Raw genomic sequence first — 72,089 nt, forward strand, 5'->3', positions numbered from 1 at the left:
TGGTATTGTTGTATTTGTGAAATTGTGTTATTCACAATGGAACGTCTCCGACAGCATTACAGGGTCCATCACATCTGCTCTTATGAAATGGACACTGTAATGCTGTCCCAAACATTGCCTAAGAAGGAAGTAGCGCAACAGGACATAATACCCCAAAAATAATTAAATTCAATTTACATTTAATTAACATTCATGTATTAATATTAATTAAAATTAATCAACTTCGTTTGGGTCCAACACTAGTACACAGTACACTAGCAAACGCTAGTACAATATACATATTATTCTAGGGTTGGTTAAAACACTCGATTTAACAAGGATTATTTTTTATTGTTTTAGATCGCAGCATATTCTTCTGGGATCTGAAGGATCCGCAGGCCAAGGCGCGCAAGTCAGTGCGAGTGAACGTGGAGTACGACCACGCAACGCACGTGGCCTGGAGCCCCGACGGCAAGGCCTACATCATCCACAGGGGTAGCGACAACTGCATCGAGGTCTACAAGATAGACAAGAAGGCTCACGGCCTGCCCTGCACCACCTCCAAGGCTCTCACCTTTGACAAGGTACATACCATCATTATACAGTATCTTTATACCGTACTCGTGTAATACACTGTATAATGTGTTAAGTCTTCCTCGGGTGTCCCCGACTTATTCTACCATTCAAACCACTCTCAAAATAAGTCCTGGCACTTATTAGAACAAACTTTAGTTTTCGAGTCTTTAGGGCACACACATACGGACATTGCCTTTTATTATACTATAGAAGACAAGAGAAGAAGATTACAACATTTAGCCGTTAACATTTGACTGTTTTAAAACAAGAATTACTCCTAGTTAATAATAATAATAATAATACTTGGATGACTTGTATAGCGCCGTTTTTGTGCAAAAACACCTCAAGGGCGCTGTACAAACTTATAATACATTTCTACAGTGATCTATGTTATTACTTAACTATTTATGGAGAAAATATACAGTACAATACTTACCTGGTAGGTCACTTGAGATTAACACTTAATTAACATTTTCTAATTGTTTATTGGCAAAATTTAGATACAGGATTTAGGACTTAATTGAAAAATTGAATATAACTGGACTTTCTCTTAGGAATGGTATATTTAATTTAAGGGTACGACAGCTTAAAAAGGTAAGTTTTTAGTTTAGACCTGAATTCTGTTGGACTTGTTATGGATCTTAGTTCCGGAGGGAGTTTATTCCAAGCCTTCGGCCCAAGGCACGGACGTATATAAGGGGGGGGTCTTGGGGGTCCGGACCCCCCCCATTGCACCGCGCCGATTGTAGAATACGATAGTTTCTTAAGTCCGCCACAGTGCGGGGAGCGGGGGAATGGGCAGTGCCCCCGCCGCGGCGCGCCGCCGCCGCCCGCGTTTCGGCCGCGCGCACCATACCAAGCTAGAATCTAGTTTAGTCTATTTTGTCTCTTCGCGTTGCGCAGTTGTCAGTTGTTTTAATACAGAAAGAAGTGTCGCATTTAAAAAGTATGAAACGATCAAATCAGGTATCTCTTTTGAGTTTTTTTTCTAAGAAAGAGAGACCAAATCCCAATGAACTTTTATCAAAAGACAATGTGGAATCCTGTCATATTGAAGAAGTAGGAATAAATAGAGCGGGGCCATCCACAGATACTGATGACGATGAAGTGAAGAAAGGTAAGTCTCTTGTTTATTTTATTAGGAAGGAACCCAGTTACTAGAATTTTAAAAACTTTTATCCTGCTCTTATTTTTATTCCCAGAGAATTTCTGTAAACAAATGTTTTGCCGTGAGCATAAAATATTTGACAAATGGTAATTTCAGTGTATATGCGACGTGTACCTAAGTGTTATAAAATCATTTCGCCTTTTAACAGAAAGAAATACAATTATATTTAACTAACAACTAACTGGTGCCCGCGACATTGTTCGCGTAGACTTAATTTTTAGTTGAAAATTCTTATTCTTAACATAACTTTTTAGTTTATGAACCGATTGGAATGAAACATAGACTAAAATGTTAAACAAAACCGCATACAAATCGATTAAGCCGTTTCTGAGATTAGCGTGGTCAAACGCACAGACAAACAGACAAAAATTTTAATAACTATTTTATTGACCTCAGTAACATAATTATAGTGCGTATGAATTGTTTTTTTTTTGTAAATATTTATGTACTTACAGAAACGGAACGCTTACGATTTAATTATAGTATGGATTAGAGTATTAGAGTCACAAATTATTATTATTATTCTTACAATTAAATATGACCAAAAAGCTGTTTGAAGATGGGTATGTGCTGTTGTTTTGTTTTAGTCAAATATGTCTTTGTTACAGCCAGGATGGATTTGTGTTCGGCTACGTCCGCAGCCGCAGCCAGGACGGGTTATGATATTGCGCTCTACGTATGTCATCCTCCAAGCAATGACGAGGAAAAGCTGAGAGCATTAAAAGAGCTTTGGACCCCTCCGGATACATTTAAATTTCCAGTCACTATCACTGGTAAAAAGAAACTTTCTTTTCAACGCCATTGGACTACCAGGTACTCATGGCTTGTATATTCAAACGTCATGCAGGGAGCACTTTGCAAAGTATGTGTTTTATTTGGAAAAAAGCATGGCGGTCGTGGTCAGCAAGAACTTGGAGCCTTGGTTAGTAAGCCATTTACTTACTGGAAGAAAGCTTTAGAGAGCTTTGATCACCATGCAGATACTAAGTATCATAAATTTGCTGTTGAGCAGGCAGCAAATTTTGCAAGGATCATGGAAGGAAAAACGTTTGATGTTATAGAGTGCATGAATGCAGAAAACAGTGAAACTACGGCCGAAACCGAAACTGAATTCGGGAGATTTCGTCCTGCGGTCGGACATGTTCGGTGCACTGAACTGCGAGCCACGAAAACACTTTTTATTTTCATTATATTCAAATAAGTATTATTGCATTAAAAATATTTTGTCATTGTAGGTAGGATGGTACTTTTTAATTTTAATTATATTGTAGTTCATTAAAAAGAGTGCCATACAAAATGACCAGAGTTTAGAGGAAATTATTTTGTTCTTAAAATGAAAGAGTATTTTTTGTTTAGTGTAGGTAGGTACCTAAAGAAATTAGTGCACCTAAAAAAGTAATTTTGTTTTCTACCTTTTATTTTATGTTATTCGTTAATAATGTTCACACAGGTAATACCTAGATACTGTTTATTTTTTTATATTATTTACGAAGAAGTTATAACTTATTTAAAAAAGCACAACCATTTATTTGAAATAAGGAATGATAATTTTTAATTAATAGTAGTTGTAAAACAATGAATCTCGTGTCAGTTTTTTTTGTTTGAGAGAAAACTACATTTATTTTCATGTATAACTTGAATATACAATATTTTGTTAGTGTTACTGTAGGTAGGTAGGTAATTTTTAATTTTAATTATATTGTAGTTCATTAAAAAGAGTGTCATAATAGTACGACCAAAGTTTAAAAGAAATTATTTTGTTCTTAAGATGAAAACTCTTCATTTAGCTTGAGAGAAAACGCTTATTTTTTTCATACATTAAGTATTATTTGCATTAAAAATATTTTGTTATTGTAGGTAGGATGATACTTTTTGATTTTAATTTTATAATTGTAGTTCATTAAAAAGAGTGCCTTACAATATGACCAAAGTTTAGAATAAATTATTTGGTTATGTGATTAAATAAAAGGTGTTTCAATTTTAAAACAAATTATTTGTTCTTAAGATGAAAGAGTATTTTTGTTTAGTGTACCTTAACAAATTAGGTATAAAAAAAAGTTATTTTGTTTTCCACCTCTTATTTTATGTTATTTCTTTTTTTATGTTATAAACGAAGCGATTTTATTTAAATAAGGAGCGATAATTATGTTATGTTTATTTTTAGTTCAAATATCAGAGACTGAATGATTTATATATATAATATTTAAAAATAAAGGCTGATTGATTAAGACTGACTATTTTTTTCACGAAAACATGACCTTATATATTTTTTTTTAATTTGCGGACCCCCCCCTTATCAAAGCTATATATACGTCCGTGGCCCAAGGTATGACGGGTGGTTAGGAAAAAGGTTTGACGGGTGGGCAGGAATCTGGGGAACAATGTGTCCAGGAGTGACAGAGTGAATCCATCCTTCCCACTGCGGTGCAAGGCGATGGGTCCATAGAGTCCGGCTGGAAGAGTCAAAAGGTCTCCCTCCACAATCATAACTCTCCCGATCCGGCCCGCCACGCAGCAGGTGGGCAAACGCATCCGCCGCCAAGACCTAGACAAACCTCACCCCATGAACCCCTGGCACCATTATCCATTATCCATTATCCATTAAATGGTTCCCGGAGTGGCAGTAAACTAACCGCATACATACTAACAAACGAAAAATAAATTAGTAATAATTATTAATAAGTTATGGAGTGGGAAGGGACAGGGCTTGAGTTGAATTATCACAAAAATATATAAGTATGTAAATTTACTTCATTGATTATGCTATATTATATTTTACTTCCCTGAAACCGGTCTCAATGAATTTATTGGTTTAAAAGAAAGTTATTTATTTTTCGGAATGACTTTATTGAGTAAATCCTCAAATTGTAATATTTAAATATTGAAGACAATATTAGTGATTTCTTAACGAAAATCTGAAACAGAAAAATCAGAAAAGAAAACTGTCACATCTGGGACAAGGATCCTGGGTTCGAGTCCCAGATGTGACCGTTTCCTTTTCTGATTTTTCTGTTTCAGATTTTCGTTTAGAAATCACTAATATTGTCTTCAATATTTAAATATTACAATTTAAGGATTTACTCAATAAAGTCATTCCGAAAAATAAATATTCATTCTAGACTTGCAGAAAAGTCAACAGATGTCGCACATTAAAAATAAAAAAATAAGATAGGTTTATCTAAAAAGACGCTGTCTGGATTGCATTTAGTTCGGGTTGAATCTTGCGATCATACATAAAGATAGTTACCAATAAAAATGTGCGGTGAAAAAATGAAGACAATGTTAGTAGTTCTTATTCGAAGTATGATACAGTTAAAAATGACCGAGGGGAATAGGGTCCCATTAGCTCAGTTGGTAGAGCACTGTCACGGAAAGACAAGGGTCCTGGGTTCGAGTCCCAGATAAGACCGTTTCCTTTTCTGATTTTTCTGTTTCAGATTTTCGTTTAGAAATCACTAATATTGTCTCCAATATTTAAAAGAAAGTTGTTTAATTTAGTAAAAAAATATTTTAAATTATGGTATAGTCTGGAAAGCACTATTTGAAGCCTAAAGTCACTATCTGACAATCGCTGCCCTGTATTCAAATATAGGATTTAATATCAAAAGACTGGATGGTAACAATTTGATATGACGCAAACAATTGTATTTTTTCAGGTACATATAGAAGATACTGTAGGATTTGGAATGGCTTGCAACGGTCGCTTCATGATGTCCTGCTCCGCAAAGAACGACCTACTGCTGTGGTCTTTGAAAGGAGAACAGCTTGCGAGGGTGGACACATACCTCATGACAACCATGAAAGCCAAGATATCTCCCTGCGCTCGTTTCGTGGTGGCCTCTGGATTTGTGGGAGACGTGAAGATTTGGGAAGTGTTCTACGATAAGGCCGGCCAGTTCAAGCAGATCTCGCGCGCTTTCGAGCTGAGCGGCCACAGCTCTGGCGTGTACGACTTTGCATTTGGGGCCGGCACATCGCACATAGCTACGGTCTCTAAAGATGGAACATGGAAGTTGTTTGACACAAATGGTAAGCATCTTCTTAAATTACATCTTCTTGTACTAATCCATGGTGGTTGTCAGTGTCAGTTAAGTTCTAACCAACCTCTAATCAACGTGTCATTTGCAGTAAACTATGCCCGCGGAGAGATAATCCAACTGCTGCGGACCGGCTCCTACACGCAGGCTAGTTCCCCCTCCATCATCGCACTCTCCCCCAAAGCCGACACGGTCGTCATAGCAACACACAACTGGTTGGAAATATTCAACGCATCTACGGGGGAGCTCACCGATACCATTGAGAATGTGTTCACAGGTAAAAAATTATATTATGTACTTATGGGGCTAGTGCTTATGTTGGCTGAGTGTTGTGTGTGAACTTTTTCTCCTTTCGTATGGTGGGGGCTCAGAGGGGGACATCCAGGGCTGCGAGCCAATCTAAAGCCTCAGGGGTCGAATGGAGCGGGCATTCGTTGACCACATGTTCGGTTGTCTGCACCGCACCTCATTCACGCATCGCCAATTCTTTAAGGCCCTACCTATGCATCGTGTGGGCGCAGCCGCTGTGGGAGCAACTTATCCTATTGATGGTGGACCAGAGTTTACAAGGCAGTAAGAACCCAGGCTGTCTCTCAGTGGGCTCGTGTACAGTGTTGGGCATTTCCCATGTAGACCAATTTCCAATCATGTTTCCACCTGTCTTCTGTAGCGAGAGGTAATCGGAGGAGCCTCTCTCCTTCCATCCAGAAGGGTTATCGGGACTTCAAGCAGCATGCGGAGTGCAGGGTGAGAGACGACACAACGTGCACAAGGTTTTGCGCTTTTTGCAGCACCTTATTGCATTTTCTCAGTGTTGCAATCTCTCGCCTGATATTTGGCAGGATTATGTTTGCAAGTACGGGGAGCCTAGGGATAGGAGTAGATTCTAAAGTCCCGCTGATGGTTCGAATTGTGGTATTAAGTTAAAAATCGACCATGGAAGTGTGGGCACTTCTAGCCCATACTGGAGAATAGTATTCAGCTGTTGAGAAAACCAGTGTAGTGGATGCCTTTCTTAGCGTGTTGGCATCGCATGCCGGTTCCGGCTAGTTCCGGCTAGTTTATTGACTAAGTCGAGCCGTTTCCTGTTTTTTCACCCACTATTTCCATGTGTTGCCGGTAGTGGTAATAGACAGGCTCCTCCTCAAATTAACTCCCAGACAGCAGGGATGGGGGTCATGGTAAATATTTTTTCCATCAAACTGAACACATAGTTTAATAGTCACCTGTGAATTGCTGACATGGAAAACTGTTACAACTGTTTTCGACCTATTCGTCTTTAGTCGCTAATTGAGGAAATACTCTTCCACAGCCTTTGGATCAGAATAAGGGTCTGTTCTGCTACTTGAAGGGTTTTGACTCGGGCTGTGAAGGCGATGTCATATAGCCACATTTTATGCCTTCAGTGTAAGGAAGGAATCTACACCATGATACTGAAACAAAGAATTGATAAATATGCAGAAAACCTACTGGGAGAGTATCAGGCAGGCTTCCGCACCGGTAGATCCACAACAGACCAACTGTTCACCGTCAGACAGATCTTGGCAAAGTGCTGGGAATTTGACATAGACATACACCAACTATTCATTGATTTCAAGCAAGCATATGATAGCATAGATCGGGAGTGTCTATATGACATACTACTACAATTCCAGATTCCACCTAAATTGGTTAGGCTCATAAAAGCCACATTGTCAGACTCAAGATGTCAGGTCAAAATAGACGGAGAATTGTCGGAAGAATTTACAGTATCACAGAGACTTAAACAGGGGGACAGTCTGGCTCCCACTCTCTTCAACATTGTGCTCGAACATGTAATACGAAAAACACTAATAGACACTGGCTCCAATATTTGTTTCAAGAGCAGTCAAGTTGTCGGATATGCGGATGACATCAACATTGTCGGAAGATCAATTTCAGCCATTAAGGAGGTCTTCGACCCTTTAGAAACAGCGGCGCGGGAAGTAGGACTGCGAGTTAATGTTGACAAAACAAAAATGATGGTACAGAGCAGGAACCCCTCACACAGAAGAAGAAGTAGTGCACTATTTAAAGACAACTACTCATACGAAGTGGTCGATCAATTCACCTACCTGGGCTCCAGCCTGACAGAGAACAATGAGGATCCAGCAGAAATCAGAAGGAGAATCACAGCAGCCAACAAAACATACTTCTCTTTGCTGCCAGTGTTTAAGTCACGTAGTGTCCACAGAAAAACCAAAATAACCATATATAAGACCATTGTAAGAACTGTATTGGCATATGGATGTGAGGCGCTGACACTGACGGTAAAGATGGCTGAAATGCTGGATACTTTTGAAAGAAAGGTGCTGAGAAGAATATGTGGACCCGTGAAAGAGGGCGAACAGTGGCGTATCCGGCACAATATAGAATTGTACGATATATATAAGGCCCCTAGCATCTCTGCACACATGAGACTCCTCAGGCTGAGATGGGCTGGGCATGTACAGAGAATGCCGGATACACGCGTCCCAAAAAGAATTCTGACTGGTCACCCAGGTGGAAAGAGAAAAGTGGGAAGACCCAGACTGAGGTGGGAAGATGAGGTAAGAGGGGATGCAGCACAGCTTCTCCAGGTGACAAACTGGAAGTCAGCCGCTGAGGACAGGAGGAGATGGAGGCGACTGTTGCAGGAGGCCAAAGCTCGATATGGGCTGTAGCGCCATCGAAGAAGTGTAAGGAAGGTCTAGAGTGTAGATGTTAAAAAGCGACGGTGTCAGTACTGAGCCTTGGGCAAGCCCTAAAAAAGCCCTGAAAGTGCGACCGGTTGCTTAATAAGTCGTACTGCAATGCCATCCTCTATGGTGTGGTAGAATTAAACAAGAAGGCCTTTGTGCCACACCGTGTCGTAGGCTGCAGCGAGATCAATGAACGCAGCCACAGTCTTTTCTGTAAACCAGATTCAATGTGTGTTGTCAGTGCCAACGCCTGTGAAACACAACTCGCTCTAGGAGTTATGGTACTGATCATTTAAAGCTAGATGGGCCAGTAGGTTTTCGGATCCTCTAGTGGATTATTGGGCTTAAGGATCTCAATAACTTTAGTCTTTTTTCAGATATTTGGTATTCTCCAGTTTAAAAAATTTCGGTAAGTAGATTGTTCTGAGATCCATAGTTTTGCATAGCAAGTTTAAGGAAAGCCTGGGAGAACTCCGTCACATTCAGCTGCTTTCCCAGCTTTTGTTGAAGTGAGGGCGATGTATACATCATCAGCTGTAAATGCGACCACAAAGTTAGGATTCACTGGCCATTTTAGCCATTTTGTTGTCGTTTTTGAAGTATGGTGAGCAACAGCATTTGGTGAAACTTTAGGCGTTGTTTGCAGCTCCGAGTCGCTTCGAGTCGCTTGTTTGCCGCGCTTTTCTGCTAGAGTGTTCGAAACTCATTTCTTCCATTAGTTCATTCCACCGTTTCATGCGCCTGTCGTCCAGAAACTGGAGAAGATCAGTTGTCCTCACGAATTTAGCAATATACACTTTTCTGTAGCATTCTTTTTAATTTTAAAAGTATTTTATTTAGTTATAAATTATTTCATTTTATATCTAGTGTATAATAATAATATTCTTTTACCTATGTACTAAAATTTGGACTTCACAACGTTGAGACGTAACCCACGAAAAACTGCAAAACTTTTAACTTCCTTAACATTTAAAGAGAGTTCATTGAACATTTTAAAACTTTTGTAATAAATATTGTTTTGTGTTCCCTATAAATTTGTCTTAGGAAGCCTAAAATCGTTGCAGCTTCTCGTGGGATAGCCATGAACTGTACTATTAATACTTACACTTACTTTTACTTTAATTACTTTTTACATATAATCTGGTAAAATTTTATTTTTTAAGTTATAAATAAATACTAGGGTATAGACCAAGGCTGCCGAACCCCAGGCCCGCGGGCCACATTGTGGCCCGCGAACGAATTATAAGTGGCCCGCGTGAACCATTTTCATAAAACCAACAAGAAGAACAAACAATGCAGCTTGCGCGCGGTCACCAGTGTCTTACTTTTTAAACAAAAATACACCGGTTTTTGATATAATATTTTTTTGCGTCCGAAATAGAATCTTGTAGCCACCCCCCCCCCCCCCCCCATGGAATTCGAAAAATTGTTGTGGGGAATTACATATGATGTTTTTGGTTGCGCGGATTTTTTTCTCAGCGAAGTTCCGTAACAACCCCCCCCCCCCCATGGATTTCAAATATTTTGTGGGGAGCACTCATTTTGATTTTTTTTGTGGGGAATTATGTTTTATAGAAATTCTCTAACAACCCCCCCCCCCCCCCCATGGAAATAGGAACCGTCAGGTATTCAGTGGCCCGCCAGTGATCCAGTGATTCAAAATCGTCAATTTGGCCCAACTGTTAAAAAGGTTGGGCAGCCTTGGTATAGACTAAACGTTGCCACACACGGTCTTACTAAAAAACGTGGGAAATTTTATTCAATTTATAAACAACTGTGTAAAATAAAAACTGACATAAAATAGTTCATGTATATGTAGATAGATATTATTTATTTATTTATTTGACAATTTGTATAGCGCCACTGTTGTGAGATATCACTATAAATAAATTTAGGTTAAAAAAAAAATATATACACATATATATAAAGTTAGGTTATGTATAAACTTCAAATAATAATAATTTCTCACCAAATTTCCAAGGTATTTTAGATGTTGATGATAAATTTCTTCATTTTGAAGATGTCGTGAAAACGAATACCGTTTTAGAAACTAGATAAAATTATCCATTAGATATTGTATTCGAAATATACTTTAATACTTAAGAAGTGTAATATTTTAATTACAACATGAAAAAAGTTGTAAAAAACGCTTTCCACAAACATTTTTGATCAAAACGTCACAAAATTTCTGAGATATAAAATACAACAAACACAGTCGTTTTATTAATGATATGTACGAGATGAAAACTGTAGATAATACAATTACTTGTCGAAAACTGACGAAAAATAACACAAATAAGTAGTAAATATGTTGAATAACACGAATATAATAGTAAATTTATCATTTTGTAAACAAAACATGATTTGTGAAGATATTTCAATAGATATAAAAATAGCTGTCAACCGCGGCTTTGGCGTTTGAATTTTAATGCGCATTCATGAAGTTGCAAAAAACATTGATGCCAAATTTAAAAAATAAAGTTAAAGATATTTTTTTATTGGTATCAACCTGAATCTTAAACTTTCACATTCTTTATATGCAGTGTAACAAAAACACCGTTTAACCAATGTGAACTGATTTTTCTTTAGTAAGCATATTGAGTTGGCGTTGTATTGTTTTTATCCAAGTATATCTGCTACAGCACAATGTAGATCTCATGCCTCTGTTCTGAATTATTTCCAATCTTTTAACTTGTGTTTTATAGTTCAGAATAATTACACTTGTATTCAGGTGGGATGCTACAGTGGTGTTCTAGATCAATTTCCTTGTTTTAAGGTCTAATTTTCCCTAGGTAAGAACTTAAGAAGTTTTTTGCATTTTTTTTAGATAACATTTCAAAGTTAGTGTCAAGTTTAAATTGGTTATCGATTATAATATTATATATATTAGACGGTCAGTGGCTGAGTTGACATCGCGTTTGGGTCACACACAGGCGTAGTGTGTTCAATTCCTCGGCTGGCTAAGTCCTCCATCACAACACACGCACCATTTTCCGCTTACTGTAGTGGTAGTAGGAGATTCTCAAATAATGTCAGGTTATTCGTAACCAAGGAATGTTTGTCTTACTTTTTAAAAAATATTAACAATTATTTAATGTTACTTTTTGTTTCTTCTTCATTTCTTTCAACTTTATATTAAAGTATATTCTTTTTCTTTTGTCTTATTTACTTATATAATCAATTGTTTACTTCAACATAATTTTTCTTTTCTTTCTAAATTGTACTATAACTTTCAATAACTATCATGTATGTAAATGGCACTTGAGCCGTTAATTTAAAATAAATAATTTTATTTTTTCTTCCCTGGGAATGAATTTATTCGCGGCTACAAACAAGAGGTATATTATACACAACCTTGTCATAGATTCCAGTGTGGTTTCGGAATACTGGAGATAAAGGGAATTTGTCTGTTGGCTATGTGGGAAAGTGCTCAATATAGTTCTCCAAGATATTGTGCTGCGTATAAACAGGAGTAACTCTGTTTCAGATGAAGTGACGGGCATGCAGTACGACCCGATAGTTCTCCAAGATATTGTGCTGCGTATAAACAGGAGTAACTCTGTTTCAGATGAAGTGACGGGCATGCAGTACGACCCGATAGTTCTCCAAGATATTGTGCTGCGTATAAACAGGAGTAACTCTGTTTCAGATGAAGTGACGGGCATGCAGTACGACCCGACTGGGAAGCTGCTCCTCGTGTCCGGGGACAAGACCATCCGTGTCTTCTTCAATCTCAGCTGCTTCTCCGTCTAACTATTCTCCCATCTACATATCTTCATCTTCTACCCTTTAAGCAATACATTTGTGTTTTTTCAACAACTGGCCAACTTTCATTCATTTAGTTTTCTGTATACATACCTTCCGATGGCTAAGTAATCTGGTGCATCCACAGAATCTAATTTTCAGAAAATCATTTTAAAGAAAAAAAAATGGATTAGATTAAATAATTAATTCATCATAAATATTTAATACATGTTTTTATTTATGTGTATATTTATTTATCTTGAATTTTCTTTTTCATTTAAATATTTGCGAAAATACCGTCCTAAAAGTGTTAAATTCCTGGGTTTAATAATATTTAATATGTGTGTTGATTTTCTTTTTTAAAAGTGAAAATACCATCTAAAAGTGTTAAATAGCTGGGTTTAATAAAAGCCATTGAGGTTAAAGAGTTTAGGCATGCGTTTAATCTTTCAATTTTGCTACACCTGTAATATATCAACATCAATTTTTTTACTTTCTAAAACAAATTCAATAAGTAATTAGTTGTCAATGAAGCAATTTATAATTTGACTGTACATTACAACTAAAAGAGCTGTAGCTGAAACTGTAACTGTAAAAACCCAAGAAAGGCCTAATATTTATTATTACAGTATTTTAATTATTCCCTACTTCTTCGTTCTACAGATTTCCTCTCCACGAATATGATACTATTAATAAATTATTATTGCCTTATTTGATAGTCATTAGAAATATATTGATGATCTCTTAAAATGTAATTAATTTTCCAGTAGGATATCAGAACTGCTATTGGTATGTATTATGTCTCATTGCGATAAAGAGTGGGCTCAATCTATAACACCTTCTAGCTATGGAGGTGACAGCTGTGGAGGTAACTTTACTGTCCTAGTGCTATCCCAGCAGCAGAGGTTCCACCCTTTCTCCCATATTCCATGGGTACAGTGAAATTTGAAGACTGATGTGATAGCTCAGTGGTTAGATAAGTCGCCTGGATAGGGGTCATATGTTTTTTAACCTTTTCACTGGGATCAAATGTACCGAAAATTACACTCGTACGCGGTACTCACTTTGAAAATCAAAACCTACCACTTTAAACAGCTATAAATCTCTTATTTCTTGACAGATTTATGATTTGCTTATCTTAACCCTTAAATGCATGACTTTTTTTATTTAAAAAAAATATATATTTTTGCATTCTTTTTATAAATTAAAAATAGGGAAAAATAATTAAAAAAATATTTATCCATAAATTCTGTTTATTTTGAGAAAAACGTTATTATATCATATGTGAAACACTATGCATCCATGTCTTAAAAAATGCTCTTACCTAATGTTACAAAAATAATAATCAGTGAATAAAGCGAACTTATTAATGACTTATAAAATGAAGACAAATAAAAACAGGGGAAAGTATTAATTTAAATGAAATGCCGTAAAACAGTTTTTGTTCTTATTAAAAAATAGAGGGACTTTATACTTTTGGCAGTGGCAGTACGTCAGACCATTGCAGATAGATGCACAATAATATTTCCACAGGCTCCCAAGTCTGGTTCACTTTCAAGTCTTGGCAAGCAATTCTCTTGTCCAGAATAAAATTCAAAATTATAAGCGTAACCAGATACGCCACTCAATACAAAAAGTTTAGAACCCCATTTGTGGGGTTTCATGGGCATGTACCGTTTCATATAACTTCTTGCTTTAGTTGAACACATTTGTTCATCAACGCAAATATATTTTTCAATTGGAATTGATGCAAATCTTTGATTTAAGTCCGTGAGTAGAGGTCTGATTTTAAAAAGACGATTATGAGCTGGATTTTCTCTCGGTAAGTGTTTTGTCCTTGAAATGGATAAATTGACGTATTTTATCAAATCGGTTGACAGTCATTGTTGATGCTATTTGTTCAAAATACAAATCACTGGACCAGTGGGACCGAATATTTAGTCCACGCATCAAAGAGGAATAAATACATATTCCGATAAATCTATGCAAATCAGTCGTAGTAATATTTGCAGGTCTTGAAACATCTTTTTGCAGAGCGTAGAGATTTGACTGTTCTAGTATTTTATTGATAATAGCATATGTAAAAAAATATTTTAAAAAATCGAATGGGGTTTCCAATTCCATCAAATCCAAGGGCAATTGCCTGTTTCCTGTAAATTCCATGTCGGAGTCTTCAAGCTGCAGGTTTTTTTTCTCCACAAAATTGACGATTTCAAAACTTTTGAAGTAGACGAAACGGGCGTTGTCGTTGTAATATAAGTTTGGCCACTAGATAAAACATTATGTACATTATCACCGTCAACATTATTTTGTAGATGATTCTCAACGTCTCCATCTCCCAAGTGGATATCTTCAGGTTCACTTTGATCACCTGAATCGTAATTTTCTACGGCGCAATAATTTTCATCAGCTATACTGTCATCATCCGTGAAATCCATTCCATCGTCACTGTCAGATAAGCGATTAATTATTTCGTCCAACTCCTTTTCGGATAAACCCCTCTTTGCCATTTTGAAACTACGTCATGCTATAATTAGTAATGACTAAATACAAATGTCAAAATATGGTCTCAGTGCATAGTGTTACATATATGATATAATAACGTTTTGTCAAATTTAGACTGTCAAAATACATAATACACATAAAATTTATATTTAAAACACATAAACGTACCTTATTATTTGTGAAATAATATAATTACGATCCAACACGTCGAAAAAACACTATATTTTGATATAATACTGGACATCAAAATGCACACAATCTGTAACCTCCAACTCTCAAGTTTAAAATCAAAATTTCAAATTATTGTGTGTAATCTATTGTAATTTTTCGACAACATTATTATGCAGAAATAATGTAAAAACAATACTGTAATGCCAAAACCCACCAACAGATGTCAAAATGAAAAAAAAAATAAAAAAAGCTAATTATATCAGATGTGTTACACTATGCAGTTAAGGGTTAAAAGCTTTATTAATGCTCTTGAAGTTTGTTGAAACACATAAATAAACAATAAACCGCAGGATACAGATATAATATTATAAACAGTGACCCATCACAAGAAATCAACAAGAACTGTCGCAATACGCATGCATACTTCTATATTGTTTATAGTAGTTACTTACCCGGTCTGATGGGATTTGGACCACTGCGCCGATATCATCAAAACACAATTATTTTTAATATTATATCTAATAACAAATAAAGTTTTAATAAAAAGTTAACACGAGGAGAAATATTTATAAGTTTTGTTTTTCATGGTAGTTTCTAAAACATGGCCACACACACAATGTCACATCACACTCTGGGCATTTATACTGGGACATTTTCCTTTTTTTAGAAATGGCGCATACTCAGCAGGCTCTGTGAAGTTTTTGAGTATTATTTCCCTTTATTGGGTGGGGCATATGTTTTGCTAATGCCTTAGTAGTTAGTCTAAAAGGTAAATCGCGTGAAGAGCGAGAATGAGGCTCAGATTGGGAAGTTTTATGATATTTTTGCAACAACTGTCGTATTACGGCTAATTGGAAATCTGCTAAACTAACATTTTTATTTGTAATTGATTTAAAAGCTATATGAGAGTTCAATAAATATAGATCAATAATATGGAAGGCCACTTTTTTATACCACTTAATTGTTTTTCGCAGGCAATTAATACTACTTAACATCAAGTCCACTTTGTCAACAGAACCCATACACTTATTATAGTCTAGAACGCACTTGGGTTTCATAATTGGTTGACGAGTTTTCCAATCAACTTTTCCCGTCATGTCCATGGAGTCGTCATGTTAGGTTGTTAGCGTGTGAACTTCTCTTTTATCGCACCACTTTAAAGCCAACAGAGGCCCACGATGTGGTGCTTTCATTTCACCCTTTTTAAGTTTATTAAATTTTGCCATGCCTTTTCGTGTCTTCCGCACCGTACCACATGCATTGGTTTTGTTCGTATGGAGAAAATCATATAGTTGAGGGCTACTGTACCAATTATCAATAAAAAGATTATGTCCTTTATTAAAATAATCTTGAAGTAGTGTCGTTACTACAGCCCCCGAAACCCCGAGACATTCAGAGTCAGTTATGTCAGTCCCTTCGCCACAATAAATAATGAAGTCTAATATAAAACCTGTCTTCACGTCACACAATACAAACATTTTAATTCCAAACCGGTGACGTTTGGATGGTATATATTGTTTGAAAATTAAACGCCCTTTGAAAACAATTATACTCTCATCGATGCATAATTTTTCATAAGGTATCAAAGTTTTTTTGAACAATTTTCGGGTATGGTCAGTTAGGATTTTAATTTTGTAAAGTCGGTCACCAGGAATTTGTGTGTCGGGGTTTGAGAAGTGTAACATTCGAAATATAATTTCGTAACGATCCCTAGACATGGTTTTTCCGAAAATTGTACTAGCGAGCAATGGGTCAGTGGACCAGTGTTCTTCGATAATAAGATGTCGGTTTCTAGTCATGAACAGTGCAAAAAAATGTACAGACTGCGGTTTGCCATTTTTAAGTGAGTTCAATTTTGATATATAAACGGTAAGCCTATAAATATAGACAGATATATTAAAATTTAGGTTGTCCACAAAATTTAGAAATAAAATCACAAAAGAAAGTCAGTCAAAAAGTCTTGAGTAAAATAATTATTTTTAAAACATGTCACTTAAGTTCACAAACAAACTAATGTACCACAGAAAAATAAATTACTTAAAAAGATTCGCAAAATAGAAATCGGTCAATATTTTACATCGACGCATAAGTCCATCAAAGCAGATTAGATCACCTAAGAAATACTATGGATGACACAACAGTTCAGCGGCGCGACATTCAAATGACTGAATGAAGATTTAACGAATCGTCGCTTTCACAATGTTTTATGTAAACAATTTATTATATTTTAACCAGCAAACGCCAGATGTCAGTAAGAAAAAGGATTGAACTATTTTTTGGTTCAGTTATCTGCTAAATTCGTCGCGTATTTACGTAGTATCAAGCCGCTAAAGTGAAACGCATGATATGATGCGCGTAGCGCTGGGGGCACAAATTATTTTCGCATGAATTGATGCGCGTAGCGGCAAAAAGGTTAACCCTTTTGGTGCCAATCGTCGATTCGTGTTTTAACGAAGATTGCCTATCGTCGATTTCCGTCGATTGCGTCAGTCGTGTTCTGATTCGCGCGTACGTCTGTACGTAAAATTCTCATTTTTTCGAAACGCCTGGACTTCGGGATCCTCCTCCGCGTGATTCTAAACCAATATTCTTTAATAAAACACCGAAAAAATCATCGAAATCCTTGAAAATTCAAAGAATTTATGGGGTTTTAAAAAATATATAGTTTCATAAAAAATAATGTTTTTTTGGTGGCATTTTACAAGCAACTGTATGAATTTTTTTGGCACTGAAACGGTTAAGGTTCCATGCTAACTCAACACAGTGACTATTCAACACACATTTAAAAAGTGATATAAAGTCATTAAAAACGATGAAAAAAAAATTAACCTAACCTACTTAACCGCTTCTGTGCCAAGAGCGAGTTAACTCGCATTCTTGGCCTGCTGTGCACAGCTACACTTCTACCTACTGGCATTTAAAAGGTTAACCCAGTTGATAAAGTTTTTGTTTCATCACTTTCCATGACTTTATATAACTTTTTAAAGATGTGATGATTTATCCGGTCACTGTTTTTTAATACCTATGATGGTTATTAACATAATTCAATTTTTAACCTTTTCAGACCTGAATTAAAACTGAGAGTGATAGAAGATAACAATTGGTATAGTTATTTATTTTTTTAAATCTTGTTTTTTCAGTAGTTTATAAGTTATTGCTGCTTTCATTTAAAGAAAATTAGTTCTCAGAGGGTGTGTTTCATATGAAATAAAAAATCTTACAACATGTAACATTTTGTTAAATTAAAAAAAAAATACTATACAAATGTATACGTTTTATCATAGTGTACTTTGTCTGCGTACATTGATTCCATTGTCAGGGAGAAATTTTGAAATATACACACGGTCTGAAAGGGTTGATAAGTATATTATATTTTAAGTCTGACTATCTTTCACAGGGACAATATATAATATAACAAAGTATCACACCCTGGATCCGGATCCAAGTGCAAGTGTAAATATAATAAACATACAGTCTGAAAGTGTTAATAACTAAAGCCACTTGTCTTACATCTTTCACCAGGACAATACAGAAAGCATCGCACCCTAGATCCAAGTGCAAGTTTAGATATAATAAACGTACAGTCTGAAAGTGTTAATAACTAAAGCCACTTGTCTTACATCTTTCACCAGGACAATACAGAAAGCATCGCACCCTAGATCCAAGTGCAAGTTTAAATATAATAAACATACAGTCTGAAAGTGTTAATAACTAAAGCCACTTGTCTTACATCTTTCACCAGGACAATACAGAAAGCATCGCACCCTAGATCCAAGTGCAAGTATGCATATTACATACATATTATGGTCAAGGATTAATAACTAAAGCTGCTTCTCTTATGGTTCCAGTCAATCCACGTGCTAAATATATGTCCATGTGCAAGTATACATATAATATACATAATGCTTAATAACTAAAGCCACTTCTCTTATGGTTCAAGTTTGATTGACCGTCTTTGTGCACATAATATTACCAATATCAATAAATAAAAAACAAATTCAACTTGTGCTTCACTCGTGCTCTTAGGAGACCACCGCGCAGGGGATTGTCAAGTATTGGCCTTTATCTGCAGTTCATAGCTTCTCCCTGCAGTTCATTATGCCAATAGATGCACTCTTTACCTACGCATCCTTCAGCCGTCTTATGTTAAGAACACTTGTTTGTCCTCCAGGCTTTATATAAAGTTAAGGCTTCGGTAGTTGGATTTTATCTTTTACCCTTGCAAAACATGTCCTGCACAGTTAACATAGCTCATGGTTGTACCTCAGACAACTTTTTAATACTTTAAGAATTTTGTCTTTGGAAGAAAACCGCTCAAAAATAAAATGTAAGCGACTACAGATATAGTTCCTTTACGAGACAAATGATTTGATTATGTTCTGGTGTAGAATAAGCATTCCTGTACAGTAGTGACTAATTAGTAATCTGACAATAATTTCTCCTCTTCAGTACTTTTACTGAATACATATACTCAAAAAAATATCAGTTATTTGTATAAAGGCGTAAATAATTGCTGAAATTGTTAAACAATGTCCAGGTGGTCACATTAATTCAATCGGGAATTCAAAGGTTTTGTGTTGCGTAATTTGAATTATTTTACGAGGCAGAGCTGCGACTTTGTCTAAATTTTTAAAATTGCCAATCAGTATTTTTGACAATGGGGAATGGATAATATTTATCATGTTTTAGAACTTCATACTTTTTCACAGAAATTCAACATCAGTTTGAAGCGTAATCACTTTTTTCTCCGGTTTTCCCCCATAATCCGGTAACCTTATAATATCACAGTAAAACATATATAATATTAGCAATATGAAAAAAAAATAATAATGATGGCAACATTAGGTAGGTACTTATTTAATTAAGCAATACTCCATGTGTTCTCATTTTCAATCAAACCACATTTTGAGACTGATAATATAACGTATCTACCATACTTCCCTGATTAGTGCATTTGTACCTATATCTGTTAGTGTATTATAAAACTGATTGGTTCTTCAATACGCACACGCATTTGTACTATCAAGTCTGTCTCATTTAATAAATGTGTAAAGTGAAATAAAATTATGTTTCTTTATGAAATCCAAAATCTGTAATTCAATATTCCTATCACACTCTTTTCCGGACCTCGCCGCCATTAATGAAGAAGAAGACTGTTGATGGTGTCAGACATCCTCCTATGAATTCATTATTAATTCAACCAAATGTAAGTAAATATTTTATAATGGTTGTATGGTTCAACAATTTCAACATTGAGGCTTGAGCAATTCAAAACATTTAAATTAGAGATGTGCCGATTATGACTTTCGCCGACTAGCCGACTAGCCGATTAGTCGGTTGTAATAAGACCGACTAGTCGGCTGACTAGTCGGCTAAGCCGATTACGGTTTCGGGGATAGTTCTAGGTACCCTGAAATGTCGCGCATGGCCAAGTGTGTGTACCTCTGCTGTCCCGCAAGTTCTGTTTACAGTTAGAAGCTGTTCTCAGAGGCCGGAAACATATATGAAACAAAAAGAAATCGATTGCTACCAGAAAGGGCAGAAGCTTTAGTCTTCTTACATCATAATTTACCCTTAATTAAAAAATATAAGTAAGTTATAAAAAATATAAGGAGATTATGATATTTTTGGTTGTCACAATTGTGACTTTGATTTGATTAGATTATGTAGGTATGGTTATAAGAAATATGTTTTTTTCATTTTTTTTTGTTTTTATCAAACAGTTCATGTTTAGAATTTTTGGATATATATATAATATATACATATATTACTGTGCATCTTGTACATACAATCTTGCTTTAATACATATAACTGAGTTTGTTAATTTTAAAAATCTACTTTTTATTTTAATAATAAGAAACTAGCAGTTAAAAACCCGCTCCGCGGGTTTTTTTCTGCTAGGCCCTGCGGGCGGCTCTTGGTTGGGCTTCGCCCATTTTAAGTGATATTAACAACAGTTACATTTAATAGATAGATATTAGAACATTCACAGAGAGAGGGTGAGTAGGTATATATATTGTTAAAACACGGAACAGGAAGGAGTTAATTAATAATAAAATGCTAAATTTACGCATAATAAGAATGACAGTTGTTTGAATAAATGAAATTTTACGTATTTGTGATGGACTATTTCAAATGAAACACTATTATTGACTACATGTCTACAACTGATATTAACTGTTATCGTACCTAATATAATTAGCTCATAGGAGACTTGCAGTGCTTGAATATGTGTTACAACCGTCAATGTCTATAAGTTGAATCAATATCGTTTAGTTTGTCACAATTAAAGATAGTTTTAACAAAGTTGACTTAAATAATAGATTATTACATATTGATTAATTGTACCCGTGTTTATGAATAAAAGGAGGGTAATTGTGCGATGACATTAGCAGTCGGTTTAATTAAAATGTGTTAATTTTACTCCAACTGGTGGTAATTCTTTACCTACAACTGTTACTGTATCTAATAAAGTTTAAAGCTAGATTATATATACACCTTCACCAGGAGAGTAAAAATCTATATATAAAGGTAGATTATTACAATATAGCGCCCCTGAGGTGATATCTCACAAAAGCGGCGCTATGCAAATTGTCCAATAAATAAATAAATATAATGTTTAAATTTTATTGTGTATACACCGAAGTCAAAAATTAAATATAGATTGCAATTGGGAAAGAAGAAGTGGAAGGAGGGGGGAGGGGTAAGAGTAGGCTGGGTTTATAATAATTAGGAATTACAATATCGTTAGACGGGAAAGACCAGTTGAGTGGGAAAATATTTAAAAGAGAGTTTATAAAAATATTCTTGTTAATTATATCTGCTTTTATATTAATATGTTTCCTCATTTCTAAAATTTCAAAATTATTTATAGTGAAGTATTTTAAGACCTGAAAAAAACAAATAGCATATAACCATAAAACAATATATTCATAAGACAAATAGCATTTAATAACGGTTATTCTAATAAATTGATAGTTGAAATACTAAATAAAAAAAATTAAACACATTCTCTTCAAACGGTCTTTCTAAAGATAGAAATAAACAATGGCGTAGAATTCTGTTTGTGGATAACGATACTTCTAAAATTATATATATAAACAATCCTGGTACCATTCAACTGGCGTTTTACACTAATAACAATGAAGAAATATATTCTTAATAATAAAGATAGCAAAATTCAAACAAAAAAATCAGGAGTTTAAAAACTCAATTGAGATGATTTTAATTTCTTTTACAAAGGTTGAACCAATAGAAACTTTGAAGTCAGAACTAAAGAATATCGCAGGGCTATAAATGGAAATAGTGAATCTGAGTTTGCAAATAATCTTTTGAATAATGATCACACTTTCGATAAAAATTCAGGTCTTAAAATACTTCACTCAGGATATAAAGCATCGTAAATAAATAATTTTGAAATTTTAGAAATTAGAAAACATGCCAATATAAAATCAGATATAATTAAAAAGAAAAAAATATATAAATAATAATGATAAATGCCATTACAAAGTGATAAGCTTCCAGAAGAAATCTTCTTATAAAACGCTTGTTAATGGTAAGTAGTCAAGTATTGTGAGCTGCATATTTAAATATTCGCGCCAGGCATTTGGTTCGTTTTTAAACCGCCAGAGGTGCCCTCTGTCGGCCATCTTGAAGAAACGCGTGAATTTTTATAAACGTCAAACATAATCACGTAACTGTGGAGAATTTTCATTGTAATGTAATTAATCCAATGGATTATGAACTTTCTAAAACATATTTTCTTCGATATTATCCAAAAATTATATGAGCAGAAACGATGCTTTTGAAGAAATCTCGTATTATTATGAGGCGATCCTATTTTAGTATGAAATCGTGTCTTAATATTCAAGTTACCCGAAACAGACAATTTTAATTTGACCAATCAGAGGGCCTACATCGTCCAGACGCTGGGACAATAATACTATCAGATACTTATAAATGTTCATTGAAGATAAGAAGATATTATGTTGTTTTTTATGTTAATTAGGATAGGTACTAATTTTGTTCAATAAATGTCATAATTATGTTTTTTTTACAAGCAAGTAATTTTAAAAACTGATTACCAAAGGAAAGATTGCTTTACATTTTTTAATGTATAAGACTGATTATAAAAAAAAATATATATATAATCAAGGTTTTTATTTCATGTAGTTCCCCCGCATTTATATTATTGAGAAATACATACAACGTAAGAAGCCGGATAGTCGGCGCTCTTTGCCGATTAGTCGCCGACTAATCGACGACTACAATAGTGGCCGGATAGTCGGCTTTACCGACTAGTCGCCGACTAGTCGGAACATCTCTAATTTAAATATATATTATCAAATATCTCCTTAAAGATAAATACGTGTACCTAACAAAGTTAATCTTATTCTCGCTGATAAGCAGGAGCATAGAACAACAATATTATTAGATAAACACTCTTTAATAATACAAACTAAATAATTAGAATTAGCATTGAAAGGGGAACAAACCAAGTTGCGCAGGAGGCGGCGTGACCATATCCTTTTCTGTGATTTGTCAATAAATGAATCTGACGGTATAACAGGCAACTCACATTGTATTATCAATATTCAGTCCTCGAAAATTAAATCTGCTTACAAATTACTAGTTTTGTTTACAGCAAATTGCTGGTTGCGTAAAAAAACATAACTACATATCTCAAATCGGGTAAAAAAAAGTATGGACTTATTAATATTTTGTTACACTTACACAAAGGGAAAAAAAGACATAGTACTTCTTTTTGCTGTTGTATTTTTAGGGCTAATCACCTGACGGCCGACAGGAGTGTTCAGCCAGTACCGCAGTTGAGAAACTTTTATATTTTGCCCGTCGGCCATCATTACTACGAAGTAGTGTACGCTCTTCTCTCAGTACGCCCTTCGTACACAGAGACACTTACAAGCTACGTGACTGTGTCACAAGTCGCCTACTGATGTGCTCCGTACACGGTGCTACCCGAATTATACTGAACTCATTTTTCCATGTGCAGCCATGGAGTTAATACGATGTCAAGTGACTCGATGAAGACAATTTTTTTTTCTATCATTATTATGAGCATAAAAAAGTTCTAAAGAATCTTCGAAATAAATATTAATTGAAGGGCATATCACGCTGCCAAGGAACTAAACGAGAATGATTTCAAATAGATTTTTTTTCCAACCTTAATCCACACCTCCGTTAATTCAAATTAAAGTTATGCACAAAAAATATTTTCACATCTCCAGAACAAATTTAACATTCAGCATCGGTCACCATTTCTGTCAAACGAGTATGCGAATGCTGCTGGAGTAGCGTACTGTACCAACACCAGCACTGTCGGCAACTGACGTCAAACCCGTTGTCGCGTTGTGTACATACACTAGCCAAATAGGATGGCAGATACTCACGAGCGACTTGTATGCTACGTGCACAAAACTCGAGTCGATTGTAAATATCTCCGTGAATGAATGGCCTAAATTTGACAGAAATGCTGACGAGCGAGTGAAACAACAATCAAGTTCAGTATAATTCGTTTGTGGTTGGTTGGATGGCACCTTGTAAGTATATCTGTGTACGAAGGGCCTTATAATACCTCCAACTTCTGACATTTCTGATTCATTTTCATGTCAGTATTCTACACCAAGGCCTCCTAGCGGCACGAGCTGTGAGGCTTGGTTTACTTTTATACATTTTAATAGATTTACAACATAAAAACAAAAATGGAAGCAAACAAAAAGGATAAAAAAGCAATTTTTTCTTTGGTATTCGAAGGATCGAGAATTTCTGTCGATTTTTCTTGTAGAATGCCTTGTAAAGCAAGGAAACATTCGGAACTTACTTAATCTTCTTCTAATTTTCTTTTCCATAAGAGCAACTTCTTCTGAAACCAAGTGATTTTATCTGCCAGTTGTAATATATGAGTATTATTTCCCTGCAAGGACTTATTGAGATCATTTAATTTTTGAAATATGTAGCAGAGATATGACAATTTTATTAAAAACTCTGTTTTAATAAAGTTTTGCGCATCATTGTGTGATTCTGTATGTAGGTAAGTGTAAAACTCATTTCATAATTCGTATACACGTGCGAGTACATTGCCTCTGGATAACCAACGAGAGTTGCAATAATAAATTGAAGAGGTGTTTTCAGCACCCAATTCTTCACAAAGCTTCTGGAAAAATCTTGCATATTTTCACATAGTTTACTACTTTAATAATTATATCCATCACAACATTTAATTCCACACAGTTACACATTCAATTACAGCGCAGTTCACTGTGAGACTTTTCTGCGCGGCGGCCTGAAGTGGCGCGGGACTCAGTCGCTCCGAAGTGTGCATGTGGAAGACGCTATAAAGATTGCCTCGCGGCGCCCCAGGGCGTCGCGACTCACAGTTAGGGAAGCCCTGCCCTAGAAGGCAAGAAGTAAAAACATTGTTCTAGCCTCGATTCTAAAGATTTCAATAGAAAATGTTGATGAATTCAATTGTGAAGGCAGGGTCGGTAAGCAATCGACATAAACCGAATGCTGCAAGACGACCCTGCGCAGAAAATTAATTTCGTTATAGTAAGGTAACGGTCTGTAGCACAGTTCAGTGTGGAACTTTTCTGAGCAGGGTCTTACAGCATTTGGTTTATGTAAAAATTGCTTATTAAATTGACTCGTGGGACGACGGGCTTAGACAAAATATGGTATATTGGTATGGCAACATTTTTGTAGGCAGGTACTTCATTTGCGAAAAATAGGCAACACCATATTTTTCATACTGGCAATGATTTATTTATTTATTTATTAAACGTCATAAAAGGCTTTTACAATAATGTGATACATGAGATTATAAGTACACAGTGGTACATAGGCGAATATTAGTATTACATTTAAGAACACAACAATATGTATACAAAACGACATTGAATGTGATACAGCTGAAATTTTCTTAAGGCATAGAATGCTACAATAATAGAAAGCACTTCATTTAAACAAGATAAAACATACAGAAAAGGTGACTTGCCAACAGATATAATCTAGCAAAATATTATAATAGCGCAAATAGTAGTGAGTTTATTGTTATAATCAAATTTATCTCCACTTGGCCACTATGGCCAGCAGGTACGGGCAAAGTAGCTACAACAATTCAGGGCTGTCAGAGACTCAGAGACACATATATGTATATATGTGGAATGTATATGTATAAGAACACCATACATTATGTTACCAGAGATGTGCTTTATTTCAAATAAATCCATTTCAAATGGAAATGCAAAATGCAAAATGGGTATTTTCCATTTTGCATTTTAAATGCTTTTCTAAAAACCATTTTGCATTTTGCATTTTAAATGCTTTTCTCAATGCATTTTCCATTTTAAATGCTTTTTTGCAACATTCTTCCTACTATCTCCACTCATCTTTTTTTCATAAGCCCCAAATATCAGTCTGTCCTCAACCTCGCTATGAGAGATAATTTACATTTGTCAAGTTGCTCCCTGGTAGGAGCCCTGGCAATTGAGTGATACCATTACAAAAAATACTGATTCAAATACTGAACATGGGGCCATGACGCTGTAATATTAAATGTTAGATAGCAGTTTCTATGTTTTTACGTTGGCAACATTAGTCCTGCGCAAATTTTTTGTGGTTTCATAATCTGTAGTCGTGGTGTTTTTGGATTTACCATCATGTATAATGTTTGTTCTACATTGATGTCCATTATTATGACAAAATTGTTTAAAAATTACATAATTATTTTAATTGTTTGACCTGAGAAACCATTTTGCATTTTGAAAATAGGTATTTTGCATTTTGCATTTGAAATGCTTTTCTAAAAACCATTTTGCATTTTGCATTTTCAAATGGAAAAGTTTTGACCCATTTCCATTTTGCATTTCAAATGGTTTTGGGTACCCATTTTGCACATCTCTGTATGTTACACATAAAGAATAACATGTCAGTATGATGCAGTACAAACAGACATTTAACCTTTCACAAAGATATCAGTTACATTCACAACCAAGTATTTTTGCCTTGATGCAAGACGGTGAGGTTTTGAAAATATCAAAAAGGTCTGTATACGTGTTGGCAGTGCGGTGAAAACGCGTCAACGGTGAATGATACAAATAGTTAGTGCTATGATTGTCACTGTGGAAAAGGTGGTGGAGTCGAGTTGATTTAACAGGGACACGAAAATATATAACACTTAACATTTGAGGGCAGTCTATGAGATTGTTCAGTAATTTAAAAAGTATAAGAATGTCATTAATAGTTCGCCGGGTAGAAAGAAGTGATATGTTTATTATTTAATCATGAAGACAGTATTAACAACTTTCAAACAAAAAATGTGAAACAGAAAAATCAGAATAAAGATTCAGTCGCATCTAGGATCTTTTTATTATTCGTTCGAGAGTTGTTGTTATCTTTGTTTAAAAAAATATATACCTACATATGTATACCGCACAAGAGACCCTGTTGTGAGGCTAAAGGTAGTGGCGGGAAGAAGAAGCTGGGGAAATACATGGCTATTCAGATCTGGTCAACAAACACGGTCAAAGCCGTTTCTTTCAAGAAATGTTTCAATTCTGAATAGTGGAAGGCAGCAAGGCGATACTGAGAACTTACTTAGATACTTCCACTTTGGAACGTGCCGCAAATAAACTATATATTATTTTAAATGAGTAATTTGTAAAGTAACACAAATTAATCAAATAAAATTTAAGTGTGCATTACAGGATTAAAACAGCTAAATATAACAATTTGAGGTTTTACTCATTAAATTATTCCAAAAATAAGGATATGTTTATTGTTTACTTGCAGCTACCAACATGATATTATTTATGCTGGCGATGGGAACAATCGATGATTTACTGGATGTTTTTGACATTAGAAATATTTCGATTCATTGTCATGGATAAATCGATTCTGTCAAAAATCATCACACCGTACGAGACAATCGTTGCGAAACGTCATCGAACAAGATCGATTCTGTCAAAAATCGTTCAAAACCACAGCCGTCACGTCATTGGTCAGAATGACCCCCCCCCTGAGAACTTAAAACGTAGCCCCTGTCCACAGCTACTGCTCCCGCTGACCACCACTCGATGTTTCGATCAAAATATTTCGGTCATGTAAATGTTCAATCCTGCCCATCACTATGACATGCCCAATCTAAGGATGCCTGTTTTCCATGCTATTGTCTAATTCTTATGTTTATTTCATGTCCATGGCCTAACTCAACCTCACTTCACCTAGCAGGAAAACAACCTAAAGTTTTCATCACAAAACGCTGTAAAGTGACATTTCGGACATTTCGTTCTGAGAACTAGATTCTGTCGTGATTAGATGTTATTAGCACGGAAAATAACTAGAAATGAATTTAAGCGATAGTTACAATGTGGTATGCGGCTTTAATGCGATTGATTAGACGAAGAACTGTCCTCGGCTTAATATTTTGTTCAGCTTTAACTTATTTTATAGTTAATTTGATAAAAGATGTGAGATCACGTTTACATTGTTACATTCTGTTTTCGTGTTGAGATTTTATCACAGTCCCATTAATTGATCTTCGTTTGTTTCTAGAATGACAACTCGGCAGACTCTGGTGCTCAAGAGATAATATTTGAGCGAAAGAGTCCTTTTATATGGAGGACTTTACAAGAACACAATGAAACTTTGACCGAGATTGTAAACTGTAGAAATTCTCTCCAAGGAAAAGCGCTTATCGTTGATGACAGAGGTAATCCAAGAAATATATATTTTATCTTCTAGTTCACCGATCGGTGATAACTTGAAAGCGAGGTAATTATTTACCTACGACTACCGTTTGAGAAAATATTCCGTACATGTTAGGTTCGGTTGGATTAGGTAGAATTAAATCACAAACCAGTCTATACAAACCTAGCGTAGCCCACAAACTACTTGAAAACTGGGATATAACTCTAAAGGGGACGCGAGCAGGCGTTATTAAAGGGGCAATTTTTTGTAGTAGTAAAAACGGTAGTCGTAGGTAAATATTTACCGAAAGCGATTCTTGTTTTTTTATAATAATCGTCTTGAAGGCATACATTTTATGTTCATTTCTGTAAAAATTACGGTAAAATTTCCTTACTCCGCTTACTTCTATTAAGAATTATTAACGCATAACGTTAAAGCGTAAAACGCACAAATTATAACCCTTCATTTCCTACAAGAGAAGAAACAACGGTAAAGTATTATACTACATGCATAATATTTAGAGACAGCTATTTATGTCGGGGAGACGAAAAATATGCACAAAATAGTTTGTTAGGTTCTTAGTTTGGGTTATTTTATACATATTTATAACCTACTTAACCTACAATAAACAAATCAAGAAGAAAAAACCAAAGACATGGTTGTGGAAACTGTCAAAACACATGAAATTTTGAACTTTGATTAAAAAAAAAGGAACTTTAATGCAGTATGTTCTTCTCCCCTGACATAAATGATTCTCTTTTATAGTAATTAAGTTGAATTTTGATTTCAAAATGTTGAATTTCAAAAAATATTTGTATTACATGTCCAGCGGTTTATATTTAACTATTTACATGATGAGATGGAAAAACATGCACAATCATAATTTATATTACATATCCAGCGGTTTATATTTAACTATTTACATGATGAGATGGAAAAACATGCACAATCATAATTTGTATTACATATCCAGCGGTTTATATTTAACTATTTACATGATGAGATGGAAAAACATGCACAATCATAATTTGTATTACATATCCAGCAGTTTATATTTAACTATTTACATGATGAGATGGAAAAACATGCACAATCATAATTTGTATTACATATCCAGCGGTTTATATTTAACTATTTACATGATGAGATGGAAAAACATGCACAATCATAATTTGTATTACATATCCAGCGGTTTATATTTAACTATTTACATGATGAGATGGAAAAACATGCACAATCATAATTTGTATTACATATCCAGCGGTTTATATTTAACTATTTACATGATGAGATGGAAAAACATGCACAATCATAATTTGGTAAATTATTTTAATTAAATGGTGGTCTGTATTTGTCTTAGGACGGGTTGTTTCGGAGAATTTGAACACATCATCAAATTTCAACGTTCATTTATGGGATCTGTGAAAATCCTATTCAATTTCTGTTATTATATCAGTATAGGCTAGTTGCTTTACAGAACTGAAATAAAAACAGAACTTGAAAAAAACTTTCACAGAACTTGAAAATTAACTTCGTAATTTGAAGAATTGTTCAAATTCTCCGAAACAACCCGTGCTTACTTTTTGTTTTGTTTTCAAAGACAGAACAGTGAAACTTTGAAGATAGATATTTTGGAGAGTTATATTTTGGTTGAATAAATACAAAAATAGTATTTTGGAAATGATGTGTCTTAATAGTTAATACCTCTTGACCACTGAATATTCATAGGAACAGATGTCAAGGAAAGCACACTGGTTTGATAGTCAAAAGAGTCAGACCTCTTTTGCCTGCAGCTTTGGTGCTTGACATCTACGAAGACTATATAGCTTTATTAAATTTGATTTAAACTTTTAAGTTTAGGAAAATCTCTTAGCAGAATTTGTATAGGGTTGACACTATGTAAGTCTTGTTGATATAAATTGACATTTGCCGGAATTGGGATCAACGCGGAGAATAATGCGTAGTTGTATTAATTTGTATAGGGTTGACACTATGTAAGTCTTGTTGATATAAATTGACATTTGCCGGAATTGGGATCAACGCGGAGAATAATGCGTAGTTGTATTAATTTACATATGTTCCGCCCATGGGAGTGATTGGCACTGAACCGGTTAATGAATTTTTATAAATAATTGCTTCTTGTATTAAGTTGAAATAAAGTGTTATTAAAATAATTTGTGCATATTCAGAAGTAAAAGGATTACGGAAAAGTTACCTCAATTATAATATTCACAGTATTGTTTGTTTTGAATTTCTAAAGATCTACACGTGACCGCAGTATCACCTTCAAGCAAGCATGCGCATAATGAAGTATGACAACCTTGAAAGTGTGCTATGGTGAAAGTGTAGATAATTTCTAATGATCTACACGTGACCGCAGTATCACCTTCAAGCAAGCATGCGCATAATGAAGTATGACAACCTTGAAAGTGTGCTATGGTGAAAGTGTAGATAATTTCTAAAGATCTACACGTGACCGCAGTATCACCTTCAAGCAAGCATGTGCATAATGAAGTATGACAACCTTGAAAGTGTGCTATGGTGAAAGTGTAGATAATTTCTAAAGATCTACACGTGACCGCAGTATCACCTTCAAGCAAGCATGCGCATAATGAAGTATGACAACCTTGAAAGTGTGCTATGGTGAAAGTGTAGATAATTTCTAAAGATCTACACGTGACCGCAGTATCACCTTCAAGCAAGCATGCGCATAATGAAGTATGACAACCTTGAAAGTGTGCTATGGTGAAAGTGTAGATAATTTCTAAAGATCTACACGTGACCGCAGTATCACCTTCAAGCAAGCATGCGCATAATGAAGTATGACAACCTTGAAAGTGTGCTATGGTGAAAGTGTAGATAATTTCTAAAGATCTACACGTGACCGCAGTATCACCTTCAAGCAAGCATGTGCATAATGAAGTATGACAACCTTGAAAGTGTGCTATGGTGAAAGTGTAGATAATTTCTAAAGATCTACACGTGACCGCAGTATCACCTTCAAGCAAGCATGCGCATAATGAAGTATGACAACCTTGAAAGTGTGCTATGGTGAAAGTGTAGATAATTTCTAAAGATCTACACGTGACCGCAGTATCAATTTTAAGCAAGCAAGTGTTATGAGTATAGATAATTTCTAAAGATCATGCTCAAGCATTAATACTTTCAAAGTTTTTGAAATATGTTTCTTATCGCATGCGAAATGATAAAAACCATGTCTCCATAATCAAGGTAGGCGACGCTATACGCATTGTGACTTGGCCTATTTCAGCATATCGCTAGCCATACCACTACCAATGGGAATGTATGGCGGGCGATATACTGAAATAGGCCAAGCCATGACAATATGCGCGCTTATAGCCTGGTCTGTCACAGGCTTAAAACTCTTGATTAACGCCGAGATATTAGAGACCTGCTTGCAATGCTTTATAAGAAAACTAGCTGACGTGTATCCGGTGTTGCTCGACTTTCCTCTACTTTCAATAAATATATCCATGTATTATATAAATAAACCTTCCAGTATGAATTCTCTAAATGAAAGTAAAATCCTTATCAAACTCCGTTGCTTAGTTTAGAAGAACTAAGCGCACAAACAGACGCGGATAGTGACTTTGTTTTAAACTATTTAGAGATTCACAATATTCATTGTTTTTTTGTTTTTACCAATTGCTTAAGCATTAATACTTATTTTGTAACTATTAACGTGTTGGTGTTTACAAATTTCTTCTGCATTCAGCTAATACTTTCATCATCCCTGGAAAGTAAAAAACAATACTTATTTTCCAATAAATTATGTTTTAGGTTATGTCTGTCGCCGTCCAAACCTCCAGAGCAATGGGTGCTGCAACATCAAGGCAGAGCGCACTAAGCACAAGCAATACTCGTGCAATACTTGCACGCACAAGATGTGCTGCACCATCTATGAGTTCTGCGTTTCATGCTGCCTGCACCCGGACAAGGTATTGGTCTATTCATCATACTGTTGTAAACGCCACATATGGCAAGAGATAGAGATCCTAATCTGATTTGATGTTGTTGCAGAAAGAAGTTCTAGAATCCATTCTGGACAAGGTGTCAGCGAAGCAGAATGTACTGTTTGCGTCGGTGAGCGACCACTTTGAGTTGTGCCTGGCCAAATGCCGCACGGACTCGCACAGCGTGCACCACGAGAACTCATACCGAGACCCGAAGGAGAAGCACTGCTTCGGCCAGGAGGACGGAGACACTGCCAACTTCCTCCCCCAGGTCTCTTGATCGTGGCCCTGAGGCGCTGGTGTTATTCAGTTTTGAACTTTTGTCATAAGACTGACACATACCGTGAACAGACTAAACCTCTTGCAAACTTATTCTTCCCCAGCCCTCGAGGCCGTAGTGAACTACTGTGAAATTCTCTTGTAAGGTTCTTATAAATATAAGGGACTGAAAATACAAAACTTCTCACCTTACTGAAGGGAGTTTTTACTCTAACGGGACGAGGTGAATTATTTATTATTAATATAATATATATGTACTTAGTACTTATTTACCATAATTCCTGCTACAACTGTATCAAGTTCATGTACATATTATCCATCTCTAAATGCCCATAAATGAAATTATTATTGTAAATAGTTTTAAGGATAATATGTAAATGCTATATCCGAGAAAGACTATTCTAATAAATATGTATTAATATAGGTACTTACAACGTATCATCAAGCAAGAACCAAATGACAAGGCAAGTTGTACAGGGCAAGAGAGGAGGTACATTCAAGTAGAGAGATAGCATTTTGTAATTTTATACAGATTCATTACCAACTAAAACATATATCAAGTTGGATTATTATCTTGGATAATTCATATTACATACATTATTATTGACTTTTTTGTTTTATTATTGTTATAACCCGCGTTCCAGGACATGGTCATATAGATGGTGACATAAACATATGTCAGTTTTTCATTTTACACGCTTGTCGTGTGTGGAACAATGGTTTCAATTGGACAGTTCGGGATAGGTTAGGGAATAATTCTTTATGTTATCGATGTAGAATGAAGCTGAAGAATGAAACAACACAAAACAGTAAAAGATTATTGTCAAATTCAAATGGAATTGATAAACGTTGTATTGCTTCGCACCACGGAACCACCATACTCTTTGCTTCGCACCCAGTATCTTTGGATACTGCAGACGGGCGTTTCAAACTTTTATTTTATTTAATTTAATGTTGTGCACAATTACATTAAAACATAATCTCTTCAAAAAAAATTTCTTGTAAGTACATGGATTGTATAGTTATTTCCACTTACTATACACGGTGTCCGGAAACTCGTAGTACAAGCGGGAAACTGGAGAATCTTTAATACAATAATATGTATTTTGAGTCTCGGACCTACCTACCTACAAATTGAAACAGATAATAGCCGCCTCTGGATACAAACCTTATGAATGTATAAATTAAGTTTTAAAAGGTTTTAAGTTAAATATGATGAAAAGAGTGTTGGGACAAAATTACACAGGCGTGAATTGCACATACCAAAAAGCCAGAATTATACATATGGAGAGAATCACACCATCAATTCTGGCAGTTGAATATATTGGTACATTGATATCGAATAAATTGATTGGAATTCTCATACCTAATTTCAATCTAGAAATAACACCACCTAAGAGTAATTTCATTCTACAACTTCCCATCGAATTTTATTTCTTTTTTCAAAAACCAAGTGAAATTTTTAATAGTGCCAAGTGATTCACCAATAAACCTATTTTACAAGCAAAATGCTGGCCAATTTTTTCCAAAAATCAAACACTTAACCCTTTCAGCCCCAGTGTTAATTGATATTAACACTAACTTTGTGATTTTTTTTACCGTAACGGTAGCAATTTAGAAACGCCATGTTTTTGCTTTCTTTTAGCTTGTAATATTTTCTGTGGCGTCTTTTTTTTTCCGTTCGGTTGAAATACTTATTCCCGCCACAAAAACGATAAATATTTTGACATCTGCTGATTGTGAGTTTCATCGAATATCTGTCGTCATTGATTACTTCATTTAAGGTGAGATATCAATATTTTCCACTCGAATTACAAATATTTAAACGCATAAAAATATTTTCTAAAATAATAACATCAGTTCAATTCACTGTTCAAAGTAATTTGCCAGAATATTGTAAATGAATTTCAATGTTCATTCAAATGAACACTGGTAGTGACGGACATGTCTTCGACTGGTATGGCGAGTTTTTAAAGATTTTTTTTATTTTTTTTTTTGTTTATTTTTTATTTTTTATTTATTATAAATTTTTAAAGATACAAGTTTTATGCGGTCCCACAAAGCTGTCACACATGACGGCTTGTCTGTAGGTTCTACAAATAATATATATAAACATTTTTAATTTTTAATACATGTATGACACAAAATTATACAATAAACAATATCACAAAATAATATATATCAAAGTACCTACCTATATACAAATTATTTAGGCAGGTACGTTGAGATGTTCAGGAATACATCAATAATAAAGTTCAGAGATACATTGATTCGTCGCTTATTAGCCAACGCTTAGTGTTTTTGGGGCAGGGTCTCTCATTATTCGAATCGATTCTTCATAAATTCGCACTACCACAAGTTGAACCGTTTCTAATTTCTGAACAACATGGATTTAGAAAAGGTCGATCGACAGAAACCAACCTATTGGTGTTTACGGATTACGTATCTAAATCATTAGACAAAGGCCATCAAGTAGATTGTTCATACAATGATTTTTCAAAGGCCTTCGATACTGTAAATCACGACGTTTTACTCAATAAACTGGCTACAATAGGATTCTCCATAAGACTACTTACTTTTTTTGCTAGCTATCTTGCAGACAGGAAACAGTTTGTGTCTCATGGACTATTCCAATCCAACCATTTCTTTGTACGATCGGGGGTACCCCAAGGCAGTAATTTAGGCCCACTCCTCTTTTCCGTATTTATAAACGATATTTCAGAAGTAATTCTGCATTCTAGGTTTCTTCTCTTTGCTGATGACTTGAAACTTTTCTTAGAAATACTAAATTTAGAAGACTGCAATCAACTCCAGTCAGACATTAATAGAATTGTTGAATTTAGTAAAATAAATCGGATTGAGTTTAATGTTTCTAAATGTTTAATTTTGTCATTCACTAGGGCGAGTCATACCTGGTATTACCGGTATACAATGGACGCCCGAAGTTTAAAACGTGTCTCGACAATGAAGGATCTTGGAATCATGTTTGACTGACATTTCATGCTCATATTGAGGCGGCATGTAGCACTTCACTTAGAATTCTGGGCTTTGTTCTACGCACTGCAAGGAATTTCAGAGATAACCGGGTGCTTATAGTTTTATTTAATTCATTAGTAAGGAGTAGACTTGAAAGTGGGTCGGTGATTTGGAGTCCACACCAGGTAAAGTATTCTCTCATGTTGGAGAGAGTTCAGAAGAAATTCTTGAGATTTCTCTACATGAGGGAGTATGGCTACTACCCGTGGCTCTATCCCACTGACTTTCTTTTGGGTATGCTCGGAATGAACTATCTACGGGTCAGGAGAGATGTGCGCATTGCTACACATTTCTTTAGACTGATTCGTGGATGGTTTGAAAACTCGGTCATCATGGAGAGCATTCATTTCTATGTTCCCGATGGTTATCTACGTCACCGACAACATAGACTATTTTATCTCCCGGCCTGCAGAACTAACTTGCCAATGGTCATGCCTGTGGGGAGAGCAATCTTGCTGTTGAACAGAATCAATTCGGATATCGACATGTTTGCCATCAATGAAGCTTCTTTTAAAAGGCAAGCTTTATTATCACTGGTATAGTTGATATACACACTGTAAATATTAATCTTTTAATTCTTATTATAAAAATTATTTTAAAAACGCTTTGAAATGAACAATTTTGTAATGTTTTTGAAATTAATAAACAAATTGAATTGAATTATTCTGAGGTTTAAAAGAATTATTAAATTTATTGAAAATCTCTGGTATTAAATATTTAAGCGTTCGGCTTCCATACTTATTTGTTACTCTTGGAATAATGAGGCCCTTATTTTCAGTGAATCTTGTTGTGTGATTATGCACCGGTTGCTTTTTATATTTGCTATCTCCCTCATTATCCATTATAATAATGTACCAAAGAATACCCTTTATTGGAAGTAGGCCCTCAGAACCATACAGTAGTTTTAGATTACTTCTTTGTCTGTAGATATTCGGTGGTACAATTTTTTTTATTATAGCAATTTGTAAGTTTTGTATATATTTAATATAAATATTGCTTGAGTGCCCCCAAGTTCGTATGCCATATCTGAGTATGGATTCGACCATAGAAAAATAAATTATTTTAAGAGTACAATGAGGCAAAACAAATTTCAGTTTATAAAAATTACTTGCAAAAGATCGGAGCTGGTTACAGATTTTAGCCACTTGTTTATCCCATTTAAATTTATTGTCTACTATTAGTACCATATAAGTATATTCGTTAGTAAAGTCAATTGTTTCACAGTGGCAAATATTTTCAATTTTTCTATGAATACATTCAGAATTATGAGCAATTATTTTGGGTATATTCCATATTCCCAGGCTTGGTGATTTTACATACATACATTTTGTTTTTTTAACATTAATAATTAAACCAACATCATGAGCCCATTTAAGTAGCTCGTTAAAGTCACTTTGCAATTGTTGAATAGCTATGATAGGATTTTCATTGGATACTACAAGTGCAGTATCGTCAGCAAAAATGAATCTAAAGGCCTTTTTAAAGAGTTTTGACATAACAATAACATATATAATGTACAATTTTGGACCTAAAATTGATCCTTGCGGTACTCCTGATTTAATATGTCTTCCTTTACTCATATCATTTAAAATCTTTACGTTCATTTTTCTATTAGTTAAGTAGTTTTTAAAAAATGAGAGGAGTTTACCCCGGATTCCAATGTTTTCAAGAACCTTAATTAATTGTATATGGCTGAGAGTGTCAAAAGCTTTTGAGTAGTCAATAAAAAGCACCAGTACATGTTTTTTAGAATTAAGTTGAGAATTTATAAAATCAGAAAATTTTTCCAGCAAATTATCACAACTTTTTTTTTTCTGGAACCCGTACTGGCATTCATCTATAATATTCAAATATTTATCTAAATTTATCGAAATATATTTTTCTAAAATTTTTTCTAGTGCCGGGAGAATAGAAATTGGCCTGTAATTGTTAATTTCGGAGTGATCTCCATTTTTGAAAATAGGTCTTACAATGCTATTTTTTAATTCATCGGGGATGAGGCTGGTATCGATTATTCTGTTGATAAAGTGAGCAATAACAGGGCTAAGTAATTTGACATGTTTTTTTAAATCAAACATACGAATTAGATCTATGCCCGGTGACTTTGAATTTTTCATACCTCCGATAATATATTCAATTTGCTTAGCATTAGCTCTAGGTAAGTACATTGAATGCGGTAGGGATTCTTGCAAGTGATTAGACGCTCGGAAATCACATTCATGTAACAACTTATTAACTCCTTCATCAAAAAAGTTAGCAAAATTTTCTGCCACTGCATCAGAAGATTGTGACTTTAGGAAATATTTAGATAAGACTTCATCGCAACCAGATTTATTTTTCCTACCCAAAATTGTATTAATTTCATTCCATGTTTTTTTAATGTCCTTGAAACAGTGATTAAATTTGTTATTATAGTATGCCTTTTTTGTGTTTAATATTTGTTAATTAAGTTTATTTCTATATTTTTTGAAAGCGATTTCATATTTTTTATTATTAGGCTGTTTTTCCACTTTTTCCACATGGCATCTCGTATTAGAATACTTTCAGCGAGACTTTCATTCATCCAAGTTTTTTGGTTATTTCGAATTTTTTTTGTTTTTAATTTTGTAAAGGTACTTTTTTCATAAATATTTTTAAAAATCGATTTTAATTCTGCATAAATAATGTTTGGTTCAGACAATTTTAACATTGCATTCCAATCGGTGATTTCGATCAATAAATCAATCCTTTTGTCCGATAGTGCATTGCAATACTCTTGGTGCGATTTGTCGACGGTACATTTATCATAGTAACAGAAGTTAATACTAGCTGCAGTTAGGTAGTGGTCAGCTATTATTGAATCGCATACGCATGAACTGATTTCGGTCGTCTCCTTCACTCTTACCTATGTAATTCACTCTTATCTATATATGGTCTAAACATGAAGCCGTTACATAGTTAGTCAATATCGCTTCTCTAGTCACATAATTTATTATCATTATTATCCTAGATTATTTGTGAATGAATTTTAGTTCAAATGTTATTTGTTTCAAACATTAGAGATTATCCCTACATTGTAAATGTGCATTTTTGACATGAAACAGTTATTTTTATTACTTTTTTGTTGTGTTTATTTTACCTTACTATTTAAAAAATACTCTCTGACGTCCAATGTTATGCCAAATTAACGTAAAATAATTAAAATAAATACTAAAAAATTTCAAATAATTTTCTGAGGTATTATCGAGCATTACATATTTTATATATGTGGAAACAATAATGCGGGTGTGAAAGGGTTAAAAGATTTTCATACATTTCAACGATGAATCTTCATTTCCATCTGTCAAAATGGAACATCGAAACAACTCATTGGGAGATTAATAGCCAATGTCCTCTCACAAAGATAGGAAGATTTGTTACAAGAATTAAAAGACATAAATATCTCCCCCAAAAATAAATCAAGAAAAGCTTTGAATAATTATGCGTTATACTTTAATAAAAAATACAGTGTGTGGCAAGCCTACGCACGACGGAATTGAAACTTTTATTATTCTTCTCTCTCTCTTTTCAATTCATTCTCACTTTTTTTTCTGTCTATTGACATATTTATAAGTAGCATATGATAAAAAAAATTAAATGTTATAAAAATATGGGATTCGAACCCGGGTCCAGCATAACGAGTGTCGAACGCTCTGCCTCTAGACCGCGAGGAGAGATATTTCGCGCGACGAGGCGTTATCGGCCTTGATTAGTAATTTTAATGATTCAAAATAAAAATAATTAATCAAAATACCGAGCGACTCTACCGGCACGATTTGTAAGCTATATTTCGACCAAAATATCATATAGGTATCGTAAATTAAAGTAAAGGTAAATTAACAAATTTATGTAATTTTTTAGTACATTATTACAAATTGTTGATAAATAAAAATAATTAATCAAAATACCGAGCGACTCTACCGGCTCGATTTGCAAGCTATATTTCGACCAAAATATCATATAGGTACCGTAAAGTAAATTAAATTTAAATTAAAAAATTTATCTTATTTTTACTACATTATTAGAAATCGTTGATAAAAAAAATTAAAAGTTATAAAAATATGGGATTCGAACCCGGGTCCTGCATAACGAGTGTCCAACGCTCTGCCTCTAGACCGCGGTTATTACGTATTCGACCAAAATATCATATAGTCAAAATATCTAAAAGTCGCAGCACGAGAGCATTTTATCACTTTTAAAAAAATTATTATTAAAAAAAATCACAAAAAGAAAAATAGTTAAAGCGGGGATCGAACCTCGGTTCTTCACGACGACAATCGGGCGCACTGCCTCTAGACCGCGAAGCTGAGTTTGGAGAGTGACCTAAAGTAGGTATATAATATTGGCTAGGCTCCTATAGCGAAATGATCACGGTTTTTCATGATGGTCATGAGTTGGTTTTACTCCGGTCCTCGAAATTGCATAACGCGCGTAAAGAAGTTTCACTTCAATAAAAAATACGTAAGGAAGTTAAAATGTCACATCGAAACCCTTGTAATTACCAAACACACCAGTCAACGCCGAAGCAAAACCAGCAATAACACCAATTAAAGACCTACGACCTTAAAAGTTGGAAAATCAAATATAATGGTACCACCAATGTGGAATACTATCGACAGGATCGAAGAAACAGCACTGGTACGAAATATACCAACGGAGATTCTACACCGTAATTTAATTGATCTAATAAACATAGAACTACTTTTGTGGCACAGGATCCACAAAGGAAAAATAAACTCGGGGGCAGAACTCAAGACAGCCCTTCTAAAAAGCTTCGCAACTAAAGAAGCTTAACACAGAATAAAGTTGGCGCTATTATCCAAGCTATTGCCAAGCGAATCTGTCGCCCAGTACCTACACACAGAGAGCGGATGCCTTAAATATCATATAACTTGTACCTATCTTAACCGACGGTATCCTACCCATAATGTCACCGATTCTATTGAATTACCTGTCAAATGCGGAGACAAGTCTGTCTTAGTTAACTTTTTGATTGTCCCAACCATCACACAGAAATTTATCCTTGGTGTCAATTTCTGGAAAACCTTTAACGTCGCTCCCCAGGTGTTCAACTCCTTCAACAACACCACTCCTTCTACTCTAGTTAGTGAGATTCGCACAATTATTCCTTATGAGAATTTAAGCCCTCCTCAGGCAAATCAATTAGAGCAAATGATCAAAAAATTCAATTTCATAAAAGTGCGGACTAGGTCTAACCAATCTGGTCAAACACCATATCAAAACAAACGGCCCCCTAATCAAACAAAGATACTATAACACGGCCCCTCAAAAGGTGAAATTGTTGGAAAAAGAACTAGACGACAATATGTTGAACATGGGCGTAGTAGTTCCTAGCAGAAGCGCTTGGACTAACCCAACGCTTTTAGTTTCTAAGAAAGACGGTTCTGCCTCGACAGTAGACGACGCTTGCACGGAAGCCGACACGTACCCCTTACCGCACGTCCACTATCTTGGATAAGTTACGAAATTCTAAATTGATCTCATCAATAGTGTCTAAAGCCTTCTGGCAAAAACTATTAGACGTCATTTCTTGCGAAAAAACAGATTTCGTAGTAGTACCCGGCAGAGGTATGTTACATAAAAGATTACCGTTTGATCTAAAAAACAGCCCAGCTAGGCTGCAAAGGCTGATGGAAGGATTGTTCGGCCACGTTTCCAACAACAACTTGTTCTGTTACTAATCGTCATCAGCGACACCTCTAAAAACACATCGCCTTGTTGGAAAAATTCTTCCAACAATTTAAATGCGTTGGTTTAACCATCAACTTGAAAAAGTCACAATTTTGAAAGTCTCGACTGCGTTATTTGGGTTTCGTCATCGAGGAAAACGGTCTGAGAACAGATCCAGCTAAAGAGTGAAAGCAATGGCAAACTTTCCCAGACCAAAAAACGCTAAAGAAGTTAATCGCTTGTTATATGCCAGCGAATTTTCTCAAACTGTCAAAATTTCTTCATTTTTTTGTCGGTAGTTGTACATTAAGGCGAAATAAAACTCCAAAAATATATCAGTTATGGGCGTGAACGCGCTTTGCGTGGGCTAGGCCGAAGCATTTCGTATTTTGTGTATCAAGTTTCATTTGCTTTGCACAGTGAGACATGGTTTGATTTCACACGGACAAGTTTTAAAACTATAAATTTCTGTGCGATAATAATAATCATTATTATTGTTAGCATTAGTTAATGAATAAGGAAGTTGAGTCCATTTTTTTATTTTTTTTACATTCAAACTTAAATACTGTTTTTTTTTTTTTTTAAAGTTTGTTTTGATAATTAAATTAATTCTCAAAGTTTAAATTTTATTAAGCCCGCCAAAACGAGCGGAATCCGAGCGGTAAGAGGCGGGGTGTGGTGTGACGTCATTCGAACTGTGAAAACCACGTCGCTTAAGCATTTTGTATGGAAAAATTTGTAATTCTTCAACAAGGAATTCCAGTAATTACCAATGTTAACCGTCTATTAGAATTGATGTTATTAAAAAAAAAATAATTAATGAATAAGGAAGTTGAGTCCATTTTTTTTATTTTTTTTTATCAATGTTCGCATTCAAACTTAAATACTGGTATTTTTTTTTTTTAATGTTTGTTTTCATAATTAAATTAATTCTCAAAGTTTAAATTTTATTAAGCCCGCCAAAACGAGCGGAATCCGAGCGGTAAGAGGCGGGGTGTGGTGTGACGTCATTCGAACTGTGAAAACCACGTCGCTTAAGCATTTTGTATGGAAAAATTTGTAATTCTTCAACAAGGAATTCCAGTAATTTTTTTACCAATGTTAACCGTCTATTAGAATTGATGTTATTAAAAAAAAGAAAATTGATTAAGATTTCATAGTTAAATTAATATTTTAAGTTAGAATATTTGCTTTTCCCGCCCGGTACGGTACTTGTACGGTATTGCCGTCGCTACTTGTTGACGTTCCCCGCGCGAATTCAGGACCACCGCGCAGAAAAGTAAAGACCAAAAGTAAAATAACGGTTTACAGCCCAGTTCACTGTGAGACTTTTCTGGGTGGCCGGCGGCCTGAAGTGTATCACATGCTATGTGACATGTATAATAATAAAAACTTCTAAGTTATGCAATAAACAACATATTATTATATAGCACTATACGAATATGTATCTTTAGAAATCCATTTCATATAATAATAACAAAAAATACGTACATATATTTGACAAACCCAAATAAACCTTTGGCCTATACACCTCTCTCATCTAAACCGACCATCTCTCATGTAATATTTATTAGTAAATTTTCCCAACTGGTACTCACCTCCCCTAATCAAAATCATAAATGAGAAACAAAGACTACACAAAAAATGGAAATCAAATAATAATCCAGTAGATTACATAGAGTTTTCTATCAAACGAATACAACAAAAACACTTACAGAAACATTGTTACACCCAATATATAAATTCAGTTGAGTCTAGTATTCCAACTAACAATAAAAGTCTCTGGAATTACGCTAAGAACAAAAATAGGACAAATGGCATACCACAAATCATGAACCTAAAAGACGAGTCAGGCACCGGTGCTCATCAAGTGTGCCAACTGTTCTGTAAACACTTCCAATCTACTTACGTAAGCGATGAGGGCACGGATGATCCCAGTAATATAGATAATTCTACCTGCGTTAATAATGATAACCCGATCGGGGACGTACAAATAAACAACTCATTGGTCAATAAATACTTGAATTAATTGGATGATACAAAGGGTGCGGGCAGTGATGGTATCTCGCCATATTTTATCTCAAAATGTGCCAAAAATCTTGCATTTCCTTTAACTAACTTATTTAACATGTCTTTAAAAAAAGGAATATTTCCTACAAAATTCAAAGAAACCATTATAATCCCCATCCATAAAACTGGTTCAAAAAGTAACATTGCAAACTATCGCCCAATCTCAATACTCACAGTACTTAGTAAACTCTTTGAGCGTATTGTGTACGATCAAATTTATATAACTATTATCCGCAGCATACAAAATCAACAACATGGTTTTTTACAAAAAAGGTCAGTAATAACAAACTGAGTCAACTTTACTGAATACTTAACAAGCAATATGGATAATGGACACCAAGTTGACGTTATCTACACAGATTACTCGAAAGCTTTCGATAAAGTTAACCACTCTATCCTCGTTAAAAAATTACACCAATTAGGAATCCATGGCAACTTACTTAGGTGGCTAACTTCATATCTGCAGAAAAGACTACAGTGCGTATCAGTTGAGGGAACTAAGTCTAGTTTCTTAACTGTGCCCTCTGGCGTACCGCAGGGTTCCCATCTGGGACCATTACTGTTTAATGTATATATATTTGATATTTATAAATGTTTTTTACATGCTAACTACCTTGCATATGCAGATGACAAAAAAATTTACTTAGTAGTCAAATCTATCAATGACTGCATAAAACTTCAAGAAGACCTAAATCGTCTTTTTGCATACTGTAAATTAAACAAATTAATCATAAACATTTCTAAGTGCAACAAATTATCTTTTACGCGCAACAAAAATAAAATTTATTTTAATTATAACTTTCATGATACACATATCAATGAAATAGAATCAATCCGTGACCTTGGGGTAGTACTGGATGTAAAACTAAATTTTATCAAACACATTAACGAAGTAATCAACAAAGCCAATAAAATGTTGGGATTTATAATTCGCATATCTAAACCTTTTCGCAATATTAAATGTATTCCCTTTACACCACGTATATCCGCCCCCACTTAGAATACTGCACACTAATTTGGGCACCGTTCTACAAATGCCATATTGACAGAATCGAAAGTGTGCAAAACAAATTTTTTAAACACATAAATTATAAATTTAAATTACTCTTTGCAAATAACACCGAATCCTTAAAATTTCACAACTTTACTCCACTTCAAACACGTAGATTAATATCTGATCAAATATTTTTATACAAAATTCTGAATAACGGCCTGGACTCTCCTGAACTCGTAAATTATTTAACAATTCACATACCTACAAGGCCAACCAGACAAAACCATTTTTTTCATTTGCCCACGTGCAGAACCAACCTTAGAAAAAATTCTCCAATCCCCCGTATATGCGCGCAATATAACACGCAATTTAACAATATCGATATTCTTAATAATACTCTTGTGAAATACCGAAACGAAGTCAAGCGTACGACCACAAATGTTAATTAAATCAATGCACAGTTATAGAAAAGGTATAACATGAGCGTCTCCTGTCCCCATCCCATCTTCCTCTGCCTCTTGCCCTTTCCTATTCCTTCTTCCTTATAATATATTTATATGATTCTTATTTTTTATTTTTTGTTAATTCCATTTTCAGGTAATGGTTATAACCAATTACAATTTTGTATTATATCACATTAACCAACATTAGCATAAGAAACTATTTTGGCTTACCTCATATTTAACCTCTTGTACATATAACTTATCCTGTATAAAATTGCTGTTTGTTTCTTACAATAAATAAATAAATAAATAAGTAAAAGAAAGAGATGCACCATAGGTGATCCGTTGTACGTACAAGTCACGACACATGTGACGTCAGAATTCTTTCGACCAATCGTGGAGCGTATACAGTCTATTGCTATTGAATGCTTTTTCAAGAAAGTTTAACTAATTCTAAGAATAATAATATAGAAATATATTTATATATTTAGAATCGATATTTTTTGATCTACATGAACATATTTTTTATAAGTCAAAATATTTTTCACTCAACTTCCTTATTGCATAATTTGCATGGTGTTTGGAAATTCATGGTGTCTACGTACAGTGGAAAAATATCTAAGAGATCCAAAATAACCTTAAATCACAAATCCTTATTTGGTTAATAAATGTGTATTAATTTTAAAATACAACTTGATAGTATTCACTTTTTAGCCCAGTCAATGAAGGTTTTGTGTCGGAACTAATTCCCCGGAAGCTGAACTTTTCACAGATATTAGAAGATCTTTAGACATGTATTTTTACAAAAGTCCCCGACTTTCCCCCTTGTGCTTCCTTCCCCACCCCCCCTTGAATATATTTTTCAAAGCCTTTCGGAATACGCTAATATCTCCTTAATGGTTTTATAAAATCAGATTATTTATTTTTTGTTTAGTTTCTTATTAGTTACTCTAAAAAATTGTAGTCTTTCATTATTGCAAGAAAAGCTATACTATCTCTACAATTTATTAGTAAAGGAAAAATATCAGTTTTTAAAATAGTATTTCAGAATATATTTGCACATAACTTTTTTCTGAGCCTGTTAACGAAAAAAAATAAATCAACAAAACTTGTAGACAATATTTCTAGCTATAAAATGATGGGTTTTCATTTATAATAAGGCACGTAGGCTGTTAATAAGGAGCACGGCGCGCGGCGGCTCGAACGCGCAGCTGTTCGCGGCGCAGCGAGAAATTACAAAAACCTTAGGAAAGTAATGATTAATTCATGCGTTTGCTTTTTTTATAACAAATTCATCTAACGTTGAAGAGTTTTATTGTTATTTACCAGTTTTAGTTCGGAGGGGAGGGGGGGAATATAAATATTTTCCCCTGCCCAATGAAGCGCTTTCATTATCAACCAACCGCCGTGCCCCGGTCTGGCTAAACAGTCATATTATGTTGTATGATTGTTTGTAACTTATTATTTAAATAAGCCAAAAATACCCACAACAGCGTAGGACTACCCTTTCACAACATAAAAATATTGCAGACCTTATGTTATGGCGAAGTTCTGAAAAATCTTTTGTGGAAATTCTCACTTGTTTTATTATGTGCACCTATCAACAATAAAATACCGAAACAACAAATCACTTAAAATAGTGCATAGATCTAAAATGGTTTACTTTCAAACAAGCTTCTTAAAATATACCTCAAAAATATTATAATGAAAAAACGGTTTGTAAATTATATTATATACTTATCAATATTATCTATGAAAAAATTAGGCAAATATTTAAATAATTTTCTAGTCAAGAGAGTCTTCCATTTATTCGTCATACTGGGGTGTTAATAAAGGAAAACTTACCCCACCAAGGTTTTTCCGGTTGAGATCTACACAACAACCTTGCCAAAGAATCCCTACCTAATTATCTGTATTTTTTAACTAATTTCAAAATAAATCTTTTCGACTATTTATTTCTATTTAATATTTTATTCTTGCTTGATCCATATAAATTAGCTGATATTTAATATTTTGTGATATAGATGTGCCGGAAAATTATAAATTATTTAGGTCGAACTATTTTTGTTATTTTCACTTTTTTTATTTTTTTATATAAATGTATAAGAAAATTTATTCCGAATTGCGCAAACTTTTAATTATCTCGAATCTTAATAAATTAAATATCTGTTAAAACTTTCTCCCAAATTGCACTGTTTTCACCAATATTTTAAACTATCCACAATTAATTTTTTTTTCGAACTATCTAAATTGTATTTCTTTTTAAACTAAGATGTAAGTATTCACTATTAAAATTTTTAAACAAAATCGAAACAATATTATAATCTATTTTTAAATATTAATTCGCGATCACGTTCACTTTAGATTTCCGATAAAACTCTCAAATTGAATTTGAATGCTTTTCACTTTGAATGAAATAATTATTTTAAAATTTAGATAATCCACTATTCACTGTTTATCACTTTTCATTTAACACTCTTAAGCACTGAGTTTAGACTCTATTATATTTTCATTGGTTAATTAAATTAAACTGACTTAATAAACTTCACTGATTTTAAATGCGAGTTTTTCTTCTAAGTCACTAGACTTGTTCAAAATTTAACACTTAGGACGGGTTGTTTCGGAGAATCTGAACAATTCATCAAATTTCAACGTTCATTTTCAAGTTCTGTGAAAGATTTTTTCAAGTTCTGTTTTTATTTTAGTTTTGTCAAGCAACTAGCCTACAATGATATAAAAACAGAACTTGAATAAGTCTTTCACAGAACCCGAAAATGAACGTTGAAATTTGATGAATTGTTCAGATTCTCCGAAACAACCCGTCCTTAGACTTGTTGACAAAATTTAACACTTAGAGATATTCCACTGTTATTTTACCAAGAACGTAGTATGGCCACGTAAATCCAAATTTTCAAAATCCACGGCTGACTGTCTGAAAACTGGTGTGCACGATCTTAAATACCCCTCTCAGGTTCCAAAAAGGCGTATCTGAATTTATTTTGATAATTAATTCTATCTCCTATCAACTCGTAAATTTGAACATATCTGAGACTAATTTCGATTGTGCCGACATACGATCTTCTGTCGTCTAACTCTGGGTGGTGGTTAGATTCTATCTCTGGTCTTCAACTTCATAGGGTCCGAATCGAGTAAGCCTGCGTTAATTGCCCGATATCCCTTTGTTCTAAGGTCCATACTAAATTTAGTTAGAATATCATGATTTTGTGTTCCCTTTTTTTCTCAATTTGCGATAGGTCCGTCCTCAATAACATATATATAGATCTCAATTTTATGTATCTCGTGCGAAAAATGATTACATCCATGTCGAAATCCTTACTATGCATTTTTGAATTTTAATTTGTCTAAATTATACTTAATTTTATTGTCACCTATGTGAGCTTTTCCATTTTCACCAGTACTTTCTCTCTTTATGTCGCAGATTTGAGTTTTAACCTTTTTTTTCTTTTATTCGCGACGTTTTTCTCCACAAATTTCTTCTTTATTCTTATGTTATTTCTCATAACTCTATAATTAATTATATTTCAAGCCGTATTTATTAATTTCACGGATAACTTAGAATTGTATCGCTTTTCTCCAATTGGATCATCCCTTATCCCCGTTATTTACCCTTTCCTTATCTTCTCCACACTTTTCCTGATGTGTGTTGTCTCTAGAAAAATTTCATCCATCATCTATTATTAATTAATATATCATTTTCCACACTTCTATGGGAGATATACCTAATTTGACTCTGGGTTACCCGTCATTTTTATTGCCTGACCTAAACTCCTCCCCACTTTCCATCCCTTTCATACCGAAATTCACATAAACCATACGTCTGGACGTTTATTTAGATTCAAATTTTTGGTACTTCGCTCGTAAATTTCATTTTATTTTAGAGCAATTAATTTTTATGTCTTTTGATTTAACTAAACATCTCATAAGCCCCATGTTAAATGTAATCGTTTTCCTAATTGCTTATTACTCTAACGTAAACAAAACCCATGTTCGAATTTTGATTGTTTATATCCTAAAATACTCATGAGATCGTCAACCTTTTATCTCGTCTCATTTCTTTTGTAGTCTTGTGTAACTCTAAGATCTATCTACCCTGATAATAATTTAAAACGCCTACTTTTCTGAATTTAATCTATCGCTATATGTTTAGTATTACTGTCTTCTTTTGGTACTCTATTATCATTTTCCTAGGACCTTTGTAGTAGCCCGAAATCTCTGAATTGTTCCTTCGTCCAGTCGCTGCACTCTTTCTAAAATGTCTATTTTTTATGCAAAATTTTCATTCCCAATCGTTTTCCTAATACCCCCGCTTCATCTAGAATTGATAACGATTAGCTCCCAATGTCCCCAACACTTTCGTCTTTCTTTATTACGATTTTCATCGAACTTGACACCCTCCCGCTCTCATAAGTAATTGCACGACGGTTGAAAATCCTGCCAGTAACTTTCCTTCGCTTTCCCGCCCTTCTTTTATACTATCACGTTTATAATTTTTCCATTGCATTTTCGTGTGTGTGTTTTTCAACATGTAAATGCCCCAAAGCACTCGATCTCTATGGTTCGCTATCTCATGAATGTATCAGTTATTCTAAACATTCCCTAGGGTTCGTTATACTAAAACCTTGAACCGTTTGATGTTTGTATTAAAGTGCCTTAACCTCTAATTCCTGTGGGAATGAAAATGTCATTAATTATCCCTTTAATAGTCGGGTCCAAAGATCATTTCTTTGTCTTTCGTAGAAACACGCCTTCCGTTTCACTGATTAGTTACTAAAAATTTTATAGCTTTTTGTTTTAATCTAATTGGTTGTCAAAATTCACTGTTTGTTTTTAGGCCTAGAAAAAGGGAATCTCCCTGATTCGATACGATTTTAACGACCTCTCAGCTTTCGTCCTAGAACCTCGATATAAGTCCAACTCTTACAGATGTCTACCGCAAACATAACTGGATCAAATTTAATTCAACAGATGTCGCTAGAATGTCCGTTTTTTATAAATAGTTGATATATTTTTAGTCCCTAAGGTAGGAGCTACGGTTTATCTGTTTTCACTGTTGATTGAAGCCATTCATCACAAGCCACAACTTGGCAGTCCTACTTGATGATTCCCTAATCCTGTCTTCACTTGCTTCAGTATATGAAATCGTCTCTTTTAGATTGTCATCATTATTAACCTCCTCCATATTTTTTTTTCCACGTAACACATAAAATCTTGATACATATTTTCTATTTGTCTTAATTTCCCATCAATATCTCGGTCTTCTTGTCTAATTACGTGAACAAGAGACGCTCCTGTTAAAGTGTAGGCTCTGTTTGCCCGAGAATATTCATGTCCCTGGAGCATCTGGGTTACTGTTGAGGACGCGTAAACTGATTCCCATAAATTTCCCACATACCTTTATTTAAATAATAAGTTACAAACAATCATACAACATAATATGACTGTTTAGCCAGACCGGGGCACGGCGGTTGGTGGATAATGAAAGCGCTTCATTGGGCAGGGGAAAATATTTATATTCCCCCCCTCTCCTCCGAACTGAAACTGGTAAATAACAATAAAACTCTTCAACGTTAGATGAATTTGCTATAAAAAAAGCAAACACATGAATCAATCATTACTTTCCTAAGGTTTTTGTAATTTCTCGCTGCGCCGCGAACCGCTACGCGTTCGAGCCACCGCGCGCCGTGCTCCTTATTAACAGCCTAGGTGCCTTATTATAAATTAAAACCCATCATTTTATAGCTAGAAATATTGTCTACAAGTTTTGTTGATTTATTTTTTTTCGTTAACAGGCTCAGAAAAAAGTTATGTGCAAATATATTCTGAAATACTATTTTAATAACTGATATTTTTCCTTTACTAATAAATTGTAGAGATTGTATAGCTTTTCTTGCAAAAATGAAAGACTACAATTTTTTAGAGTAACTAATAAGAAACTAAACAAAAAATAAATAATCTGATTTTATAAAATCATTAAGGAGATATTAGCGTATTCCGAAAGGCTTTGAAACATATATTCAAGGGGGGGTGGGGAAGGAAGAACAAGGGGGAAAGTCGGGGACTTTTGTAAAAATACATGTCTTAAGATCTTCTAACATCTGTGAAAAGTTCAGCTTCCGGGGAATTAGTTCCGACATTGGGTCTTTTTTTCCCTTCATTGACTGTGCTATTTGAAAGGAGCCAATGAAAGTTAAAAAAAATTCTCATGTTTTTAATTATTAATGATATTTTTTTCTTGCTAAAGCAATCCCGATGAGATAAATAAACTCGCTGTGGGAACTTCCCACAGTGAGTTTTGTTAATATACAACATATAATAATACGCTATACAAATAATTCATTATTCCAAATCTTCTTGTTCTTTGCTATAATCTAAATTAAAATCTTCGGCGAATGACTAGAAGTCATAATCACAGAAGCCAATATCAATGAATACAGCCCATCGATGCCTTAATCTGCAAAGCGTACATTTCCAAAGTGTTTTTTCACAAAAACAGCGCCTTACAAATTATCCAAATATTATTATCATTAAAATATGTTATTTGACAAATTATTATTGGCGTTGCAATCTCCTACTTATCCGGTAAAACACAAAATTTAAGATTAAGGCATCGCTATGTTATGTATTGCTATTATTTGACCTTAACAATTTTCTCCATGCACATGTATTTTCGTTAATATTGCCTATTCCGTCACACTTATCGAAAACAATACTTCGATTCAATTGAATTAAGAAATAATGAATATGTGAATGGGATAATGAATAAATTCATGTTAAATAGTAGGTTTTTTTAAATTTTTTTATATTAACTCTATACAGGAGGCCCTGAAGAAAATAATTTCCCTCAGGGCCTATGTCATCTTTGGGGATGCTGTGTGGAGGTTCTTTTTGTGGAGAGGAAGGAGTGAACATGGGTCTTGAAGAGTCCCATGTTGTAGGAGGGAGGAAACACAGAGGCCGGCAGTTCGTTCCACAGCTGAGCTGTTGAACTTAAGAACGAATCGTAGAAGCGACCCGTTCTCATGTGACAAATGTCAACCGTGTACAAATGTTGGGCGCGCGTTTGGCGTGTATCCCGACTACGCACCGGTGCCGAAGGGATCAATGACGCTAGTTCCTCAGAGCATCTTCCATTGTAATACCGATAGAACAAGGACAGCATACCTACCTGACGCCTGTGCTCTAAAGATTGCAGTCCATTTTTTAAGATTGGGGAATCTATCAAACGGACCGCCCGTTTCTGCACAGAGTCAAGGGTTTTTTTCAGGTATTTAGGGGCTCCGGACCAGAGATGGCTGCCAAATTCGACAGTAGGGAGCACTTGCGATTTGTACAGGGTCAGCAGTTGTGTACTATTAAAGTATCTGCGGGCCCTGTACAGTACGCCTAGCTTCTGAGAGGCCAACTTTACTCTGGCGATGGAGCCCCCGTACCTGAGCTGGTCACTTATAGTTACACCAAGCATATCAATGGAAGGCCTGTTCGTAAGATTGCTTCCGTTGAAGGAGACTAGATTATCATTTGGATCCCTTTTAGACGTAATCAGACAGGATTGGGTCTTTGAAAAATTTTATGGTATTTTTTACGGTATTTTGTGTATCGGAATAGTCCATAATTACCTGATCTTTGTAAATATCATGTAAATGTTATGCATTTTATAATCATAATTTGAAATGATAAGTATTTAATAATTATCATTTGAAATGTCAATATCAAATTTGTTGTGTCAGTGTTGCCACTGTCGGCCACTGTTGCCATATAAGAAAAATAATTGCCATATAAGAAAGAGAATAAAAAAAACAGTGATTGCATACTGGTGTATATGTGGCGTATTTGGGTATTCGTGAATTTTTATTACTACAAATAATATATGAAAGTTATCAACAAAAACCAAGTACTTTTTTCAAAGTCGTCCGTGTTTTCAAAGTCTGTCCGTCCGGGGGGGGGACCCCCCCAGACGGACAGACCTTTTTTAACTTGCCAAGGTGATACCCCCGGAATCTAGGGAAATCTAGGGAAATTTCGACTCCCAATCTAGGGAAATATTGCAATCTGGACCTGGCAACGTTGGTGGGAAGAGAAGAACTTACAATACATAGGTGGAAGTTAATAGGTACAAATTTACATTGGTATTTTGATATCAAAATTATAAGTTCCACATACGGAACAGTATAAAAATATAATATTTTTACAAATGAAACGCTTACTTTACTTTCACCAGCAATTCCTTAGCTTATTTGGTGTAAAAAATGCATTTCGGTAAAAATAAAAACATGTCACCGGAAACCAAAATTAATTTACTTATACTCCAAATTCAATTTGCTCAATTCAAGTTTTTCGACTGCGCATATATGTATATACCTACATATATATGTAGATATATAAAATTATTTAAACTGACATTGTACAATTATGTTCTGCGGAAAACTTATCCCAAAAATCTAATTTTATGTGTGTATTTCAGTAGTACCTTCTCCAATCCGTTAACCATTTTCCTTGGTGCCGTAATTTTGTTCGGGATAAAACTCCTTTTGTGTTCTGCTTTCCCATATTTAACGAAAACGTACGTATACGTACGAAAAAAACTTTCGAATATCTAAAATTTTATACCCATCACTTTGTGTAATATCTTAAAAACTATGGCAGAACCTGTGAATTCTTGAAAAATCAGCTTGCAATTTAAAGTAAAGCATTTTTTTGTTAAGGTGACACAATACCCTGATAGCGGGGATTTGCCCCGACGCTAACATTATAATTATTTGTGATGTACGTATTACTAAAATCTTAAATGTTTCTAGAGGGATTCCCAGGGATGCAAGTTATTTATATATAAGATTAATAAAAATAGGACCTTACCATTAAATATCTTATGTAAAATGGTTTGCCAATTTTATAAAACGTTTTTAAACTATAAGATGAGCGGGAAGCACCAGATTTTATTTTTGTAAACGATGAATTAGTAACTTCCCGAGGAATCTCTGTAGAAAAATTAGCGATTTTATTAATGTATTCATAAGAATGAATTAAAATATAACACTCGAAAATATCAAACTTCTGTTCCAATAAAGAAAACTTGCCGTACGTTACTCCAACACTCTGAGGCGCACGTAACTGTATTCGTGTGCCGGTCCCCAAGCACTTACATCGTTATTTTTTAGTAACGGCCACAGCTTAAGCCGGAAAGGTCGTCTGACTCCCAGACGGTATGTCCAGTAATTTCTATCACGTATTTTTTTTATTTAATCAAACGATTACTTTTAAAGTTATTAGTGAAATTTTCTGTTTTATAATTTGACCTCTTCCACAAGTGAGTAAAGGTTTTTTGTATGTTTCACCAATAAAAAAAGAAAACATTATATTTTAGACATAATTTGAACTTAGAAAGTGCACGGTGGTTAAGTTTCAGAAAAAATTTGGACATAGTAAAAAAAATATGAAAACAGTTTATTTTGTAGATTTTTTTAAAATTCTTAAGTTTCTTTATTTTAATAGTTAAATATTACGTTAAATATTATTTTCAATTAAAAATTCCGCTGTTATGTGTGATTGTTATTTGTAATTGGGGCGTCTAAAAATGATTATATAGTAGAACTTTTTTTTCATGTAAAAAGTATTTCAAATATAATAATTATAAATAATGTACATTTTTTCTTTTGACATATAAATTATATTTATTTGGCTTTCAGTCACGCCAATTTTTGGGCACAGAAAAATTTGAAATGAATGTGAAGAATTCAGACATGCCATAAATACCTTTCTATACCTAATATAAGATTTTTACATAAAATTGCTTTGGTTTAAATTGCAAACAGATTTTTCAAGAATTCACAGGGTCTGCCCTAGTATAAGATATTACAAAAAGAAGCTGGTATAAAATTTACAATAAAGTACCTAAAGTCATTCGAATATTAAAAAGGGTTATTCATCTTTTAAATTGTACAATCGTGTAGATTGTTATTAATTATTATTTATTGTAGATAGAATTGTAGAATTATCTCCCCAAGTTACTGCATTTACTTTCGTTAAAATGATATTCAAAATGAAGGGAAAATTTAACCAATTTATAATAAATCTGTTTGCTAATATATACGTACGTTTCAGTTAAATATGGGAAAACAGAAGACAAAATGAGTTTTATCCCGAACAAAATGACGGCACCAAGGAAAATGTTTAACGGAATGGAGACGGTACTACATAAATAAACACTTAAAAGTAAATTTTTGGGCAAAATTTTCTACAGAACATAATTGTAAAATGTCAGCTTAATTAATTTTATATATCTATAAATATGTAGGTAGGTATATACAGTGGGTTGCCATATTAATAGGGACACTTATGGAAAATGTGTTTTTCATACTTTGTGTTCATAAAACAAAGATGTTTATAATTTTAGGTGCGGTTATTATTATTTATTAACAAGGACATTGAATTTTGAAAATTATATATACCGTATTTGTCCTTAATCTGCGATTATTTTATTTTTTTTATTATTTTTAAACTTTATCGAACAAAAAGTTAATATTTCGTAATTTCGCCTTTGGCCGCAATAACAGCTTGTACACGCCGGGGTATACTCTCAATGCACAATTTTGCAGTAATCTTTAGTTCAGGAGAATGATGCCACACCCGGATGAGGGTTTCGATGAGCTGCTGCTTCGTTTTGACCACATCCTTGGCAATCTCCCTCTTGGTGAGCTCTTACAGGATTTCAATAGGGTTCATGTTAGGGGAATTCCCCGGCAAAGGTAAAACCGGCACATTCTTTTTCAGCCAGGAGTGCAGTGACAGTCCTGACTTTATGACAGGGTGCGGAGTTGTGCATATAAACGTATTCCTGGCCACCAGGGAACCATTCTCCGACTTGAGGCAGTAATCGATTTTCCAGTATTTGTCTATACTGATCCTGCCTCATAGTCCCTTGCACGATGTGGAGGCGCCCCATCCCTTTGGAAGAGATGACTGACCACACCATGATACTGGTAGGGTGTTTGATCGTCTCTACAAGGCAGTCCGGATGAAATTTCTCTCCTGGGCGTCGTCGGACGAACGATGATTTATCCAACAAAATTTGGAATATGGACTCGTCAGAGAAGCACACCTAAAAAAAGGCCATAATCAAACTAATGGAATTTTTTTAAAGTTTGATAACCACAAAATTGTTAATTACCATATTCCAGTTCTCTATAGTCATGTTTTGGTGTGCGTTGGCCCATTCCAGTAGTTTTTTCCTCATATCTACTGTGAGGCGAGGTTTTTTAGCTGGCCGATGACCAATGAGGTTCTCCTCAGCCAATCTCCTTTGGACTCTCCTTTGGGAGACTTCGATATCATCTTTGTTGATCATCAAGGTCAGACGAGCCACACTCTTTTTGCGGTTTTGGAGACAGACGTCTTTGATTTTGCGGTCAGTACGAGGTGTAGTGATTCGTTTTCTGCCACATTTCCCATTGTGATTCAATTCGAGGGGCAGGTTTTGATTGATTTTCTAATTTATCCTGTTAACCACAGACTTTAAAATGCCTGTAATGGTTGCTATTTCCCTTTGAAAATGTTGAGTGTTTAACAATAGTGACTTCACTTCCGCACATTTTCTTTGGGACGTGTCTGAAGACCAAGCCATACTGAAAAAACAGAACACTGGACTCAATATAGAAAAACTATTCACTGAAATAAGATATGAAAAAAAAAATTACAAGATTAATAGATAATTAATAATTACTTACAATTTTGTACAGCTAAACTGTTAAAACTCTTAAATATAATTATTATGTATATTTATTTACCAGAACTTCAATCACGAATTTTCACAAAAATGCTTACCACATGCAAAAAACCTTAAATTTTCGAGGGATGTGGCACTTTGCGAGTGTTGCCACTTCTTAAAAGTATCAGTGGTGATACCAGCAACAAAAATAACGAAGGAATGGCCATCATATCCAAGTTATTTAGAAGTAGAGACAACGTAAACATAAAAATCAGGAAATATTAGAACTGTCCCTATTAATATGGCAACCCACTGTACATGTATACGCAATCGATAAATTTTCAGCGATTCCTTAGCTTATTCAATTTGGAGTATAACAAGTACATTCATTTTGGTTTCCGATGACATATTTTTTCCACTTCAAAAGAAAAACAAAGCATTGGACGGTGAAGGTTTTTTGATATCAAAATACTTATATAAAATTTTACCCATTAAATCCCACCTATGTATTGTAAATTCCTCTCGTCCTACAATGAGTAATGTAACTCATCGGGATTGCTCTGGTACGAAATAAAAAGTAATAAAATCTAAAATCTGAGATGTAAAAAAACTGTAATGTACAAACTATTTTCTATGTAAAAGTTTTATTAGTAAAAATATTATATTTTTTTTATTTTTGTACTGTTTCTTTTTGTACCTGTTTATTTTTGTACCTATTAACTCCCACCTATGTATTGTAAGTTCCTCCCATCCTACAATGAGTTTTTCAACTCATCGGGATTGTTTTATCAAGAAAAAAAAATAATAAACAAAAAAGGATTTGTGATTTATGATTATTTGGGATGCCTTACATACTGCAGATGATTATATACTGTATGTAGATACCACGATTTTCAAAACACAATGCAAATTATGCAATTCATTAACTGATGCCAACAATAATGAAAATTATTATTATCATTTTAAATATATAAAACTTGTCCGTGTGAAATCAAACCATACAACAATACTCTTTTGACAGTGTTAACATGTTTTGATCTACTCCCGTCAAAATTAAACATTTAACCTATTTAAAGTGAATCATTACACATAAGTATCACCAAGTATTAACAAGAAGCACATATTTTTTAACGTGATAGTGTTTTCCAATGAAAGTGTTCGTGTACTGTGTCAACAAAGGCAAAAACAAATCGACAACTCCGAACATTGTAAAAATAAACTCTATACCCATCGCTGCAGTCCAGAGGTGACCAACCTTTCTCAATATGCTTTGCTACAAATGCCAACTGACTATTAGCGATGGCGTCACATGTCACTCCTGCAGTAAGCAGTTCCACTACGAATGCGGAGGGACAACTGAAACCACATTTCGCAAAGCAAATAATGAGAAAAGACGAACCTGGCGCTGCTCAACCTGCAAAACTTCACCCCAATCAACTGCTACTCCAAACAACTCCATAGAAGACGTGATGATTGAAATTAAAAAAATATCCTCTGAACTCACATCTCTCAAAACTCTCAATGGAAATGCAAGAAATGTAATAGTAAAAATGCTAAAAATACCAAACCAAAACAGACTAATAACGACATATTTTTGAACAACGAGCAAGAACCGCCATCTATCATCAAACAAGCAAAACAGTCTACTGAACTGCCGAAATCTGCAAACCAACCAAACGACACGGACAACTTAACAACCACAAATATAGATGGCGCTAATGGTCCTTTAACTTCTCAACTGTTTATTAAAGAGCTGACTGATTTCAAAACATCCATAATGAAATTCGTCGAAGACAAATTTGATTCATATGTACACAAATATGAAGCTCTCATCTCACAAAATAACGAAATAATAAAATCTATCCAATTTATGTCAGATCAGCAAGATGACCTAAGAAAACGTATAAATGTTATCGAAAAAACTCAAGAAATAGCCAATGAGGAATTAATTACACAAAAAAATCATAATAATATGCTACTAAGTACTATCTCTAAACAAGATGAAAAAATCGACAAATTGGAGTATTTAAGCCAAATCTGTAATATCGAGATAAGAGGTGTTCCGGAGTCCGACGTTGAAAATAATGCAGAAGTACTCAAAAAAATTTCTAAAATTATCAACTACGAAAATACCGGCGTGCATTCTGTATTTACAAAAATCTACAGGCTGGGACCGAAGTTCTCCGACAAAAATCCAAGACCTATCGTAGCGACGTTCAACACCACAACATCGCGGGATGACTTCCTATCCAAATTCAAAACTTACAAAAAATCCACAACCACTATGACAAATAAAATAAATACAAGGGATCTAGGATTATCAGAAGCCGCCAAACACATCTATGTATCCGATAAATTAACTCAAAAAGGAAAATTTTTGCTATCTCAAACAAAAAAATTTGCCAGAGACAATAATTACAAACACTCTTGGTCCGCTGGAGGGCGCATTCTTTTGAGACAAACGGATACTTCGAAGATAATTTCTATAAATAATATTGCTGATCTGGACCGTGTTAAACGTCAATTACTGTGACTGACGATACAAGGTACTATGCTGCTATATCACTCCATTATACCAGACATTCATGATTGTATTATAAAATTCTTCTACCCGATATTCTATTATACTCAATGTGTATTCTTACTTTCCATAATGGCTATTAGTATGTCTTCTAATATTATATTACATTGCTTTCGAACATATATATATATCTCATCTATTGCGAAAATACATAAAGACATTGCAATAGCATTTAAAACTCATAAACAATCTTATTGCAAAATCATATGCATCTTTTCATTCGCATTGTGGTATGTTTCGCTTGTTAATTTAGTTGCATCCTCGATGATAAATTATTTTCCTCACCAAACTAGGTCCAACAAAAACAAAAATATTTACCTTACTATTATTCAGTATATTGTTTATATATATTTTAATATTGTTAATTCTGTAAACATAACTTTTTTCTCTGATTCTTTCATGAGCCATACCACGAATTTCGACAAACTAACACATTCTCAAAATAGTGTACTCTCCTTCTTCTTAGTATTATTATTATTTAAATCGATTGTTTTTTGTTTTATGAATCACACCACCACCAGGATACCCTACATGAGATATAATGCATTTTTCTTTAATCTATCAAGCTCATCCATTTTTAACACAATTAGTGAGTTTATATTATGTAATCCCATTCTTACAGTAAAACTATATCTAACCAATATAAAACATATTATCATCCAGCTTACTTATGTTGTAATTAGTATATATAACATCACTAGTGCTCTACTTATCACCAACAATTTTTTTTTTTTTTGTAACTTTTAACAAAAAGAAATTGAAGTATATTTACTTTAAATATTTCCATCAATATACTAACTATTCTAATTATTGCTCTCCTAGCTCTATCATAAAAACAACTAAAATATGTATTAAATATCTTATCTTACAGCTAAAACATTCTGAAACACACACAATTACTACCATCCTTATTCCGATCTCAAGTCTTTTAATATCTTTTGAGAATCAAGTATATAATCTAATTATCACTACTTTCCTGGCAACTTTTTATATGAGTCATAGCAATAATAATTATATGTGCACTCAATATAAATTCTTACACTCCGAACTAGATTCCTCTGCTTCTATCATAATAACCTTAAAAAATGTCTTATTTCATATTGTACTGCTCAATATAATCACCATACAAAAAAATAAGAAAACAATTTTTGTCATAAAAAATGAGTGATATTAATATACAAATCGAAAACCATGGTAACATAATAACCTCTGAAACTAATGTTGCATCAAATTGTATAGATATATTAAAGCCATATACACGATTAAAATTACTTTCTACAAACATTCGCAGCATAGATAAAAACTTTAATAATCTACTTATAACGCTTGCCGGTTTGAATAATATGTTTGAAATAATAATTTTAACTGAATGTTGGATCAAATCAAATTACACTCACAAACAAATTGCAGGATTTACAGTTTCCAATACACTAAATAACAAGACACAGTCGGATGGAGTAATCGTCTATGTTAAAACCGAGTTAGACCGAGTTAGACTATATCTGAACTATCCATCGAAAATGCCAACTGCCTTAAAATTAAAATAAACCAAACCACCATTCTTGCACTATACAGGTCACCTAAACAACAAAATATTTCAACCTTCCTAAAATCTTTAGACGTGGCCTTATTGAACTGTACATCAAATGAAGAACTAATGGTAATCGGTGACATTAACATAGACTTACTCAAGCCCATGTCAATACAGACACTCGATTATATAAACCTGATGACTCAGCACGGGCTTGTTTCTCACATTAATGCCCCAACTAGAGTAACCGACATGACTAAATCATGTATTGACCACATATTCCTAAGAACAAAAAAAAATGCGAAAGGAATTGTATATCAATCAACCATAACTGACCACTTCTCAATAGTAATTGGCCTCATGAATAAAAAATCCATTTCCATTTTCTCATGTGAAAATATAATAAAGACTATGATCAATTTCGAGGAATTCACCTCCAAAATTAATTTGGAAAATTGGTTCTCTACCCTTAATTCGTCAGACGTAAATGTTGCATTTAATACATTTTCTGAAACACTATTGAAACATATTGAGGCTGTTACAGTTGAATCCCCTTTGAATAACTTAAATAATAAAAAACTGAAACCATGGATCACAGATGGCCTAATTTTTTGTATTAAAAAACGGGACAAGCTCCACAAAAATTTAATTAAAAATCCAGATACACAAGCTCAAATATTTTATAAAAAATACAGAAACATATGTAACAATCTCATTAAAATCACTAAAGAAAACTACTATAAACAAAAATTGTTCAGAGCCGGCAATAACAATAAAAAAATTTGGCAAATTATTAAAGAAATATCTGACACTAACCAATCAATACCACCAATCAATAAATTAAATATCAACGGACTAGACACCTCCCTAAAAGACGACCCTGACACTGTGACCAATCATATAAATATATTTTTGTAATATCGGGAAAAATTTAGCATCACAAATCTTAAATAAGACATCAACCGATGAAAATTCTCTTGCCGACAAAATCAAAAACTCTGCTTGTGAAACAAATAATTCACTCACACTTAACCCCACCAACTCTACTGAAATTACGCAAACTATCAAACAATTAAAGCCCTCCCATTCATGTAATCATGACAAAATATCCTCAAACATACTCAAAATTATTGAACCTTTTATAAATCAACCACTAGTACATATCATTAACCTCAGTCTCAATAAAGGCGTATTTCCGAATAAACTCAAACTTGCTCTGGTTCAACCAATTTTTAAGGCTGGAACTCCAACTGATATTTCAAACTATACACCTATCTCCATTTTATCATCACTGTCCAAAATTATAGAAAAAATTGTAAAAAAAAGACTTATTGACCATCTTACAAAATACAACATTCTCTCGCCAAACCAGCATGGGTTCAGAGAAGGGCTAAGCACAGACTCAGCTATTCTAGAATTAACATCACACATAACACAAGCCCTAGATAAAGGTGATAAATGTCTGGCAATATTTCTGGACTTGGCTAAGGCATTTGACACAGTCTCTCGTCCAATCCTTCTAGCTAAACTACAGAAAATCGGAATAAAGAATAAGGCATTTGAATGGTTCAAATCATACCTGACAGACAGAAAGCAATGTATTAAGCTACCATCACAAAAATCGTCTCAACCTACCAGAATTAATTTTGGTGTACCACAGGGCAGCGTACTCGGTCCTATACTTTTTCTCATATACATTAATGACTTATGTAGATTACAAATTGATGGCAATATAATCACTTTTGCCGATGATACTGCCTTAGTAATAAAAAGTAAAACATGGGAAGAAACTTTTCATAGAGCAGAACTAATCTTGAAAATTACTAAACAATGGCTGGATAATAATTTACTCACATTAAATATAAGTAAAACAAAATACCTAACATTTAGCAAAAATAATCCAAATCAACCCTCAATTAATCATGTACTAAAAATACATTCCTGTAGGGATATATCTAGCTGTCTATGCAACGCACTGGAACGAGTAGATTCAATTAGATATTTGGGCGTAATAATCGACAATAAACTTCGATGGGAGGATCATGTAATTAATGCCACGAGCCGTATAAGGAAACTGGCATATATTTTCAGAGCATTGCGAAATATACTAAACAAAAACACACTAAAAACAGTATACTTTTCCCTGTGTCAATCAATTTTATCGTACGGTATAATTGTCTGGGGAGGATGCTCTAAAATTGTACTAGATCCACTAATAAAAGCTCAAAAATTGATAATACGGACTATCTACAAAGCACATTATATACAACCCACGAAGGACTTATTTAAAGACTTTAAAGTTCTTAATATAAAATCCTTATATGTAAAAAATGTTACCTCTTATTTTAAATTCAAATTTACAAAAAAATATATATCCGATTCAAATTATAACACAAGATACTCGAACCAATACAACTATATTATTCCGGCAACAAAAACTTCAATGGCACAGTCCCAGTTTAACTTTCTTGCCCCTAAAATATTTAACAATTTATCAATTAAAATAAAGTCAATAACCAAATATCTCACTTTCAAAAAGGCGCTTGATGACTTTTTGATTAATGATTGTGACAGTGTTAATCACTTGTTTCTCATTCTCAGATAGTGGATAAGCAACTATGTACAAGTAGGCATGTGTATATGTGTGTATGTATGTATGCATACATATATATATGTGTATGTATGTATGTATACATATATATTTGTATATCTTTGTATGAATATGTATGCATCTATAAATATGAATAAGTGTGTGTGTGGATGTATGCGTGTACACGCGTATTTACGCGCTCATACATGCATGTACACTTACACAACCAGAAAAGAGAGTTATGTATTTGATCTTTTCCTGCATAATAGCATGTCTTAGACTTCTAAATTTTATTTTTTTTGTTTTTCTTTTATTTTTATTTCTTCTTTATTCTTTTTATTTTTCTTTTTTTTTGTCTTCTGCTTTCTACTTTAACATTTTTATATTTTCTATTTCCATTATAATTCATTCTAATATAATCTTTCATACTTTAAACATGTATAAATATTTAATTCATATGTTAACACTAGACCTCACATACTAACTATATACCATTGGTCGCCACGAGACAGGCAGTCGCCTAGTGTGGTGATTTAATGTATCACATGTAAGAAAATGTATTATTGTATTATCATGTATTCTATAAATATAAATAAAATAAATGTCGGAATTTAAAAAATCTGTCGACTATAACGATACAAAATTAAACGAATTTACAAAAAGATTCGAATCATTGGAACAGGCGATGTGCAAAATCGATCGACTGGAAGAAGATGTATCCTCCCTGCAATCAACAATCAAATCAATTCAAGATGATTCCAAATTAAAACTAAATGAAGAATTAGAAAAAAGAATAACAGAAATAGAAAAAGACCAAGAAAGAAGAAACAGAGAATCCAATAAAACATGTTTAGAATTCCAAGGAATTCCGGAATTTAAAGAGGAAACTACACAATCCCTGAGGGACATCATCTTCAACATCAGCAAATTAGTGAAATGCGACCTCAACATTCAACAACATAGAGAATATATACAGAGTCACTCCGCGAAATAAAAAAATATACCTCCAACAGTGAAACCCAGAACAGTGATTATTCGTTGTAACTCAACGGCTTTAAAAGAACAACTACATAACGATATCAAAACATATAACAGATCTTGTGAACAAAACAGTGATAAACTAAATAATTTTATAATTGGATTATCGGGTCCCCGCTCGCCAATCTATGTTTCTGAACTCCTTACCTTACGCGCTAAACGATTATGGTACCTAGCGCGACAGTTCACAGCAGAATGTAAGTTCAAATACATTTGGTCTAAAGCCGGTCAAATATTCATTAAGAAGGATGACAATTCACGGCCGTTCCTAATAGATTCAGAATTGGCTCTATCAAAAATATGACTATCTGTCATTTTTATTACTCTTTCGTACGATATTACCACTTTCAACCGAACTAAACAGCTGTCACATCCTGAACATCAACTAAACGAAATACGAACAGATATAATATCTCATAAACAACAATTTTATTTCTTAGGTTCTTCTTATATTATAATTATTTATATTGTTATACATTTATTATGTGTAATAACTATAATTCAACAACAGATTAACATCGGATATTTGAGAATATGTATTGAATATTGGAAATGTAAATCCCTGGACCGTACGTTCCCCCCTGAATGTACAAACCACTCGAATTCTAACCAAAAAAAAACTAAAAAATCTTCAAACCATTTATCTACCAAATACTACATCGAACAAATTTAACGATTTATTCATACTACACCAAAATATTCGAAGAATTTTCTGGAACTTTGATGAATTTATTATTATTATTATTAAAATCAATAACTTAATATTTCAACCAGACTGCATAATATCAACAGAGACATTCACAAATGATGAGTCACCAGCTTATCAGCTTCCTAACTATGCATACATTCCGACAAAAATAAATATAAATAAAAATAGTGGAATTTCAGTATTCGTCCACAGGAAATTCAGTATTTTTACGATTTTAGAACACTCAATATTACACACTAACTGTATTCAAACCGAAATAAAACTCGATAAATATATTTATCACATTATTGCCATTTACAGAACACACGAATCAATTATCGCACTATTCTTATTATTAACACTGGGCAATATGAACCAAACACAAGCATTATCTCCATCTACTTCCATCATACAACATAAATTACCATATTATTATTGTTTACTCTTCCTCTTTGCAATTGTAACTATATGCCTAGTACTCAGTGACCTTAAGATACATAATAAACATCAAATAAAATAGTTTTAAACGCATATTTAGAAATAGATAGTATTGGAGAATCAAACACTGAATTTACCTTAGATGAAATAGATAAAGTCAAAGAATTTAACTGGAGTTTAAACAAAATAAATACTATACATCAAAATATCCATACAATGGAAAATTTTGATGACTTTATTTTATTTTTAGACAGTATTAAATTGACTGTGAGATTTCATATAATAATACTAACAGAATGCAGATTGAATGACTCATATCTCACAAAACAAATTGCAGGTTATCACGAATATCATACAACACAACAATTAAATCAAAACAGTGGAGAGGTAGCTTACATTTGCGAAGACATCCACTCTCAAGTTAAAGAAATTCGTTTCAGTCAATCAAATTGTCTGAAATTAGTCATTAATGGATATTTATGTATTTTAGCCATTTATAGATCACCATCATTCTATGAAATTCATGAATTTCTGGATAATCTCCAATCTAAACTCAAAAAGTGTAGTTACTTCAAACAACAAATAGTAATGGAGGATATAAATATTAACACATTTGGAAATATACACAGACAATGTCACAATTACCTCTGCGCCATGGCAGAAAACAACTTCAAAATAAATATTAAAGGTCCTACCAGGGTTCAAGATAATAGCATGTCATGTTTAGATCACATAAATACCAAAAATATTACGGCCTCTAACTCATTTGTTATTCACAATACAATAACTGATCACTATACAACCGCAATAAGCATTCCAGACACGTCTCTTAAAAAACAAGTAAAAACTAATCACACTACATCATCCATCTGCTATGAAGGATTAATTAAGGATCTAAATGGTGAAACATGGCAAGATGTATGTAGAGAGACTGAAATTAACAATGCACTCAACTTATTTATTAACAAAATCAACAAGTATGTATCAAAAATTCAAAAGATAAACGCATTGCACATAAAAAAATACAACTTGCTCCTTGGATTAGTAGTGGTATTGTAAAAGCTATACACAAAAGAAATCATTTACATAAAGTGGCAACAAAAGACCCACAAAACACCCTTAAACAACAGAATTACCGTAGATATCGTAACATTTGTAAAAATGTTATTAGTAATGCAAAAGAAAGGTACTATAGGTCTCAACTTGACCGAGATCCATCTAGTAAAAATATGTGGAGCATCGTTAAACAAATTACCTATACTAAACATAAAATTGAAGCTAATATTAAGGAACTTTTGATTGGAAACACAGCCACCACTGATTTAGTCATCATTGCTTGCCACACTAACCAATATTTTACGACGGTTGGGTCTAAGCTTGCGGAAAACATCCTAAGTGTCACCAAGGAAACTGAAGATTCACTGGCATCTGCGATAGAACCAAAACAAAATCCTTTTTTGTTCAAATTCCCACCTACGTCAAATGAAGAGGTTATAAAAAATATTGAAAATCTTAACACTACACATTCAAAAGGTCCTGATAGTCTTAACACTCATATACTAAAAATCATCAAACACAATATCGCATCGCCTTTATCAAACATTTTCAATAAAAGTTTTTCTTCTGGGGTTTTCCCCGACCATCTTAAAAAATCTAAAGTAGTACCAATCTACAAAAGTGGACCCAAAAACCAAGTGGGCAATTATAGGCCAATATCCCTATTGAGTGCAATCTCAAAAATTATAGAAAAAATCTTTAAAAATAGATTAAGTAATTATGTAGAGAGTCGAAAACTTTTAAGCGAAAACCAGTTTTTAAAATTTTTTTATTTATTATTATTATTATTTTTTTTAAATATTTACTCCACACAGGAGGCCCTGAAGAAAATAATTTCCCTCAGGGCCTATGTCATCTTTGGGGATGCTGTGTGGAGGGTCTTTTTGTGGAGAGGAAGGAGTGAACATGGGTCTTGAAGAGTCCCATGTTGTAGGAGGGAGGAAACACAGAGGCCAGCAGTTCGTTCCACAGCCGAGCTGTTGAACTTAAGAACGAATCGTAGAAGCGATCCGTTCTCATGTGACAAGTGTCAACAGTGTACAAATGTTGGGCGCGCGTTTGGCGTGTATCCCGACTACGCACCGGTGCCGAAGGGATCAATGACGCTAGTTCCTCAGAGCATCTTCCATTGTAATACCGATAGAACAAGGACAGCATACCTACCGGACGCCTGTGCTCTAAAGATTGCAGTCCGTTTGTTAAGATTGGGGAATCTATCAAACGGACCGCCCGTTTCTGCACAGAGTCAAGGGTTTTTTCAGGTATTTTGGGGCTCCAGACCAGAGATGGCTGCCAAATTCGACAGTAGGGCGCACTTGCGATTTGTACAGGGTGAGCAGTTGTGTACTATTAAAGTATCAGCGGGCCCTGTACAGTACGCCCAGCTTCTGAGAGGCCAACTTTACTCTGGCTTCGATGGAGCCCCCGTACCTGAGCTGGTCACTTATAGTTACACCAAGCATATCAATGGAAGGCCTGATCGGAAGATTGCTTCCGTTGAAGGAGACTAGATTATCATTTGGATCCCTTTTAGACGTAATCAGACAGGATTGGGTCTTTGAAACATTAAATTCGACGAGATTATTTTTACCCCAGGAGGAAATACTCTCGAGATAACCGTCCATTCTCTGCTTCAAAGCCCTCCGAGCCGTTGGAGTTTGTGTGCCCTTTGAGGGCTTATCAAACAAAAAGCTATCATGAACTGTACTGTCATCCGCGTAGCAATGAATCGGTGCACATGTCAAAAGGTCATTGATGTGCAACAAAAACAAAGTCGGAGACAGAACCGATCCCTGTGGGACGCCAGCATTTATGGAGTGCGAGGAAGAGGTGAAACCGTCAGCAACCGCCTGAATCGACCTATCCCTTAAAAAGTCAGCAATCCACGTACACAGGGATGCGGGAAGTCCGTAAGAATGCAATTTGTTGACAAGTCCTCGGTGCCAGACCCGGTCAAAGGCTATGGATATGTCTAGTGCGACCGTTTGGGTCTCACCGTGACATTCCAGGCACCGCCCCCAAACATGCGTCACATACGCGAGAAGATCACCGCACGAGCGGTTCCGCCGGAATCCGTATTGACGGTCGTTGATAATTTTGTTCTTCTCGAGGTATGTGAGCAGTTTGTCGTTGATCACACGTTCCATCACTTTGGACAGAACTGATGTGATCGCTATAGGGCGGTAGTTGGCCGGGTTGGAGCGGTCACCTTTCTTGGGAATAGGGTAAATTACCGTTTTTTTCCAACCAGAGGGCACAGTGCCACACTTCAGGGACATTTTGAAGAGCTTTGTCAAAACTGGAACTATTTCCGGAGCACACCTCTGCAATACCAGGGCAGGTATTCCATCAGGTCCACTAGCTTTGTTAACATCGAGCCCCCGTATGACGTGGAGTACATCCCGATGCCGGATCTTCAGCTTTTTCATATAGAAGCCGCAGTGAGGAACCGACGGCGGAACAGCACCCCCGTCGTCGAGGGTCGAGTTTTCCGCAAACATTTTCCCTAATAGGTTAGCCTTTTCAGTGGCGGTGTTTGCTAGTGAGCCGTCAGGTCTGGTAAGAGGTGGCAAACTGGGTTTGCAAAAATTTCGACCTATTGAGCCCGCAAGCGACCAGAATGCTCTGCTGCCATGCGGGCAGGCAGCCAGCTTTTTGCTGATTAATGATTCTCTTGCATTCCTTTGCCGATTTGTTGTATGCTGATCTGCTTTCGGGCGTTCGAGATGTGTTGTAGGCTCGGTAAGCCGCGTTTTTTCATCGAACTGCTTCGGAGCATTGTCGACTGAACCACGGCTTTGAGCCCACACCAGTTTCTTTAGAAGTCGATTGTATGAAGCCATCCATCGCCGATTTGATGACTTCACCAATCTCCTGGGTACATCTTGAAGGGTCCGAAGTCCGAAAACAAACAGCTGACCACGAAAAAGCGTTGAAATGGGCCCGCATACCGAACCAATCTGCTGACCTATAGTGCCACACTTTTCTCCTCAGTCTCTCATTGGTTGGTCTGAGGCTAACGGGGATTGATGTCGTCACTAGGCAGTGGTCAGATGATTCCAGAGGCGCTGTGACGTCAATCTTATAACCGTGTGGCACAGTAGTTAAGAATAGGTCTAACAGATTGGAGCGGTGAGTCTGGACATCAGGAACTCTTGTAGGCTCCTGAACTAATTGCTCTAATCCGTAGCAAATGGCAAAGGATTCCGCCTGTCGGCCAGCCGAGTCTGTTGGGCCTGAGAACTTCAACCATGGTTCGTTATGAACATTGAAGTCCCCCAGAACAACAAACTTGGCCGAAGGGTAGCGGGGCAAGAGATCATCAATAGTATCGCTCAAATGTTTGAAGAGCTCGAAAGTGTCTGATTCGCTATGGTTCGGTGAGCGGTATAGACATGCGTAGAATCTTGCCGTACTGGCAAGATTGACGCGCACCCACATTACGTCGAATCTGGAGTTTTCCAGACTCAATAGTCGTACACAGTTGACGTCAGCTCGACTATAGAGGCAGACTCCTCCTTTGAGTCGGAATTTGCTTGCGAGGGTAAAGCCCGGGCAGTCCAGATAGGAGGAGTCTGGCGGCTCGGCTATCTGAGTTTCGGATAGGAAAGGAAGGTTGGGACGTTGGGACAAAAGATGGTGATGGACGGAATTTAAATTTGTGTGCAGGCCCCAAATGTTGGCAAAATTTACCAACAGTTTTGGCCCGCACCGGGGACGCCTGCTACTCGCCGCTGTAATGATGTTAAAATTGTTGTGTTGTATGTTCATGAATTTAAAGTTTTTTTTTTTTGTAAGGGTAGGAGGTGAAAGGAAAGGTCTAGAAAGGAAAGGTATGAGGGGTGGGTAGGAATCTGGGGTTCAGGTTGTCCAGGAGTGATGAGCGTTTGGTTCCAGCCCACCCACTGCGGTGCTAGGCGATAGGCTGGGAGAGTCCGGCTGGAGAGGGCATCCAATGCGCCCCAAACGCTGCTGCTGGGTCCCCTCCGGTCACGAACCGGCACAACAGCAGTGGCGGGGTTTTTTCACTCGCTGATGGGGCAGCCCACCCTTAGTCGTGAGCCTGAGGGTCGGGCCCCTGTACTATCGAGCGGCCCGGACAGCGGTAACCGGTTGTAAAGGGTCTCCCTCAACCAGCATCTCCCAACCGGCCCGCCACGCAGAAGGTGGGCCGTCGCACCCGCCACCAAGACCTGGGCAAACCTTAACCCATGAACCCGGGCACCCCTGCTAAGTCACCAAACGTAGCGAACCACTTGGAGTGACCTGTGGCAGAGGTGTTGGTCATCCAATAAATGGTTCCCAGGGCGGCGGTACCCATTCCCGCCTACCAAATTAAATAGTCAGTGGTTAGTCAGTTTAGATAGAATTAAAAACCAATTGTTGATCCCTGGGGGTAAGTGCCGACTCATTATATGTATCATGTTAACATAAATATATATTCCATGATTTATACTTTGCAAAAACTATCATCTTTCATTTCACTACAATTAGTAGAACCTGTAGTCCTTTGTGCCCATGCCTTGGTGACAGTTTTCATGCTCTGCTCATCCCGAACATTACTCGAGGACCGAGTATTGGCGCGCAGAATATCTGCAAAGTTCTGGATGGAATTAATTTAAAATAAAACCGGTAACAGAGTTACTTAACGGGTAGAAGCCAACAACTCAAAATAGGCAAAACAGTGAGTACCTCACTAGACACCAACTTTGGTGTACCACAGGGAAGCACACTGGGACCTCTTCTATTTATAATTTACATCAATGAGTTATGCGAGCTACCAGTAGGCGGAAAAATTATTACGTTTGCAGACGATACGGTAGATATATTTGAAGGAGAAGATTGGACTGAAACTCATAAACATGCTGAAAGTGGAATCAATGAGATAAAACAGTGGCTTGACAAAAATCTACTAACACTAAATATAGCAAAAACTAAATACATAAGATTCAGCTCAACTATAAAGGGACTACCTAGTACATCATATTTATTGTTTTGGTGTTTGATTCGTAGAACTCCATTTTTTTTAAAAATAAATTTAAAATAAATCAAATTTAATAATGTTATAATAATTATTAAGTTCTGCAAGTATTTATTTCTGTATGTCCAACTGTGGACAGTTTGATAATGGCCTCAAAAGCTGAAACAGCTGTCACATTAAAAACTGTAAAAATAACAGAAATACTTGCAGAACTTAGTAATTATTATAACATTATTAAATTTGATTTATTTTTAAATTTATTTAAAAAAAAAAAATAGTACATCATACATAATAAAAACTCATAAGACTAATTGTATCTCATATAATATGGACTTTAACTGCAACTGTGAAGCTTTGGAATGTGTAAACAACA

The 72,089-nt window shown here is 34.8% G+C and overlaps 2 protein-coding genes across 3 annotated transcripts; both read left to right on the top strand.

Moving 5' to 3' along the window:
• The first annotated feature begins 5,409 nt into the window (after positions 1-5,409).
• Positions 5,410-12,212, top strand: LOC149420736 (transducin beta-like protein 2). The gene is made up of 3 exons (XM_089635991.1): positions 5,410-5,752; positions 5,852-6,037; positions 11,947-12,212. Exons 1-3 carry the CDS (start codon positions 5,410-5,412, stop codon positions 12,210-12,212), a joined length of 795 nt encoding a protein of 264 aa, XP_089492117.1.
• A 15,897-nt stretch (positions 12,213-28,109) lies between these two features.
• On the top strand, positions 28,110-33,446 carry LOC149420737 (SREBP regulating gene protein). 2 transcript variants are annotated; one of them, XM_089636286.1, is made up of 4 exons: positions 28,110-28,269; positions 28,452-28,608; positions 32,388-32,545; positions 32,628-33,446. In XM_089636286.1, the coding sequence occupies exons 1-4, from the start codon at positions 28,243-28,245 to the stop codon at positions 32,838-32,840; spliced, it is 555 nt and encodes a 184-aa protein (XP_089492412.1). In that variant the 5' UTR covers positions 28,110-28,242; the 3' UTR covers positions 32,841-33,446. The 2 variants fall into 2 exon arrangements, with proteins under 2 accessions (XP_089492412.1, XP_089492411.1); XM_089636285.1 differs by having other exon boundaries at positions 28,131-28,366.
• Positions 33,447-72,089: the final 38,643 nt, after the last annotated feature.

This window comes from Hesperophylax consimilis, chromosome 10 (genome assembly GCF_061612785.1).
Source record: "Hesperophylax consimilis isolate HC1 chromosome 10, BYU_Hcon_1.0, whole genome shotgun sequence".
Lineage (NCBI taxonomy): Eukaryota > Metazoa > Arthropoda > Insecta > Trichoptera > Limnephilidae > Hesperophylax > Hesperophylax consimilis.

Coding starts and splice junctions, on each gene's coding strand:
- LOC149420737 (XM_089636285.1), top strand. CDS start 28,265: ATGTGGTATGCGGCTTTAATGCGATTGATTAGACGAAGAACTGTCCTC. Junction 28,367..28,451: donor TAGTTAATTTGATAAAAGAT/GTGAGATCACGT, acceptor GTTTGTTTCTAG/AATGACAACTCGGCAGACTC. Junction 32,546..32,627: donor GCTGCCTGCACCCGGACAAG/GTATTGGTCTAT, acceptor ATGTTGTTGCAG/AAAGAAGTTCTAGAATCCAT.
- LOC149420736 (XM_089635991.1), top strand. CDS start 5,410: ATGGCTTGCAACGGTCGCTTCATGATGTCCTGCTCCGCAAAGAACGAC. Junction 5,753..5,851: donor GAAGTTGTTTGACACAAATG/GTAAGCATCTTC, acceptor TGTCATTTGCAG/TAAACTATGCCCGCGGAGAG. Junction 6,038..11,946: donor CATTGAGAATGTGTTCACAG/GTAAAAAATTAT, acceptor ACTCTGTTTCAG/ATGAAGTGACGGGCATGCAG.